Raw genomic sequence first — 71215 nt, 5'->3', positions numbered from 1 at the left:
AAACTTACTGACCGATAGTGGCGTCGAATACCTCGCTCACGATGAACTGGACATTCCATATATCAAGCTCGGGGCATCTGGGCGTCGTCGGATGCATTCGCGCGCGCTTTCTTCGATGGATTTTGTTTACCATTGCTGATGATAATGATCTAAAGAAAGGAAAGGCGTTTGATTATACCATTGCTGTGCCGACACCGAGGAAAAGGGATTGAAGCAGGTCTGCACCGTCTTGAGCATCAACAACGCCATACTCAGTGATGTTCAGAAACACTTCGAAAAATGTGCAAAGAATATTTCGAGGAAACCTAAGCAATTATGAGTTGAAATGCAAAAACATCAATCTCCGATTGAATTCCGCTGAGCGGTCTTTTAAGAGTTACTAAATCCTCGCGGGCGAGCGACCGCGTCGAGACGCTTGGAGCCGTTTCGAATTTGCCTCACCGAGGTACACTTAGAAAAGAGGCGGGAGCTTGCGCAGACGAGGAACGCGAGGATAACGCAGGCTTCCCTGAGTGAGAGCGAGGGTGACGTGGCGTCGCGGCGATGCCTCCTCCCCTCCCGCAATATAGAGCCAGCAGGTGTACCCTTTGGCCCGCTATGCTTCGTCGAGGCGAAGAAGGTTTTATAACAAAAAGTTGACAGATTAGCTGACCTGGGGCGGCTTGCACGAACATTTAATAACGAAAATAACAACGAATTTAAAAACGCACTCTTGTGCGGACTACGCGTTGTCTATGGGACATTTAAGAGCGCGTTCTTCAATTTGTTGTTGTTTTCGTTATTAAAAGTTAGTACAAGCTGCCCCTGCCTTGCAAACGGCGTGCTTCAAGGTATGAGGCACGCGTGGTCCTTGGGATGCACAAGTCCACGAACATAGCTTGGCTGCAGGCGTCGGGCTTCGGCAAGCTAGGCACGCGTCTCTCATTGTTTAAAATACCAAATACTGCACGCCATCGGCATGTTTTAGCACTGCACTCAGTGTGCCTTAATGCCGCATGTCCCGCGCTGGTTATAATCTTCAAACGACTGCTGATTGCATTTGCTGCTACTTAGGGGTATAGCAACCGGTAATCAGCGTACAAATACAATTTTTATTGGGATAACACTTACACGGAAACTCCAGCCGCAATCTCGGCCTCAGAGTCGTGTCCCAGCGAATCCCGCTTCAGTAGGAGAGAACGCAGCACTGCTGTTCCGGGTAATGTTTCACGTATACCGCGCACCCATAGAACGTTCCTCTGACGTGCTATGCTGGAGTAGTGGCACTTTGCAAAAAGAAAAGCACTTTGTAGAGTCAGCAGCACTCATAATGTACGCATATCTGGTGGTAGAACCATAAGTGCGACAAGAATAGACGCATTAACGTCTTTGTAGTCTCATCACATGGCGAGTTTGAAGACTATAGCTGCCGCGCGTGCTCCGACAGGTTCATAGGTTGCAGCGCCCATGTGTATCATGGCAATTACCAAAAGAACCAGTCAATAACCCTTCCAGCAACGTTTCTCAGCCCATCTACCGCGAAGCTATTGATCGGCTTGGACAGCCATTTACCCGTGGTTTCAGCTAAGTGCTTTGGTAAAGCTAGTAACTTATGGTATAATAGCTGTTGCGCTTAGTTTGCCAAACCTAGCCTGCTAAGCTAGCTTCACTCGAGAGGGTTCGGGTGTTAAACGCTACAAGGGTCAGTTTCCATTGGCGGCCTGTCCGCACCCAGAGATTCTTAGCACCCTCTGCTGCGTTACAGGTCTGACCGCCGCCTTGGCCAGGTGCTCCGCAGCTGCTGGGTACTGAGGGCCATTGGGTAATTGAGAGAGTCATTTGGGGAGCGAGTAGCCGAATACTGCACCAGGGAGGCCATTTCCTTTTCTGGTGAGGGAGTGTCTTGTTGAAACTTAGTGGGTCATCAGCATCTTTTGCCGACGACAGGTGTCACTCCAAGCCTGCAGATGTTGTTCACTAGAGGAGGTGAATTTCAAGCTCACCATCATAAAAAAAAAAACACCTTATAGACGGATTTGAACTTCCGGCTATGGCAACGGAGCATTCGACATACCTCAGTCAGATAATCCCATAGGCGGCGAGGTTACCTTATTGCCAACAAGTACAGCTCAGAGGGCCCTACATGCCTAAAAACTTTGATTTATCCGCAATAGATTTGTTTTTCTGATCGTGAAGGGTAACTCAATATATAACGATTTCTAAACGGCTCTGGCCTCGTAGCACCGGAGCTTGGAGCTTCAGTAGGTACAAAAGCTCCAGGGTTCTCTCTAGTACATTTTCTAGGAAACCTTACATCGAAAACTAACCAGGTCAGTCTTACGACCAGCGTATACTTGTTAAGGAAGAAAGAATACAAAACCAAAGGGTAGGTGGCGACGCCACTTAAAGATTCACCTAGAAGCCGTTCGTGACGTCGTAGACGTTTGACAGCGTTTGCTGGGGATCACTTTATTCTTTATCACTAAGGATAGCATTGTATTCGAAAGGAAAGACAAGGATTCAATGCGGTGACCTTTGCACAGCATTAGCGAAAACGCACTAAAGTATCCGGAAACACTTCCAGTCACAATCAGATCGTCGAACCGCACCTGAAATTGAGCCCGGAACCCTGCATGAACCGGAATTTTGGCTGAAACTGAACCCGAACACGGTTTATTCTGGTAACGTGCCTGAACCCGGATACCTGACAGAATTAAGACTACGTCGATAGCTCTGGGAGCAACTAAGCGTTCAGCTTCGGCAGCCTTTCTCTGGCGCTAATCTTCGAAGTCACCTGCATCGCTTCAAAACAAATTAGAGCGCAGTACAAAGCAGTCGAACATACCATTACAATTTCTTGTTGTTCTATCAAGTCCCAGGGTTCGACAAATTGCTTTAACGCACGCCATCCTGTTAATCACAGCGTGTTTACAGGAGGTATTCAGAGACCTGGATTGGGAAGAATTGGGGATAAGAGTTAATGGAGAATACCTTAGTAACTTGCGATTCGCTGATGATATTGCCTTGCTTAGTAACTCAGGGGACCAACTGCAATGCATGCTCACTGACCTGGAGAGGCAAAGCCGAAGGGTGGGTCTAAAAATTAATCTGCAGAAAACTAAAGTAATGTTTAACAGTCTCGGAAGGGAACAGCAGTTTACAATAGGTAGTGAGGCACTGGAAGTGGTAAGGGAATACATATACTTAGGACAGGTAGTGACTGCGGATCCGGATCATGAGACTGAAATAATCAGAAGAATAAGAATGGGCTGGGGTGCGTTTGGCAGGCATTCTCAGATCATGAACAGCAAGTTGCCATTATCCCTCAAGAGAAAAGTTTATAACAGCTGTGTCTTACCAGTACTCACGTTCGGGGCAGAAACCTGGAGGATTACGAAAAGAGTTCTACTTAAATTGAGGACGACGCAACGAGCTATGGAAAGAAGAATGATAGGTGTAACGTTAAGGGATAAGAAAAGAGCCGATTGGGTGAGGGTACAAACGCGACTTAATGATATCTTAGTTGAAATCAAGAAAAAGAAATGGGCATGGGCAGGACACGTAATGAGGAGGGAAGATAACCGATGGTCATTAAGAGTTACGGAATGGATTCCAAGGAAAGGAAAGCGTAGCAGAGGGCGGCAGAAAGTTAGGTGGGCGGATGAGATTAAGAAGTTTGCAGGAACAACATGGCCACGATTAGTACGTGACCGGGGTAGTTGGAGAAGTATGGGAGAGGCCTTTGCCCTGCAGTGGGCATAACCAGGCTGATTATGATGATGATGATCCTGTTAATTGGGGAATAATGACGATGATGGTAATGTACTGGCTCCTCTTTGACACCGGCGGTAGCAGTCACCTAGACTGCTTGGGCTAATAGAGTTTTACTTTTTGCATTGCACTCTAGCATTGCTGTCGCGAACATTTGCTCCTGAGTGTGTTTTTTTTTTAAATGGCAGCCACGGGCCTCAAAAAAGAGAGGCTCCAACTACCCGGTGTGTAATCGTACGCATTCTCTTCAGCGGTCTCTTGCTTCACACACACCCAGGGCTTGTGCTCCACCTGCTGGGCCCCAGAAGAACGTTGCTGCTGTCCGCCTTCGGCCTAATCAACGCCTGGATATGCGTCGTGGTGTCCAACAGCGTCACCATGCTGTTCATCGGCCGCGTAACGTGCGGTATCTGGCTCGGCGTCTCCACCAACTCCGTGAGCCTCTACGTCTGCGACGTGGCTCCTCCCACAAAGAGGACCTTCTTTGGATCGCTCACCGAGGTGCGACACCTATTTTACGCCAGCACCCTTAAACTAGGGTGTAAATTCGGTGTCCCTGTGCTTCCAATTGTCGATTAATTTTGCCTCATTCTACGATTTGCTGCACTTTCGAAATACTTTCTAGGGGCAATGACGGCAAAGCTACACGGGTGGAGCTTCTCCACATGTCTTACGGCGCCAAGTAGCCCGGCAGACTTCGACAACGCTTTCTGCTATGCTGAATCAGCCTATCTTGATGCTGGTGACGGTTTCGCGTTTGCCTAAAGCCGAAAGGAGATAGGCAGAGAATAAGAGAAATTTAAGACTCGGAGCTCATTGCGATACAAGAGCTGCAGTAAATAAGATGTTTGTTCTGTATGTTGCTCAGCCACATCTTCAGCTTAAGCTAACGCGAATAAGAGTGTCCGACTATTTTCTGGCGGGCTCTTTCTTGTGCGTGCATCGGTTCCGTAGCTTCCCCTTCAGTACGAAAAAGAAAAGGTGTCCGTGTGTATGGCCCCCTGGCTAGCAGATAGACACCATCCCGGAAATGTATTGATCTCGGGTTTGATCCCTGAACCAGGACGAAGTGTTTCTTTTGTCTACTACATCGTGCTAATGTGCTGTGGAGTGTGATTTCTCACTTTCACTCTAAATATATGTGTGCGCGAATACAAAAATTCCTAATACGAATATAACAGGGTATTTTCTATGTCATTCATATGCTAGAAGTGTTCGAATATTTGTTTCACCTCAAATACAAGGGGTAAAACAAGGTTTATTGGAGTCACGCAGGAGAAACAACAATGGTAAGTTGTGACCGTAGGAATGATTCTGACGCACGGGATCCACGGTTGTTGCGCACATACATCAGCTTTTGAGCGAACGCAAGCGACAGGTAACTTCTGGTGAATAATTTCTATTTGAAATTATTCTATGGACAATCGACGAAGTCGTCTTGACTTACGCTTATGTGGCGTGGAAGAATTTCGAAGTCAATATCTGGCACAGCGCGGTTGAATTCTAATATTGCGCGCGAATTACAAGACATTCTAGCATTTCATCAATAAAATAAACTGGTTGAGTGAATAAACGACTTTTATTTAACAGTAGAACAAGGTGCGAAACTTTTGAAAAATTCCGTGGAGGAACTCGCCCAGCTTCCTAAGTGACGTCGGGCAAGGGAACCCCGCATGGGGCTTCAGATTCCTTCTTCAACTGCCCAGTTCCTGCGGTAGCCAAACGTTGTCCTAAGGAACTCAGTGTTGTCGACACCGAAGACATACATTGTGGGATTGATGAGAAGGCCGTGACCCTGTAGTCGAGATGCCAGCAGGCGTAAATGGTTGACATGCTGCTTGGGGGAATAGCTAGCCACCAGCAGGTCGTCAAGATAGGCAAAGCTCAAGTGGAGTCTATGATTGACCTCGTTGCTAGATCTCTTACGACTGAGCAGCGTTTTTTAACCCGCACGGCATGCGGACATTCTCGAAAATGTCAAACTGCATCATAATAGTCGTCATAGGGTTGTCTGCCGCTCGACAGATATCTAGTGGCAGGCCTTGACTAAGCTTATGTTGCTAAATAACGTTGTTTCATCTAAGGTGGGAGCGAAATAATGAATATGAAGGAGCAGATTACGATCGGCGAAAATGCGCGCACTGATTTCTTGGTATGGTCGCCGCATTGGCACCAATCTCCAGGGTCACGCTTTGGTACCACGGGGAGAGCTTATCTCCTGATCCACCGGGCCTACGATTTAATGAACTTATACGGAAGGTCATTCCTTATAAATCTTGAGGAGGCTCGAGTAGACAGGCTTGCTGTTACACGTTCAGCGTATTTTACGGGCCTCAACGCCTACACTACGGAGAGGTCGCTTGAGGACCTGCTGCCTCTGGGGGGGGGGGGGGGGGGGGGAGGGGCAACGCTCGGCACCCCCCCAAAACGCATCTAATTGTTTTTTTAATTTCATTTCTGTTTGAAGACAAACAAGTTCGCATATAACTCGCACATGGCCGGATTGAGTCTTCTCTCCCGTTTGCACCGCCTACAGGTGGCCGTGAGCTTGGGCATGCTAGCGGCCTACGTGCTGGGTGGTCTTGCGTGGCAGTTGTCGGCGATCCTGTGCACGCTGGCGCCGGTGCCAGTGTTCGTGTTGCACAACTACCTCATCGAGAGCCCGCGCTGGTTTGTGACCAAAGGCCGCTACCGTGACTCAAACACGGCCATGGTGCGGCTTTACGGCGACGACGTGCCCACCGACTTCAGGTTCAGCCGGACGGGAGACGATTCGAACGTCTCTACAGTCGGCTGGCACAAGCTGGCCAGGTAGGCAGCGATGAAACGCCGCGCTTGACTCTGACGCAACCACAAAGAGCACAGCAGAGCTGATAAAGTGCTATAAGGCACAAAAGTTAAACTTTCGGCTTGTCGGTGCTGCATTACCAAAGTGAGCCGCTGCAACAGGCACGGAAAGAACAAGAATGGACACTTAAGGCGCGAAACTAACAACTGAAACGGTCTTTTCCCTTGCAGGTATTCTTTGATTTACTTACTTTTACTTTTACTTTTATTTAACGAATTCTTTGGTTTACTTTATATTCTTTGATTGGGCTATTCAATGTTTATCACCGAGTGTGTGCCCATCCTTGGCCAATCCTCCAGAAGCGGCATGTGTCACTGTGACAGACGTACATAATTATTAAATGTAGCTCCATATCTGTAGCACTTCTCTGTGCATAAGCCTACCACGACCATTCTTCTCCTTTCAGCGTTACGCATCGCTTTCGTGACATCGCTTGGTATACGTCTCACATTGTGCCTCCGCCTGATTTGCTCCTTTCTTATCGGCATAGCTTTACATCCGTATAGAGCAGCAGCATAAAAATTGCATTAAATTGCATTATAGTGGATAGACGTGAATACTTCACGAGGTTTCGTGCTGCATTGAATAAATTATTTGCATTTCATGAATGAATTCATTGCACACCGTTTGGCTGACTTCGCTTCGCACGTACCCCGACATGTCTGCATGGTCTTTTTTCTGCATAGTTCCTTTTTTTTGCCATAGTGTCGACGACATGGTCATCCCTTGCTCCTTTAGGCCGACCCTTACCCTCTAGCTGCAGCGCAGTGCGTGTGCAAATAAAGTCAGCCGTACCACTACTATCCGCGTGTGTGCTTGACCCTCCGCAGGATGCTGTCGGTGTGCCTGCTGCTGAACCTGCTGCAGAGCCTGTCGTGCGCGCAGCTCGTGCTGCTGCGCGCCGTGCAGGTGGTGGGTCCCCTGGTGGACGTGATCGCACCGCAGGAGTCGGCCTGCCTGGTGCTCGCCATGCACGTCACCTGCGCGACCCTGTTCGCCGCCCTGACCCGCTGCATCGGCCGCCGCCAGCTGCTCATTGTCTCGGCCGTGCTGGTAGCCGGCGTCCTGTCCACCATGCGTCCGTTCGATCACGTCGTCTTCAGGTGAGCTCGCTCATCGCAGGTCCCCGTCAAGCCCGAAACGCCCACTTCCAAATTGCTCTGTGATTGAGAGAGCTCCACTACTAGAGCGTTACCATTTGCGTCAAATTGCCAGAATTCAACCAAGGGGATGCTCTCGCTTCTATGATCATTTTCTCACTCGTTAAAAAAAGAAATATAAGAGAATGCACCCCTTAAAAGGTGAACGACAAAATGTACTAATTCTCGTGCATCTCGTGGACAGCCGTCGTAATCCTATGGTCGCAATACGCAGCGGAGCCTGAATGAGCTGACGGCGGGAACTTGAATAACAAGGAGAAACAAGGCGTGGCGAGAACCGAACGAGCTGATTCTCTGACTCACTCACCTACCTTTTCTTTGAAAGGAATGTGCCCCCGGCTTTCTTGAATAGCAAGGAGAAATAAGGAGAGGCGAGAATCGGACCGAGCTTATTCTCTGACTCACTTATGTATATTTTCCTTAAAAGGAATGCGCCCCGGCTTTCTGGACCTGCTGCTGACTCGTAACTTGACCTAACACTTTCCTTCAGTGCGCGTTTCTTAAAGCTGACCCATTCACCCGCGCAGCCGGTGGACGCCCGACCAGGCCAGCGCAACCAGGTGGGACGCCCTGAGCTCCGTCTGCCTGCTGGTGCTGGCCTACTCGGTGGGCCTGTGTCACGTGCCTCCGCTGGTAATCAGCGAGCTGATGCCCCTGAAGGGGTGGCGCTACCTGAGCGCCTCGTTCGTCTGGTTCTGGCGCTGGCTGGTCGCCTTTGTGATGGTCCACTTCGACGAGGAGCTGCTGAGGGCCGGCGACTTCGGGAGCCTGTCGCTGGCGTTCGGCCTGGCGGTGCTTCTGGTGGCCGCGGCCGCTGTGCCCTTCGTGCCGGAGACCGAAGGCCGCACGCTGGCCGACATTCACCGCGATGAGTGACGGCGCGACCACGTGCGGCACTCCTTCGCAGTTGACAGTGTGCACACCAGCCTGTCGAAATATCTGTCGCGCTTCGTGGCTGCTCGGCAGACTATGAACTGCGCCACGCGGATAGAAAACTGTTGCATTGTGTTTTTTTTTATTTGGTGTAATTTTGCATTTATGGACTATGCTGTGCGTTGAAACTATGTCCTCTGTATTTTTTCGTCCTCATGTCAGAACAATGTAGGGCTGCGTTAGGCTTCTACGTGCAAGCTTATACTTTAAGAAATGGCCACTGTAGCGTATGTCTGCTGCATTCGTCCTTTTGTCGCAAGAATCTGAAGTGCCCCTCTGTATTAGCGGGCGAGGCTGAAAAACAAGCATATTCTTAGTGCACCGGGGCTATAGTTCACACTTCTTATTGAAAAAGAATTTTGCAAGTGACCGTATTTACGATGCGGGTTGCAACGAGATTTCGGGGAACTTATTGCGACGTTGCGGTGTTTACTTCAGGGTAAATGGGGACTCATTTAAAGGAAGGAGAGACCAAACCGAGTGTAAAAGTGAAACTGAAGTGACCGTTTTATAGACGGGACTCTTCATGACACTGAGTAGACATGAAAATACAGCCTCCTGCGCGCCGGCTTACTTTCTCTGTTAACCCTACATTTGTGGACGCATACAGAATTTCTCGTCATGCTATTTCAGTATAAGGAACACTTTTCCGAAGAATGTTTGGACGCACGGTTGTGGTGCTCGCGTTCTTTTCTTTTTTCTTGCTCAATGTCTGTCGCGTTTAAGTGCTCGTGCTTACAACCATCCTCCAATATTGCCTTCCGAAAACATCTCTGCTGAAAAAATAGTAGCAGGTAGAGTTTTCTTCAGGTGCTACGTCCCCTCACCTCTCAACAGGGGAAGAAATTGTGTACGCTTTCACCGTCCTTCAAGACATTGAAGATGAACCTCTATGAAGGTCCGTACCCACGAGGGGGATAGGCCAAGAATCGGGCGGCAGTAGGTAGCTAAAGTAAACTCCTTTTTGAAAATGAGAAATGCAAAGTAAAAGAAAAGGCCGAAGAAGGTATTGGATTAACTAGACTAATATGCCGGCGAACACTCACACCAACTGAAGGGTGAAAATTAAATGATAAGACTGGCTCGGATGCACCTCGAACCTTGGTCTTCGTTTTTCGTTGGCAAAAGTAATCGAATAGAGCACGGCCTAGTAACTAGAGGGGGTCATAAACAAACCGGACAACCTGCAATTTTCCGCAGAAACTGTGTGGTTGTAAACAAGGGATCTTTCTTCAGTACAACGCCGTAAAGTCGGAAGGACGGGTAAAGCTTTAAAGTGTGACCATGACTGCCTCTACAAAAGTGTACCTCAATCTCTGGCCCGTATTGTAGGCCTTTCTGTGTCCAGCGAGAAATATCAGCATGATACATAGGTGTAGGACAAGCGTGGCAGTATGCACGTGAGATATTGTCGAACATAGACAGGATATCTAAATTGTCATACGCCTTACTACGCGGATATCGCTTCTGTTGGTGTAGGCTCAAAGCGTGGTTTGCCTCACGTGGCCGATTTGCAACGCTTGAGGTGATGACAAGCATCGAGAAAAAAAAGCAAAAGCAGATGCTAAACGACGGACATTGCGGAACATAGGAACAACAGAATTTAGATAGACGAGAAGAAAAAGGGTTAACCGAGGGGCCCGATTTTTATTTGTCATATCATAAGAAGCGAACAAACACTTACACCAAGGACAACATAAGGGAAGTTACTTGAGCTTAATAAATGAAATAAAGAAACGATAAACTTGTGGAAATGAAAGTGGATGAAAAAACAACTTGCCGCAGGTGGGGAACAATACCACCAAAGCGGCCAAAGCGGAAGAGAACGAGGCCTCCTATACAACCAGACATCAGACAGCAACATTTTGGTAAACAGTGGTCACTGTCGGGAAATGTCTATTTCCTGACAGTGACTATTGAAATTACCCCTTCATTTGTGTTCACAGATGCTCATGTGAATCTAGTACAAGGTGACTGTTAGATAAGGAGTATTGCAATTTTTTTATCTGCTTGCTGTTATTCTAAGGTTATGTCTTTAAGATAATTTTTATAATAATTCACTTGTGAGAGTGAGCTTGTGCAATTTTTATCTAGTCTTTCTTTACTTTTTACGCTCACTATATTGAATTTGATGACAGATAATCTAACAGAGATATCATGGCTGCTTTGATCCAAACGAAAGGAGGCGAGTATATTACGGACGACGGCCTGTTTGTTTATTCAAATACTGGAGAGCGCCCCGAACAGTGAAGCGACAAATATAGTCAAGAAGATTTATAATGACAATGACCTCGCCTTTTAGGTTAACTTTTGGCTCCCGCCATTATGTTGCTTGTCGTTTGATTATACCATGGGGAACTTTCGAGCTTTTAAATACTTCACATTCGGGGAAACGAGTTGGAGTTGAATTTAAGCTCTCAAGCACTTTTGCAACGCTCCCCTGGGAAAAAGCCAGTGGTCAGTATAGAATGTTTCTAGCCTCGTCTACGTGCGTAGCACAGGGAAGATACACTGCTTGTCAAACGGCGCCGTACGGTCTGAGAACTAAAGTTAAACAAAATGCACTCGCCCAAAACGAAAATTACTGTGAAAATAACATTCTGAAGCAAAATTAAGCTGTCGATTCACGATTCGTACAAACTTGTATTTCTAGGGAGATCACTTCAATGCAGTATCTACCGCTAAATACGTAATGAAAATACAATTCCGCAATTTTCTTGGTTTTGTCAAGAAGTAACCGATATAAAATGGCGTTCAGGTAAGCGCTGTATTGTGTGTCTCATCTCTGAGCTTCGTTTGCTGGCAGTATTTTGATCTGTTGCCAGAGGCAAAAAACATGCACAGCAAATGGATTTGGGGCAATACTCTGAGATTCGCCAAGATTATGGTGGTTCGAGCACTCAATTGTCGCAACAGTTCTAAGGACGTAAGAATGAGCTTTTGTTTTACTGCAATGTAGAATATATTTCGCAAGAAAAGATGAGAATTGCGCAACTTCAGATAATACTTCTACTTCGGCTTTTATTTAGGCACAATGCACGTATTACGAGAGAATGTGCACATAATCTCGCTAAGTGATCAGGCATTAGCAACCCGGAAAGAGTGACAGGAATAATAATCGTAAGAAAGGATGTCCATCTAAAGTCTGCTATAAAATGTCAAAAAAATGCCCAAAACTGGCACTTTTGCTTGATTGATAAATAAGTGTAAAAAATCAAGCAAGTCTGGGGCTACAAATCAGATAAATCACTAGGAAATTAGATTCAGTGGTTCTACATGTCAAAACCAAGATATGATTACTAGGAACGCCGTAGTAGGCGACTCCAGAATAAACTGGACCATCTGAAATGCTTCAACGTGCACCAGTCGCACGGTAGACGCGCATTTTATGCATTCCGCCCCCATCGAAATGCAGCCGCCGTGACCAGCATTTGATCCCTCGACCTCATGTTTAGCCGCGCAACGCAAAAGCCACTAAACCATCACGAAAAAGTCACAATCTGGTCTAATTTATTGACAGAAAATTTGCGTTTTTCTTTGAGGTTTCATTCGTTGCAATATTTTTCTTGGATATGTGTTGCTTAAAGGGTAGAATTCAAATGACGTCCGGGCAGGCAATACGTTTTCTGTGCACAAGTTGCTTAGGGAATATATTTTTTTTACACAGAAATCTAAATGATTTGGGCTTCCGGCTGACGAATCTGGTGTGAAATGATCCACGACATCATGTGCATTATACAATTATTCGAAAAGCGGATATATGGTACACGATTCCAAAGAAGATAACAGTCTAATACATGACTGATTTGAAGCGGTTAACAGTTGTTTAATTTGCCTTCAAGGTCAAAGACATTAGAAAGGAGAGTGGTTAAACAGAATACTTGTAAAAAATGCGCTCTAAATGTGTTACAAAATCTTGCCACACGTCAAGGAAAGATAATATGGAGAAGAACACGCACATATCGAGAAAAACATCGGGAATAATAAGCTGTTTGGCTATGTAAAAGCAAAGCAGTGAAAGTTGAAATAAGTACTTTTGGTATGAAACGATAAAGTTGTGTAATACTCTCATAAATGCGTCGTAATCTTCAATTGTCCGTATTAATAGGTGCTGGTTAATCGACTAAGTAGATGTACCTGGCAGATAGTAATCTAAAAATGAAGTGGTCCGGCAATGTCGAACACAAACTCGATGAGCGTGATCAGGCCTTTGTGCAATGTATGCTAAGGATACATTTCAGCTGCATTATTCTTGATCTACAGTCGTAGTAGCCCGATATATACTAGTCAGATAGTATATGAATCGAATATAATGGTTATGAACCACACGAAATGAGTCGCCTTAAACATATTTGCAGTTGGTCCCATATTGTTGCAGCATGCTTAAGTTCACTCCTGACAACTGTTTTATTTGAATAGGCTGTAGTTGGGTGTAACCTATCACTGGTTGCATCACTGTAACGAAGCACTGATGCCCAGAGTAAAAGGGTGTTTAAGATAACGTCTAAAGCAGAGCGAAAGCGTGAGCAGCTCTTTGTCACGTGATGTCGCAGAGCGAAAATCAGGGCAGAAAGCGTCTGTCCTGTCCATATGATTTGTTTCTGTCCTTATTTAGGCTCAACGACATCACATGATGAACCAACGGTCCCAGCAGTCAACGCTCCTGAGCATTCTGCGTCACTTTCCCTTTTCCATAATAGGGGAATCGGTCGTCTCTAAAATGTAGTTTTATCATCTGTGTGTGAATACAGAGATTTAGATTAGGGGATGCGAGCGTCTTGCATCCCCTACATAAGTACATTATGTATGTATGTATGTATGTATGTATGTATGTATGTATGTATGTATGTATGTATGTATGTATGTATGTATGTATGTATGCATGCATGCATGCATGCATGCATGCATGTATGCATGTATGTATGTATGTATGTATGTATGTATGTATGTATGTATGTATGTATGTATGTATGTATGTATGTATGTATGTATGTATGTATGTATGTATGTATGTATGTATGTATGTATGTATGTATGCATGTATGTATGCATGTATGTATGTATGTTGTATGTATGTATGTATGTATGTATGTAAACTTACGCATGTGGGCCCGTGTGTACGTACTTGCGTACGTACGTTCACTAGTCACCTTGGACAGGTGCGGAAAAAGAACATAGCGAAAAAAATATTTACGTGGCCCACACAAAACATTTATCAAGTCTCAGCGCTCTGCGTCATTCCTGTCGGATGTGTCTTGCTGCCGAACACGGGGTACTACAACGCCACTGCTTGAAGGGCGTCACTGTGGCGACGCAGAGTTCTTGAGGCCGATCCTCGCAAAGTATGTCGTTTTGGGAGCCGTTGGACATTTTTTTGCAGCCCTAACGACCCGTACCACTTGACAAGCTGGGCTGCTGCGCAGGGCTCAGCTGCCAGCCCGCAGCCTGGAGCTCTTTCAATTCGAGCAGCACGTGGCGTGACCGGATTGGCAGGCCCTGCATTTCCAAGGTGGCGTGGATCTCGCGCAGCAGGGACGCCAGTCGCTCCGGGGCCACACGCTCCAAGGCAGCGCCAGCGGTGGTCAGTGCCGTCCGGAGGCAGTCCATCTGCGACACGAACCAAAGAAGGCGGCTTGTGAAACACGTTACAAACACAAAGGGAATATGCGGGACACAAAGCCAGGAAAAATTGTTTATTACAAACAAAGCATCTGCGCACACGCATACAGGGACGAAAAAGACGAATAATAAACTGCATTCGGAAATAAGTGTTCTAGAATAGCATATTGGGAGCCTCCACTTGCGTGAACATAAGATGTTCACGCAAGAGGAGGCTCCTTAAGAAAGAAAGAACGTACAAAATCAAGCCGAGTTGGCGAAATCTTGCCAATGTTCTTGCACTAGAGCACTGTTAGATCGCTAAATTCACTGCGCTTATTCAGAACTTGTAATTTTACATAATTATAAAGAAAATTGGGCAGAAACCATCAACAAGGACTGTCAATGTAAGCGAATATACAAATGCTTCCTGAAAGCTATTCACCTTTAATATGAATTATGTACTGGATGGTGCATATTTGCTGCAGTAAGGACACTTATGCAGCATTTGCAGTTTCATTGCGTAATTGCGTATAGAAGAGCGACATTAGCCAGCCCATTCAGCGTGGTAGTACTGATTCGTCATAGACGAGCTGTTTCAAAGCGAGAGGGATAGCGATTGTAGAAAGGAAAAGCCGTAATTCTCTGCAGCCGATTGGCGAGCACGGGTCAGCACATTGGGGATGGGGAGGAGGTGTAAAGGGAAAAGAAGAAAGAAAAGGCCGTCGCAGTAGCTGGTGTCATGGCTTCTGCGGGAGGTAGCGCCGGAGTGAAAGCCCACTGCCACCTTTCTCTTCTACTACCACGAAGATTGCCCGCCCCCAATAGCTCCACCACCGAACCTAAACTCTCCTTAAGCATCCCATAGCTCTCGTGCGACAGCTTGTGTGTTTGAAAGAGCTGCAACAGGTGGCATGCGGGGAAGAACGCGCCCTGCAATTCAGTATCAGTTTTTCATACTTGGGATTCTTCATCCTGTCCTGAAGGCAAGGCACGCAAACATTCTCGATTTCAGCTCGCATAAAAAAAAAAAAAAAAGAAAAGCGAGTGATGTCTTGCCAAGCAGAAAAATACCATATTCGACAGGCACACCGAGCTGATTGCACGGAGGCTCTCGCAATCCAGCGGCGCAGGTTCATGAAAAGGGAAGAATGGCGTACCCACTTCCCAGCGATGGAGGTAAAATTGCAACATCAGGTGCTCAGAGGCAGCACGACAACAGCGTTAGTTCGAGCAGGACCAAGTCGATAACGTGAGTTTAAATCGCAAACAAGACAGAGACGAACGAGCAGGCTAGGTGACTGCACGTGTGGGTAAGATACGCGATAAATGTATAAGAGAAACGAAAAAAAAGGCATAGTGCGCGTGTGACAGACGCTAGAGAGCAAGAGAGTCATGAAATCAGTTTCATAAATGTCTGTGTCGCGGAGGTGCAGGAGCAGTTCCTGCGACTGAAAGTGCTGCTGAAGCGAATGATACATCGCGCTAGGTTCAATGTCGCAGTTACTCGTAGTCTTCCACTGTGTTATAGTGACTGCGCCGGGGCTGATTGCAAGGACGAAGATTTAAACCTCAGCAATCACGTCGCAGTCGCATGGCTCGGACCCGGTTCATCTAGCTGAGAATTGGTGGTTGCCGCTGCATCCTGTTATTTCCCATGAACCTACCCAAAGCGAATAAATCTTCTCAATATAATTTATATATGTATTTGAAGACTTAACTAGTCGGAAAGAAAAAAAATTGGGAGGGGCTGTCTCACGATGACTGTCGACGGCAATACCGTGAGGATTATAGCGTGTGAAAAGACAAGGACGAAAGGAAGACGTGACACACACCTTTCGTCCTTGTCTTTTCACGCGCTATAAGCCTCCCCATGCCATACCCATGAGCCCAAATCACTGCATTACGACGGTAATACTTATTGCGTAACAACGTATACGTAATGCGCAATACCGTATTGCTACAAGCTTATGAGGCACATTTTTCAGATTTACCCATATATATCACATGGCAACCAATGTCGTATTTGGTGACGACCTGACAGAACGTTTTTCGATCACACATGGACAGTTGTCCTCCCAGAAGCGTTTTTTTTTTCCGTTTCCCTATGATGAAGATATTTTCTCACTTGCTCATAGTATAGTTCATGAGTACCATCTTTGCAGGTCATATGTTTGCATGTATACTCTCCTATTTCCGCGTTCAATTTGCTCTTAAAATGTGATGTAATTCAATGATGTACTTGTACCAGATGTAAGGTCCTGAAGAATAGGGACTTTGCACATCCGCGAGGTGGGCGTGCGTGAGCACTTATGAGTCTACACGAAGTATCTGATCTTGCTGAGTGGAAATTCTTCCCCTTGCACCTTTCACATAGCGCCTACTGATGACGTAATATTCAGCTAGCAAGCAATATGCGAAAGCAATGTTATTGAAATTTTATGTCATATTTATGCTATGTCAATAAAAATATGCTGAACCGTTCCCGCACAGTATTGTGAATGTGCAGAACGTCTTCTGGGTAACCCGGTTATAGCGCGTTTCAGCCTTACACTAATGTCCATTAATACCCCAAAAATGTAGCGAATATCAAGCAGAGACATTTATATAACGTCTTTTCAACGTAAAAAAAAGAGGAATTTTGACAGTACCATAAACGTTACGTTCACGTAAACTAGAGAAATCCCAACCTCTATTGGAGGTGTTGAATCTCCAGCTGATACATCTAATGTACGTCGAGGCAATGTCCGTGGTTTATAGAGTAGAAATCCCAACACACTGAAATAAGCCGGATTGTGGTAAACGCCAGAACTAGGTTTCGGAGGGTATGCTGAAATCAGCATTGTCTTCATCATAATTATCATCGCTACCACCATAACCACGATTCATAAATACACTCGACCAGGAGTGATACTCCTAACATTGTTATATTCCGCCAGGTTCTCGAGTTTTGCAACTATGGCATTTTAGTCAATCAGTGAGCTAGTAGTACTTTTGTAAACGAAAGAGAGCTGAGAAAGTCGACAATTTCAATATACAGCGAAGTTGAGATGCTCAAGAATATCGGATGGGCTATTTTATAAGTTTCAGCTAGGGAAGAGGCTGCAGTAACCTTCAGTTCAACAAACGTTGTGATCACCATCTGCGGATCACACGGTCTGCAGTAGCCGCAACTATAGGAACCGCTATAGCTCCCGAAAGTGTCTCCTCACCTCGGTGGGATTGTAAAGTGACGGCGGCTGTAGGATGGTGTGGCAGCTGACACAGAGCAGGGTTGCAAGCACCATCATGCTTCTTGCTTTGGCCGTGGAAGCGGCGCCACCATGGCAAGGCCTGAGCGTGTTTTCGCCAAGACCTTCGCTGAGGCCGTCGAGGAGCTCGGCGAGGAAGGTGACGTAAGCCACCCAGCGCCTGGATCGGACTGTGGGCTGGTCGGGCGGCCTCAATACTTCGTCGCGGCTGTTGAACAACTCGCGGCAGAACAGCAACAGGCTCTCCAGAAACGTCTCGCACCCTTCAGCCTGGGCACGTTCGCCGCGCTTGTAATGAACAGGCAAGGAACAAGTGAGTCAGAGGAACGACGTCGCAGGCCCATAGAGCAACTAATGAAGTTTGGAAATGTTGTGAGCCTTCTATTTTTTACTCATTACAGTACTAGAAGTTGAAATTCAAGTAACGTGGCGTAACTGCCTACAAAAATGCGTAAATGAAACTTTAAAACGAACTTTACTAAAGAAATTGACATTTAAGCACGTATGCAAGCACATTCACCGCACCAATTAGGTGTTGTGATGAGGTTATAATAGGAAAACATCAAATTAAGCGGCCTCGGAACATGCACGAACGACCTCACGTTCTTCTAGATTTACAGTCTTAATATTTGAATTTTTTTTTCTAGTATTTGTTTTGAACGAGACACACGAGAAATATGCCCAAAATTATGTGAAAAAATATAGATGCGTTGGCGCCCTCAACGCAAAAAAAAAACCACTAACTAAAAGGTGTATATGCCAGCCTATACAAAATATCAGGTTTATAAATCAAAATAGGCTGTGAAATGAAGGTACGCCCTATTCTTGAGGAGGAATCTGATGCATTAACTGGGTCAGCGAAGGCATGCTCATAAACTACTTTTTTTTTTTTAGCGTGCTCTGGACTCTTTGTACTGTTACATATAGCCTGTTATGCAGCTAGTACGTCATTCTGTCGGAACAGTACGCCGCGGTGTTGTGTTAGAAGCCGGTCAAGTAACAGTGGGATGCTTGAACAAGAAACGTCACAGCCGCCATCGTACTGCAGTGTAGGTTTGAGATAAGAGGACCCAGCGACAATGTATGAGAAGGTGAGACGTGTGAAATACCTCGATGATGGCGAGGCAGAATTCGGCGGCTGGGATGGCATAGTTGACCCTGCGGATTGCTGACTGGCAAATGGCAACAGACAGCAGCTTCAGGTCGTCCGTACTCAGTGAGCTTGGCTCTGCAAAAGAAGTCTAGAGAGTTGGAGCCATGAACTGAATATTGAAAGGCGAAGCATTACTACACCAGGACCGTAATAAAAATGATTCGTAATAGCAAACGTAAAATAAAGGCTTAATAGAAATCATAAAGAATAGTACGTGTAAAAAAGAATCGGAGGCTTGAGTTTCTGTCCTCGGACCAAACCATGCGCATCAGTGTCGCCAATTAGCGGTGTTCTTGTGCTGCCAAGAGGGGAAGTTTGTTGTCTGGTGGGCGTCTGTTTCTTTTTCTTCGGTTTTCATGTAATTGTGACTTCTTTTTTGGCCATACAAAAACTTAAATGTTTTTACATAATAATAAGCGTTACACGTGTCGCAAACGTCTGGCTTATCCATATGCCACTGGAAGTTAGAGGAAATTATCATCTAATATGGATGAGATAGTTCAAGTGGCTGAGGAGTTTTATAGAGATTTATACAGTACGAGTGGAACCCACGATGATAATGGAAGTGAGAATAGTCTAGAGGAATTCGAAATCCCACAAGTAACGCCGGAAGAAGTAAGGAAAGCCTTGGGAGCTACGCAAAGGGGGAAGGCAGCTGGGGAGGATCAGGTAACAGCAGATTTGTTGAAGGACGGTGGGCAGATTGTTCTAGAAAAACTGGCCACCCTGTATACACAATGCCTCATGACCTCGAGCGTACCGGAATCTTGGAAGAACGCTAACATAATCCTAATCCATAAGAAAGGGGACGCCAAAGACTTGAGAAACTATAGACCGATCAGCTTACTGTCCGTTGCCTACAAAGTATTTACTAAGGTAATTGCAAATAGAATCAGGAACACCTTAGACTTCCGTCAACCAAAGGACCAGGCAGGATTCCGTAAAGGCTACTCAACAATAGATCATATTCACACTATCAATCAGGTGATAGAAAAATGTGCGGAATATAACCAACCATTATATATAGCTTTCATTGATTATGAGAAAGCGTTTGATTCAGTCGAAACCTCAGCAGTCATGGAGGCATTACGGAATCAGGGTGTAGACGAGCCGTACGTAAAAATACTGAAAGATATCTATAGCGGCTCCACAGCCACTGTAGTCCTCCATAAAGAAAGCAGCAAAATCCCTATAAAGAAAGGCGTCAGGCAGGGAGATACGATCTCTCCAATGCTATTCACAGCATGTTTACAGGAGGTATTCAGAGACCTGGATTGGGAAGAATTGTGGATAAGAGTAAATGGAGAATACCTTAGTAACTTGCGCTTCGCTGATGATATTGCCTTGCTTAGTAACTCAGGGGACCAACTGCAATGCATGCTCACTGACCTGGAGAGGCAGAGCAGAAGGGTGGGACTAAAAATTAATCTGCAGAAAACTAAAGTAATGTTTAACAGCCTCGGAAGGGAACAGCAGTTTACGATAGGTAGCGAGGCACTCGAAATGGTAAGGGAATACATCTACTTAGGACAGGTAGTGTCTGCTGATCCGGATCATGAGAGTGAAATAATCAGAAGAATAAGAATGGGCTGGGGTGCGTTTGGCAGGCATTCTGAGATCATGAACAGCAGGTTGCCATTATCCCTCAAGAGAAAAGTTTATAACAGCTGTGTCTTACCAGTACTCACGTACGGGGCAGAAACCTGGAGGCTTACGAAAAGGGTTCTACTTAAATTGAGGACGACGCAACGAGCTATGGAAAGAAGAATGATAGGTGTAACATTGAGGGATAAGAAAAGAGCAGATTGGGTGAGGGAACAAACGCGCGTTAATGACATGTTAGTTGAAATCAAGAAAAAGAAATGGGCATGGGCAGGACATGTAATGAGGAGGGAAGATAACCGATGGTCATTAAGGGTTACGGACTGGATTCCGAGGGAAGGGAAGCGTAGCAGGGGGCGACAGAAAGTTAGGTGGGCAGATGAGATTAGGAAGTTTGGAGGGTCAACATGGCCACAATTAGTACATGACCGGGGCAGTTGGAGAAGTATGGGAGAGGCCTTTGCCCTGCAGTGGGCGTAACCAGGCTGATGATGATGATGATGATCATCTACATCCATAACTTGTGAGCTTCACATTTCTTCAGCCATGTCTCCATGCCTCCTCTGAACTATGAGCTCTAGAAGTTTCACTCATCGCAATTTTCGCAGGCATGCTTAAGAGGACTTTGCTTATGGAAATACCTCCGGCGAAATACAAAAAAAAAACATTTAGGAAAGAATAGTTACAGGAACCAGAGCTTCCAGGCTGGCTGATGGAAATTCGAGGTGGTGCCAGACGAGCCAAGTGCGGCTATCGCAAGGCGCAACTTTGTGCAAAGCAGGAAACTTAAGTCATGCAAGCTGCTACGGAGAAACATACTGCAGCAGCGGAACCAATTTTTCCTTCAGTAGGCAAACACTGCTGCTAGTACCCCAAAATAAGCCTCAGATCTCATGCGCTGCTGAAGGATGCCTACCGATGTTCTAGTGCGCGCAGGCTGCGATTGTGGATTCGGACCTCCGCATGGCTGAACGATAAATGCTGCTTCAGTTAGGCGGTGCCCAAGCACGCTGTTCACAATCGCCGCGATGGAGGCCTACGGGGTCAGTGATGGCAACGGCCGTAGACCAAGCCACGCATCAGAACAAATACATGCAGAGGACGCGCGACCCCACCAACATAAAACAGGTGACATTTTTCTCTGTAATTTTATTCACTGCTCGGTAGTTCAACTTGTTTTCTGGCAAATGACTGTAGGCATATTTTTTTCTTAGTTTTGTTTCGCAATACGTTTCCGCACTTCACAGTTGCGCAAAAAGGTGCATAATATTATTGATAATTCACATCTCGGATTCTATTATGGACGGAAAGGAATAATTTTCTGCGCAGTTTAATTTTTGAATTGTGTTTTATGTAGATGCAATAAAAGTTTTGACGTCATTCTGACCGTTGTCTATTTAGCTGGCTGTTAGCGGATTCTGGTTGTTCATATCGCGGTTTTTAATTTTTCCGAGTCTCGATTTCCGCATTTTTCTTAGTTCGAGTAGGCAACACTGGTGCGAATCTATGTTTGGCGTCAATTCAAGGCAGCAGTTTGTGGAAACATATACCACAGAAGATAAAAAAAGTTGCCTATTTAATGTCTTTACAACCTTTAAAGTCAGCTTGATCTATTCAAGGACCGAAATGTTCTGATCGCAAAAACAAGCACGTGCTCCAAGCCGAGAACACCCCTGCCACAGATTACAAAACGACCAAAATATAAAGAAAAGGCTGTCGCTTTAACATAAAACAAACAACGGCGTTCACTTGTATAGCTGACGGCAGCTGTCTCGTTTCAAAGCCATACCGTCTTGGACGAAGCTTTCAGTATGCAATTCACCCAAATACACCCTTTGCGCTGAAATGGTGTACATTGCATTGAAAGTGGCACAAGAAAGCACGCATGGCGCTAAAATAATAGTAAGAAGAAGCGCAGCGTGATGACGTTTGCTGTTGCAGTTTAAGTAAGAGAAACCACACGGCATTCGAGAGGCGTTGGAGAATTACAAGGGAAGTTAGTCCTGCGAAAGCGCCGTCAATTTTTCGTTTCCTCAAATAGCTTTTGTATCTCACACGTTCATGCGATCTCAGATGGTATTGCCTTTTTTGCTGCTCGCTTGCTTTCTAATATTTTCTTATATATAGACATGTATACATATTGAGGCTACTGCACTAAACGCCAAATTTCTAGTCCGTGAAGTTATCCATTTACTCCTGAGTGTTCACGTAGCGCACCCATAACGCCATGACACAAATTAGGCAACCTGCTTACCTAGTTATATACACATTACAATATCGTGAAAAGCTTTGACCCTTGTTGCTGGCGCGGCACTGCAGTTTGGGGGCGAGGACATACCGTGGCCCCACCATGCAGAGTCATCCGTCTGATGTGCAAAATTATATTGCTCCGCCAGCCCTCTCCTGCTCAGCCCGCTGCCCATTTGGCGTCTTTTATTATTATTCTTGTTGCATTTAGCTTCAACGAAATCAATAAAGTACTGCTGCGGCTCCGTCACTGACTGTATGACATGTTAAATATCGGTTCCGAAAAAAGTCACTTCCTTATAAGGCCTTAGACACTGCCATGATTGCCGCCGTCGTCTATTACATGGCCACCGACATGAAAACCACGGAGGCCGAGTCCACTGCTTTTGTTTCAGTTTCAGTTTCAGTTTCTTGATGCATTTGAAATGTTTACAGAAAAAGTAGCTTAAAAAGTTACAGAAAGGTACGAAACCATTGTGTCGAATTAAAACTAAGCATCAGATGGGCTTTAGCGTGTGCTTGCAGTAAAGAAACATAAATCTGCCGAGCGTGTAATTTAATTCATTCTAGGTTTGCATCAACAAACGGGTGGCGGTTGGAATCGCATTCGCAATTTCTTCCTGTTTAGCATGCATACCCACACGCAGCATGGCGCAAGTGGTTTCACCGTTTTGTGGGAAGCAACCTATCTTGCCTTGAGCTGCATGCAGCCGCGACCTCTCTCACATGATATGACGCATACACACGAGAGCCACATGCACGTGAACGCACGGTTCAGAGAGTTTAGCTTTGGTATTTTTCTGACAGGGATCCGCTTGGTGACGTTGTAGCTAGAAAACATATTACATTTTCGCCAGTGTGGCGACGAGAACGCGACTGTCTGCGGCATTATTTTAATATTTATCTGTTGCTTCTTATTGCGCGAATCTCATATGGATGTCACACGGTGCATTTTCAATCGCGATCGAACCAGATCGGGATCGAGATTTTGGCGATTGACTCCCTCCCGCAGCTTCGAGATCGAGAAATTTGGTCTCGAACCGGCTCGCTCGCGATCGAAAATGCGCCGTGTGACACCCGACCGTATTACATTGCGCACTTGAATGCACTTGCATGCTGAAAGGTGTAGCTTACTGTGGTCTAAATGGGAATTTCTTGTTTCAGTGAATATACCGGTCTCCAGCATTTACAGCTTCATTGGTAAGCAGTATGACACATCGCGGCTGCTGCTAGAAGGCGAATCTGTGTTTGAAGCTGGCCACGTTGTCGTCTGTAGTGTAAAGCAACATAAAGAGGATGAAGTGATACTGGCTGGGCTCATTCTACAGGCATTCTCTATAAGTAAGGACCCCCATGAGATGGAAATAATGAAGGAAAGACAGGTGACAGGCGACATCATCTTCTTGCAAAGCAGGGTAAGGACAAATTCCCTTTAAAATATTTTCGCAATCTAAATTAAATAGCCTTTTTCTGCAGGAATATTTAGGCCTTCATATATTTATATAGCTAAGTGTTCTCAATCTAATGATTGGTTATTTGCACCTCCATCTAGGCAGCGCACAAGTGTAAGCGCATGGTAGCGCTGCTATTGCACATTCATGCAACAGAAACGTTTGAAGTCCTTCCTTCTACTGATATATGCCTCAGTAGTAGGCTAAAGAACAGATGATAGAAGCAAGAAAGAAGCATAAACCAAGCGTGATTGTAGAGTTGCCATACTTTGAAAAGGTAAATTTGACTAATTTAGGCCTGAATTATTGCCTAGAAAATGGAGACCTATAGCAGCAGTGTAACACGAGGAAGTTGGAGTAGTTGCACAAAACATGCAATAAATAAATCAGTCGGCAGTTTTGATAATTGAATAAATGAAATGAAGAAATGGCTTGATTGTCAGTGCTTTGCTCAGTTTCGGGTGGCAACACATACAAACTACAGTAAATAAAACTAAGAAATATAAACGCCATGCTGAATAATAGCCTGAAAACAATGTCATTTGCTTTAAAGGACACTTCATATTGAGGAAATAAGCATATCAACTCAAGCCAAGTATATAGTCTCCTTTTTCAGACCAGGAAAGATGCCAGAATACCTAAAGAAAACATCCTCGAGAGGCTGCTCCATAGATTGCGTCATGTCAGTTCGGCACTACGCGTCACGTGAGAAGCACAGCGTTGTACGCTAGAATGTTTCGTAGGACCTCCGCTAATTTGTGCCTTGGTAAGTACTGCACGAGCGGACGCGATCATTCTACAAGAAAACTTTCTTTAAACAATTTGTCATATCAAGGATTAGACTTCTTCTACACCATCTGTAGGCAGCTCTTGTCGAGGTCCGACGTTTTTTCTTGACAGAAAACTTATGTTTGTTCTCGGGAGCATACTGGGAAGCTTGCCTGCAGCCTGACAGTATGTGGCAAGAAGCCAGTAGACTTGAATTTGAATACTTTAGGGTATAAAACACAAAGCAATGTAATATAAAGGAAATTCAATTTGAAAGTTTCCATTGTATTGCAGGGAAAGCATAACTTAAGAAATGCAGCGCGACATGCAGCTTCAGAACGTAGCCGAAGTCATTCGTGGCTTTCAACCGCCACAGGAAAGGTTACGTTGCTTCTTTCATTAAAGTGATGGCTCTTATATACTAGCTTCCCCCCGTGAGAAAAGCAAAAAGATAACCCTTCAATAAAGGTTCTTACAAGCGAAGCAAAACTTACACGTGTTGTTATCGTGCCTAACGTTTTTTTTTTTTTTTTGGAAACAACTCGTGCTTTACAATGGCCTCACCCTGCATCGCCCTTCTGAAAACGTTATGGCAATCGGCAGCCGACGGCACAAACACTTGCGAGACAGCGCCTCGAACGTGTGAGCCTTCGCCATGAGCCGGGGGTTCCACTGCCTCCGCTGGAGTGCTCAAGCAACTTGAAGTAGAAGGAACCTGCACAACAGCACGAGAGCAGTGCATTGACGGAGGGAATGTAGATGTGAAGATTGCAGCATGTTTCTGTGGGCGGATCACGTTGTGTCACGTTTCAAGCCGTATCAAGACGGTGAAATGACAAGGCGAGAGCAAGCGCCGACACATGTCGGTGGTTCGTCCGAAGCTTTACAACCAGCTCAAGAAACAATAAACATGCACAAAACCCACAAATTGTGAAATGTGCGTTTCCGGGAACATGATGAGTTCTTGCCGCTTCTTCATATAAACGTGAATGTAGCAGGAGTATGTGCGTAAAAGAAACACACTTGAGAATAAAAAACACTACAGAATTTATGAGAATTGTCTACTAATGCGCAAGCATTCTGTGGTTTGGCTGCTGCTTCGCTTTTGCTTGGTTATTTGGATGGCTTATGCATGTCTACCCATCGCTACCAATCATCTGCTGTTACACTGTTATAAAGATTACATGTGTTAACCTGACCAATTATGCATATATTTTGCGGATATTTCTTATAATCTCATGTCGATACGCCGTCATAACCGTTTCTTTTTTTTGCCAGACCACATCTTTTCTTCATTTTCGTTTTTTGTTGCGACCTCCACGCGGCGACGGCGACGTCACCAATTTCTTTTCATTTTTTAAAGGTTACCCATCATCTACTATTACACTGTTATCACATCTGCCAGTCATCTACGCTATCGTTTTTTATACTGCGCAATTCCAAAGCAGGCTGCTTTGCACACATATCAATAATGCGGCAAAGCAAGTTTTCAAGAAAACTAACCTTTCAAGGGGGCATGGCGGGAACAGTTTTGGCGATAGCAATTATATGGACGTTCCAGGCGCATTTTTGCCGTCGGCGTAGCCGTCGCCGTGATGCTTCGTATAAAGTCCAAGGGCGATAACAACGTCGACGCGCGCTGTATGCTGCATGTGCGAGTGAACGCGTGCGAGGGGACGCGTGCGAGGGGACGCGTGCGAGGGGACGCGACGATCGCGGCTTTATCTCTCGCGTGCAAGTAAGGTAGGTGGGAAGGAAGTGCGCCGTTTTCCGTGCCACTCTAGGTTCCGGGGTGAGGGGAAGGAGGGGGTGGCTTTGTACTGCGCATTCCATGGCTGCGTGCGTCATATGTTGAAAGCGACCTACGGTTTGAGCAGAGTGTAGGTGTGCCGACGACTCATGCCTTTGTGCGTGCTGCGTTCTCGCCGCTCAGTTTGCGTTGAAGCGACGGACACCACGAAGGTCACTTCGCTCGCTGCTGCTGCCGTGCTTCCTAACGCCAGTGTTTCGGCAGTGATTGCCCGCGCTCATCGAGTGTGATGTGTTCATGCTAGCCTGTGCTTGCTGACACCATGCTTGTTAATTTAGTTATTGAAAGTTTGCAAATTTATACGGCCAATAAAACTACTACTTTTACTTTGCAAAGCTGTCTACTACCTTGGTATTGCAATCAATGCTTCGTCTTCCGGGCGAAACAATTTTTTTATTTTCGAATTCTTTCTTATCGATTATAAAGCTCCCAATTATCTGCATTTACATTATTACAATTAAATTTCTCACTTTAGCCAATTATGCATTTATTTTGCAGATAAAGAGCATGACAGTTCCCGTGTTAGAGATTTCGCAGAAGTACTCGCTAACGAACGCTTCCACACTGATAGGCCCCAGCATGCATTTGGCCCCTCGTAAACCGTCATCAGTCTTTTCGAAATCAATAAGTGATCACACAGCACTGCAAAATCGTTTTTTCTTGTCTCATCAAAGCCGCAGGAGCAGTACTGAAGCGCGAGAGCATCCTTGACGCATGAAAAGTCCTTGCTCACGAGCTATGCGGTGGGGAGAAGGAGCCGGCCGCACTCATCACCATTCAACTTATGCTCTTTCCGGCCTAGTTGGAAGGCCGGAGCAAAGCTTGCTGCGCACGCAATTTCGGCTGCCATGTGTTGGCAGGCAAGGCCCACACAAACTTCTCAGGGATGAAGTTCCCCAAGTGAACTTTTAAGCTGTGACAATCACAAAGGATCCTTGTGGCTTTCAACCTGGTTCCCATGAAATGTGGTCGGCTTGCTGCCAATGTTTTGCTGCGCTAGCAACACCTTCAAAACGTTCTCTTATGAGTGGTTTATGTAATATATGCACTTTTCTGTCAACGCAGCGTTAGATTCCTGCAGTTTCATTGCCTTAACACGATGGCGTTCTGGGCCCCATGACGCAGAAAATACGGTGTCGGCGTCCGCTATCCGCCGTCGTGTAAGCGAAAGTTACCCTTATATTCTATACGGCACTTAAATTGTTCTTCTATCACTGCGTTGCTCATACCTTGTATTACATTCTTTATAAAGTTATTCCTCGAAATGCTCCAAATGACAGCCTACAGACAAATGCCGTGAAACAAAACATCGACAGCGCATGCGTTTTATTTTGAATCTTCTCAGAATGAATTATGACAAATGCAAAATAAAAAGTTTGCACATGTCCTTAGCTATCCCCTAAGAGACGCGAAGGCGAAAACCTTGTAATGACTGCTGTAAATCAACTTCATCCACCTTAATTCACCGAAATGTACCTTAATCCACCATAATCTACCTTAATCCTTCTTAATACACCTTATTCGGCCTTCATACACCATAGTCTACTATAATCCACCATAAACCTCCTTATACACCTTAATGCACCATAATCTACCTTAATCCATTCTAATCCACCTTAATCCGATCACTAATCAATCATTAGTTAACTGCTAATAAATCGTCACCTCTTATATATGGCTGGATATGCTTTGACTCGCTTCTGACCTTCGTTGGGCCACGTGATATTTTCTATACCTCGCAACGCGATCATGCAACAGAGGCTTTCACTCTGAAATTTCCAGGTGTACTTAGCGATCGCCTAAGAGACGCGAAGGCGAAAGCCTACTGAAATACAGCTTAATCCAGCTTAATCTTCCATAATCCACCTTAGTCGACTTTAATCCACCCTTATTCACTTTAATCTAATCCCTCATCAATCGTGAATTAACTTTCCTAATCATTAATGATCTCCTATACACGGCTGGACATGCTTTCGTTCGCTTGCTGACTTTGAGTAACGTGATATTTTTTTTCTGTATCTCACAACGCGACCTTGATACAGAGATTTAAGGCTTTCGCCTTAAGAGGAAGCTTTAGCTCGGGCCCAACTCCGACGCGGCCTATTCAAATACATGTAAAAACGCAAAAACGTTTTTCTGAGATAACCCCTGGACCGATTTTAATGAAATTTGTTGCTTTTGAGAGAGAAAGTTGAATTCTAGTGACTGTTGGAAGCGGAATTTTGATTTAGGGCTTGCATTTTGTTAAAGAGATTTACAAAATTTCAGAAGCTTGAAAAAAATAGAAGCACGAAGTTTACAAACTAATAGCTCTGCATCAAGAACAGATATCGCGGTTCTGTAAACGGCATCCATTAGATCATTCAAAGCGGACAAATTTCATATGTCATTTTACATCTTACGTGAGCTTGTTACGTTGTTTACGAGGGTTCTGCAAAAGTTGTAATTACATATTAATAAATTTTTTGAGATTCATGTATAAGATGTCAAATTTGTGCGCCTTAGGTGTGCTATTAAGTACAATTCACAGAATTGCGATATCACCTATTCTTGCTGAGTTATAGAGTTGTAAACTTGATAGTTTCGTTTTCTGAAAATTTGCGATTTCTGCCAATTTTTAATAAAAAATTGACAACCTAAATCGAAAATTCGAAACCAACAGTCACTAAATTTTAAGTTTTTCTTTTAAATGCAACAAACCCCGTCAAATTTGGTGCTGTGGTTGCCGAGAAAAACGAATTCTCCTTTTACATGTATTTAGATAGGAGCACCCGAGCTAAAGCTTCCTCTTAATAGCAGGAGATGGGCCCGCGCAAGGGGCCGCGTTTCTACAGGAAAGCTCACCTTCCCGTATAGCGTTTGCCGACAGCGCTTCCCGGTAAACATTACGGTTACAGAAGCTGCAGTTGCCGGGAAGCGTGAGAAGCATTCAGGAATCTTTGAATGCTGTCGCGCTCCACTCATAAAGGGGAAGCTTAAGCATACTCGTTTTTGTTGCACAGTGGACTAGTCGTAGGCATAAACGACATATGGTCGCTATATGCTGTGAGGCAACAAGAACTGGAACTGTCACCTTTGTCGAATTGCGTGCACTACTATCGTTTGCATTTCTTGTCATACCTCTAGGAACAAATTCCTCCAACTTATTTAGACCTGCCATTTCCTTCCTCCAGGGGGGATAGGTTCTATTTTAGCTCATACCTTCCGGCACATTGCAACAAATGATGCCTTTTGTTGCGATAGAAATTACATGAACACTGCATGCGAATTTCAGCCGTCACCGTCGGCATCAAAACTCCAAGTGTGCTAAGACCGCACTCGCGCGTAGCGTGCTGTAAGTGGGAGAGAAATCATGAAAGGATGAGCCGAGAAGGATAGCGACTTGGAGAGGCTTGATGTGGGCGAGTTGGTTGATGTGGTGAGCGCCTGTCCGTCGTAAATGTTCGTTTAGTACGCGTCATTGTAGCGCTATTTTTTCTTCAAGGATGGTGACTTGCTGCGACGGCGTCTCCTAGCATCCGAAAGGGGCGCAGGTGGGGTGGATGTGCGCCGACTTTTCTTGCTTGCAAGCGATAGATGGGGAGGTGTGGGCAGAAATGATGGGGACAGGAAGAGTCGCAGACTAGGGCGCGTCTTCGCTTCTACTCTAGCTACGCATATATAGCATACAAGCGCGCCTACTTGCTGTCCTATCTTGCAAATACTTCGAGGTGGGTACGAAGGCTAGCTAACCTGAGATAGCTGATGGCTTCGTGTGCGCTGTGTTCTCGTACTCCAAGTTTGCGTTAAAATGACAAAAAACACAAAGGGGAATTCGCTCACCGCTGCTGCGGCTCTCTGTCACGCCAGAGTTCCGTCGACGAGTGGACGCAGTCATCGAGTTAAATGTGTTCGTGTTTGCCACTGTACACGTGACACCGTGGTTGTTATTTTGTTAGCAAGCTATTGTTTCGAGCACTTTACACAGCTGATAAAAGTGCTAACCTTTTGCATATAGCTGTCGAACAATTTGCTGCCGCAATCAATTCGCCTTTTGGGCGAAACTGAAAATTTTGTAATGGGTAACCAGAAAAAGATGTCGCCTAAACTCCGGGTGCAGGGTTCCCTTCCTTGCAGTCTTTTCAGTATTATACTTGTTTGAACTGGTGACTGCGCAGGACCAAGGAAGGAAAGTGGTCATAGAAAACATATTTCTTTTGGTGCGTACAGCAGGAAACCTTCAGTGAGCAGGCAACTTATGGATCGGACCCCACCCCATCATCTGTGTGGGGAATTACAGAAGGGGAGGCAAGACGCAACAGTTTCTGTGCCCCCCAAGCGACAGAATCAAAGCACCATAGAAAGAAAGAAACATAAAATGAAAGTTTTACACAGAAAGCTTCCCACGATCACCAATGTCGCGAGACGCTTGCGACACAGGTGATCCAACCTCCTTGGGCTGACAGCTGGGAGAAATGACACGTAGGCGACGTGCGTGTCAAGACAATCCGCGGGCAGGATAGCAGCCTTTGGAACAACCTTCAGCGCCTACCAAGTTTTAGGTTATTGCCATTGCACAGGTCATATTCTAAACGCGAGACGTGCACTCCATACTGGCAATGTCCGAACTAATCCAGTTTGTGTGTGTTATGTAGGAGTTTTGGGGAGCCGATTTCGAAGATAGTGCAGGCTAAATATATGTGCCACTGGCGTCACTTGGTATGCAACATTGGGTATGTGCAATGGTACGTACACGGTGTATACGCACTGCGGACACTGGGCATGTGACATTGGGTCACTCGGTATGTGCAAATGGGTATGTGCCCCTGGGTCCATATGGCATGTGCGACTGGGTATTCGTCCCTAGGTGTGTGTCCCTGGGGCCAGTGGGCATCGCCCTAGGGAGAACTGGGAAAATGCCATTGAGTTGGTGCCGCTTTTTAACGCATCTTCTTGGCACCAACTTACAATTATATTCTTTACAATTTCTGCAGTTCAGGGTGGAAGCCAACCCTCGACATCTGTATCAAGATCATCTTGTCCGAATATATGGGGCGCCAGGCGCGCTTTTCATGGCGGCGCCATTAGATGGCGCTGCATGTTCGGTGGGAATAAGGTACCTAGATACAATGCCTTCTTTAGTAGATGCCTGCCGCGTCGCTAGTTTTTCCATTGTAGTGGAGCTTCCTGTAGTTCAGGGTAGTCGCGGAGAGATGGCGCTCGCTGCCAACCCTACTTCCTGTTGCGGAGGAAATGACTATTACTAGCCTGGCGAGCGTTCGACCAATGGCTTGACGAAAGACCGCGGGTCCTGCCTCCAGGATCGCAACAGACGCCGCTAAAATTTCGGATGCAAAGAAAGGTGATTCCAATTTCGAGAAGCCGCCGCAAGTAGCGCTCGCAGCCGACTCAGGTGGAGAGGAGGAAAGAGGAGAGGGGCCGGAACCAGCTTCTCAGCTTACGCGACAGGCATCTTCTAAAGCAGGCATTGCTAGATAAAACAAGTTTTCAAGGCAGCGCCACTCCCCCTTTCCTGCTGGTTTCCTCCTCACCGAACTGCTCTGGAGCGCCCCCAAGAAGGGTCAAAACTAATGAGGCCGTGCACAAAAAGGGGAAAGCTTGGCGTGAGTTATCACCCAAGCAGAAACAGGTACGTTTTGATAGAAGTAAATCGCATCTACAAAAAGCAATTGCTTAGTTCAACGAGTAAGGCGCAGCACAAGAAGAAGCACAATGCGTGCTGTCCAACTAGCAACGTTATGCCCGTTTTATATTTTACACCACTAGCCATGGCACCTCGCATGCTGCGATGTCCCTCGCTTGCGCCCGCTTCTATCCAAATTCACGCTTGTCACTTGTTCTCCACTCCGACGGCAGGAAACAAACGGCCTAACCAGCCATCGCTTAGCCTCACTTCATGCTTCACGCCGACATTAGATATGATTTGTCGTTGTTACTGAGATACGCACTTTGTTTGGACGCTGTTTGGCCTACACAGACGACGCAGAGGTATAAAAAAAGGTTTGAATTAAACCTGGCATATGGTACCACAGCCTTAGTGCTGACGATGCGTTGACGATGCGGAACGCTTTAAACGTCAAATGGCTCATTTCACTATTATTTTTCTACTCCGCCCCTGTACGGTATGCGATGACGGTGAGGAGCAAACCCCAACTAGAGATCCAGACCAAAACATTTATTTCTCCCTATCTGGCACATTTATTTTACCCTGGTCCCCATAATCCACAATGTACCACCTGCCGAGCGCCCCGGGCAGATCTTTTCCACTGTTTGTGGAGCTGTCCCACGCCCATGGCGGTAGAGTCTATTCCCAACCCTTCCTTTTCCTCGTGGGAGGCCGCTCTTCGGGCCACTTTCTCGGATGACCAGCTCTGGCTGGTGTACCGTGCTTGCCTAGATATGTTGGCCAGGGGGCTCTCGGACGTCTAGGGGCCCAACCTCATTTAAATAGATCCAATAAAGTTTTATCCATCCATCCCTCCGCCAACTAGACGCCGAGCAGACGACGCGGCGCAGGTTAGCATATTGAGAACGGCGTTTGCACCTTTTGCCAGCTAAGCAAACCTGAAGGAAGTGCTGAGAAAAAGTTTACTGCAAATCCAACGAAGCCCAAGCATACAAGTAAACACGGCTTATACTTACAGCGCCAAGATATTTGTTGCTGTGATGTACCGCCGGCGCCGGCGTTCGGCTGCGTGTTCGCACCGACGACCTAGTCAAACAGCTGCTTCGGTGCTCCAACGCGGACGGCGTTTCACTCTAAAAAAATGCCTTCAGTGAAGTGTAGTGTTTCTCATAAACGGCGTTGAGCAGAGTCAAGGATATAAGGTATGAGAATACAGGTGCTGGCACCTGCGTGTGAATATAGTTGGTATATCAGCTACCACGCCCCATTCGTGTACTGTTGTGCAACGACGGACGCTGCGGACACTTAGGACGCTACAGCGGTCGGTAGCAGGCAACAAAACGCGGACGAAAACATTTTCATGCGCTCGCCTTTCTCATTAGTCCGAGGCGCCAGCGGCTTCCACAGAGCTGGAAGGAGCTTCTCATGCAGATTATTACAGTGCCGTGTGCTTTTTTTATGGCCAGCTGTTGTATTGCACTCTAAATCGCCGTCGTACGTCCTGATTACGACGACGCCTTCCGGCAAAAATCTGACCAGATTATTAGCGCATGCGCAGTAGCTTTGGACCTTTTGCAATATATTAAACACCATTTCTAGCCAGTTAGCACATCACGTGCAAGCAATGCATCAATCACAGATTCGAATAATGTAGAAAAGAGAGTAAGCGTGAGAGCGAATAGGACGGCGCAAAGAAGATTGAGTGTCGCTGTCTTGTAAACTTGTTTTATCTAGGGACCTTGAGTGGGAAGGGTGAGAGGAGAATGCGGCTGCATAAAGGGCTCCTACAAGATGAGTCTCGGTGGTGGCAGTATAGTGTGTAGCTACTGTAATCGCATTAGTAATCGCATTAGCGTCGACACTTGTCGAGGTTGATCCTGTAGGAATATTTAGAGGCATAGGACACACACACATACACGTCCACAAACACAAACACACGCACACACGTAGCGTTTGGCACTGATCATTACAATGTGACATTACATTATCATTACAGGACTATGCAGCACTGCTTTGAGCTATTGTCCCTATCCGAGTAGATTTGCATGTAGAAAGCATGGTGAGAAAGCACTGAAGATTATTGTTAACGTAAGCAGCACACTTGTAGCAGTAGTATAGGTGACATATATGTATATATATAAGCAGAACGAGATGACGAACTTTTTGGAAGACTTATTTACTAAACGTTTTCGGCTGGTGGACCAGCCTTCGTCAGAGTACACCAGCCTGGAGGACAAGCCTTCGTCAGTGTACAGTGACGAAGGCTGGCGTGCGCATTGGGTCCGCAGTTATAGTTGAGCGTCGCTCATGGCCACTACCTCTAATATTTCTTGCGCTGAGGCACCGCGGAGCGTAGAATGCTTTAATTTTGCAAAGAGTTCTTTTATTTCGCATTCGTCTACAAAGTGTGTCTACCAGAGCTAGGAACGCGCAGTCACCTTGTATGCTAAGCGACAAAGAAGTAAGTAGAGTTACCCTCACGGTCAGATGAATTGATTCTGAAAAGAAGACACGCTTGCATTATATCCTCTGCCACCGGTAAGGGCGTCGTGCGTTGTCGCACTATTAGCTTTACCAATGGGCGTCTGCGTGGAAACAGACGGCAAAGCAAATCGTAAACCCTCAGCTTAACTTGCTGTTTATGCACAGAGACAGCGACTTCTTTTTACCCGATATACCGTCTAACGGTAAACACAAAATGCACTCTGGTCACCTGATCCTGGCTGCCATTCCGGCTGTCATCCTGACTCCCTTGGGTCTTGTTCTGCTTCCCGCGTTCCATGCTGATGTGTGTGGAAGTCTGAACCACGGCGTGCAAGCGCGGACATCCAACGGGACGCCGTGGAATGCCGGACGTAACAAAGTGCTTGAGTCTGCGCATGACAACAACGACTCTCTTCTACTGCACGATATCCGTATATGATTAGGCTTCAAAGCAGCCGGTGAGCGAGCATGCCAGAAACGACTTACATCGACTTTCTGTCCGTAGAAAAATGCGACGCCTGAGAGCGACGTCTCTGTCTGTGGAACGCGCAAGCCAGCCCAGGCTCGGGACGATGATGATGCTGATGATAATGATCGCACTAAATGGCGCAGAACCGAAAGCATGAACTGGCAATGAAATAGGTGGTAGACGAAGAAGAAAATACGCTGGGGGAAAAGGGAGGAGGTGTAGAAGTACAGCACACAGAGTAATAGAGAAATAATTTTGAATAATGCTATAAATGGGCAGAAATATTTATTATAAATAGATTAGTAAATAGATGAATAAGCAGATGAAATCGTGTTCTTCCCCAGTGTGATGAGTAAAACAATAGCGTAGACGACGAAGTGTGCGCGGGTTCTTTCGCCATTGTACCACACATGCGCATGGTCTCACCAAATCAGCGAGGACCCTGTGTTGTTCCGAAGAAGCGTCGTGCCCCGATTGGGGGCGCACGGCGAGCACGTGGCGAAATCCTTTCGTGGTGAGACACGCGCCTAGTTAGTGGGAGGGAGGAGGAAAAACACTTTATTTTGCAAAGGAATTTGGGACCCCGCAGACCCCCTGGGTCCCCGCACGACCCCACTGCACTCAAACGTGAGACGGAAGACCGCAGGCCGACGTGCCGGACGCCGGCGATCAAGGATCCAGGGAACGCGGCCGTCCGTGGATCTGCCGCCCGATCGTTGCCCTGTGTCTGAACAATAACAGCCCCCTCCTCCCCCCCCCCCCCCCCCCCACCACCACAGTTCCCTCTACTACTTTAAGTACGAAACTATGTTGAATTGCAAGGTGCACCTCCACCAAGGAATGGTTGACACATACAGGAAGAAAAAAAAAAACAAATTGGAGGACGCCTAAGCTTCCCAGTCACTGCAGCATATGTAACCGCATGTCTTCCTGAAAACGCTGACGGCGAACGCTATGCACGAAGGTGAGCTTACCGTTTTTTTTTCTTGCAACACCAGTGCAACACCATCTTGGATGGCGCTGCAAGGAACGAGAAAGGCTCACCACTCCTACTAAGACAGACCTAAAACGGCAGCTGGAAAAGGTGTTTGTGTTTTGAGTTTTCGCGTAACAGAATTACGTTTACTCGTATATTCAAACTACATTCCGACGCTATCATGTCTGTAGGTTGTGTGTAAATCGTACTTTACGAATTTTTTGAGGCGCTCTGAGAAATTCAATTAGTCCAGTAACGCCTGTGCGCCTCGCGGAGGGCCTGCGTGTATCGGGATGCATGGTTTGGGACGACTTTTCTCATACAGGGACCGCCGGTGCCAACGCAGGATTTTCTGCGACAGCGGGCGCTTTACACTATCGCGTTAAAGATGCATTTATGAGGCGGTAGGTGCGCCGGCTGGCCTGATAAGGCGTCCTAACTTGTGTGCAGGAGTGGCAGCAGCTTCGAGGCTGAAATAATAGTTGGCGTATAAACTTGCTACCAGCACCCATAGCTGCGTCGCGTACAGCGGCCCGTGCATGGCGTGACGTGCAAGGAGGCAAAATGGGCTTTCTGTCGACCAATTTGCTTGTCGCAAAATCTCGCGTTTCCCCTTCTTCTGTGTGCGTGCTACCTAGTACCGCTTGCCACCTGCCGAAGTTTGCTGAATACTTCGTTCCGTGTAAATAAATGCATGAAAATGTATTTAACTTGAAGGCCTGTACGGTGGTAGCCATGTTAAACAATTTGATAGTGTACGCCGGTAACCTTTTGCTGACAGAAGAAACAGTACACCGTCCCATATTTCTGGGCGATTCAAAATATCACTGAGAGAAAATCTGATGTATAGCTTAGCTTATTTGTGCCCATTTTCGCATCTTGTCTGTGTTCTGGAACTTCAGTTTACAGCACGCTTCGGGAAATTTCTGCGCTAAACACTACAAAAGATGTCGTACCAAGAAGGCCGCATCTCAACGCCTGCAAAGTTTATTTTTCGTGCACTCGCCTTCATTAGGCTGTTAGCATACAAAACTCTTGTCTGTTCGAAACTGCAACATGCAAGTACAATACATGACCCTTACCAACTGCAGCTAATTACGACATTCGAATCAGTGCAGAACTATGCTACCAGATTGACCCTGGGTGATTATTCTTGCAGTGTCAGTGCGCAAAAATGAACACTTGATCTACCCGCCTTGGCCGATAAATGCAGGTAGTCTCCAATAAAACTTTATCGCCAGTTACCTTTTTCATTCACTACCGCCTAACAATGATCTCACCGTACCCGTCCATCGCGTGAACTCCACCACGTACCACAATGCCGCCGTGCCTCCACGTGCCCATACCACAGCCTGCCAACAGACCTTTTATTTTATACGTACTGCGTGTGACTGAAATTGCTTTGCCAACCACGCTGCTTCACTTACCGACCCTGCTGGCTTCAACTCCGCCATCGAAGAAATCGAGTGTATCGGCGATATATCATACGAATGTCTGTAAGCGTTATTGTTGTTATCGTTTTCACTGTGGTTATATCCACACCTCATGCGAAGTCCCTCACGGAGGGCCTAGAGGCACTAAAATAAATAAATAAATGCCATGCAGTCAGCGCTCTTGCAATGGCCCAATGGGTACGACATTCTGCTGCTGAAACTTGTGTCTTGTGTATGTAAAAAGGTTTGTGTACATAAGGGTGTGTAGTAATTCCAGTAGTCGAAAATGTAGTGGAGCACAATACGCTTCCTCCCTTGCGCACAAGCAGAAACACTGAATCTCTTACGTTGCTTCTGGGCGTTGAATTGCTTCTTCTCTTCATAGCAGTAATATAATACGTATTCATATTTATGACAAAATTACCTTTATGACACTATTCCGTGAAGAACGCACGCTCTTCATGTACACAGAGGAAAATGAACACATGTTGCGATTGAAATAATGGTGATGCGCACATATTAAAATTCAATGTGGAGCCACAAAAAGACAACGCATATCAATCGAACGTCATACTCATCAAGAACAATAAGCAGAAGGTAAAATGCGCTAACGTCGACAAAGTCGCAAAGATGTCGAGGCGACTTCGAGGTCGCAACCCTGAACTTTGCGCGCGACGAGTCACGTGAGCTGTCGGCAGCGATCGAAAAACGTCGCTTTCGGGTTTTGACCGCCGCCCTCCTTCCTGAGGAAGTCCCCGAACCCCTGCACAAGCCGCAGCCGCGACCCGTCGGGGGTCCACTGGTCTTTCGGGCACTGGAAAATTGGGTGGGGAAAGTCGGCGTTCACGCTGTACGCGCTGATGCCGATCCTCGAGCTGCCGTAGTCGCGCCAGGCGTCACAAACCTGCAGTCGTAATATACCGGGCAACAGGTCACCCAGTGTCTGCTTTACGTTGCGTCAGAACACAAATTTGCGCATCGCCTTTTCGAATAATTGCGAGAGAAATTAGAGTAAATATTTGGCAAGCTAACATTACGTTAGGTAACTTTCGGAAATTCGTCGTATGATCCATGTCGCCAGAAATGAAATGAAGTCTGTGGGTTGTCAAAGCGCGCCTACCTAGAATAAATTATGAAACTACCACAAATTCGTACATAAGAGCCGTAAAACTGGCAGCAGAGCTTACTGTTGTTTCAGTGATCTTTAACAAAATATTGTTCAAGGAGTCCACGGCAGATTTCAATAAAGCGCCACTGCTTCAACTGTTGCAACACAGGAAAAAGTAAGCTAAATCTAGTGCAGTCCAGAAAATTGAAATGCGTATGCCTTGCAAACTCCGCTACACTAATTTTCAAGCTGACTATGTTTACCATGCGTTGTGCCATCCAAAAATTAAACATTATTCCCCTTGAAATATGTATTTCCATTTCCATAAGATGTAATACCTGCCTTTTAGAGCATTCCAGCGGAAACTCTAACGTTTTGTTAAATGCTGGAGGTTATTTCTTGAAATATATTTCTTAACTACAATCTAACAGTACTGTAACCGAGACAAGTATAAAGGGCATTTCTAGTTACATGGCCAGGCTGACCGCTCTCAAGGTTACGCATAGATTTCCGTGAATTTCTTTTTGTTCTGCTCAGGACGCAAAGCATGGTTCTTTTGTTGAGCGTAGCTCACAGCTATATGTCAGAAAACGGAGTTTGTAGTGTCAATTAAAAGAACTGTGAGTGAGTGAATAAACTTTTATTGTCAAAGTGTATTCACTCACTCACTCACTCACTCACTCACTCACTCACTCACTCACTCACTCACTCACTCACTCACTCACTCACTCACTCACTCACTCACTCACTCACTCACTCTCACTCTCACTCACTCACTCACTCACTCACTCACTCACTCACTCACTCACTCACTCACTCATTCACTCACTCACTCACTCACCTTATTTGAGAAAGGTGGCGCCAAAGTTCTTTTAATCGACACTACAAGCTCCGTTTTCTCACATGTGACGCGACACACGCGGCCTTTCGCCGTAACAGTGAGGGATAGCATGACCTTGTTGCATTCTTAAGATCTACCTGTTTGGCACGGCATTGTCACCAACAATGCGCAATTATAATTCGTTCCCGTCAAAGGACACTCAGCTCTGCGTCAACAGGGAAATAAAATAAACTGAGAAATTCCCCTCCTGTGCGAAATTTCTGAGAGACCGAGATGCTACCGTCCCTTAAATGTGCAACGTGTTCTACCTGAGAGACTACTGTTTCTAAAGGAATAGGTAAATTGGATATGGGGCCTCATGAAAGCTCTGGAGGCAATTTTTTAAAGAAATTTATTACATGTATATGTATGGAAGAGCAGACAGAATGCTTACGAAAAGCAGGCAATAAAAGCTGCAATATAAAGTTGTAGTTACTGAAACGACGACGTTCCCGCGTCATTCTATGGTTGTTGGTACGAATGCCACGCGTAGAAAGCGTAGTTTTTTCCACTTTGATCGCAATTTTCTAGAATATCTGATCATCTCAATTAGGATACAGAAGCTACTTTTCTTTTCGGTGACTTGGAATGCATCGAAGCTTGATTACGGATGCTAGCGAAATGGACGCGGTCTCTTTAATGGCCGACCAGAAGAGAGCCTGCAGCTAACGCGTTTCATTGTCTTTCATGACGCCCACCTTAGCAAGCGCCATTCTGGTGTGGAAGCCCCACATCATTGTGTCAATTTCTCCCCACATGGAAAGCAACCGTTTTGGTCCCGTCAAAAAGTTGTCTTTTAGGGGACCTGACGGCAAGAAACGGAGCTCCTGAGGTGCAATCTCGACATGCACGTACGCGCAAGTTATGTCTTCATGCGCACCATATGAACAACAGCGCGAGGACGACGACGGAGCGAGCCGAGGTCAGGGCTGTAGAGGACGACTCGCAGATTACGTGGTTGAGATGGCGCTTAATCTTGTAAATACCAACGCAGCAGTTTTCCTATGGATCCACGGGGACGCATGAGCTTCGAGACCAAAACGCAGTCGCTCGCATTGTAGTGCACATCTCACAAACCATGGTTCTTTCGAAGAGTTTAGGTGCGCTGTACGCTCCGTATTCGACGAGGAGCCAGCTGGTGCACTATTTAGGTTCTTCGTAAACGCTCTGCAGCTGCTCGCCGGTGGAGATATCATCAACCACACGTGGCATAGTGTCAAGTGTTGCCGTGACGCGGCGCCCTTATACAAGCTCGAATGGCGTAAACTCTGTGACATCCTGTACAGAATTATTATAGGTGAAGGTCACATACGGGGCAAAATCTGGTCTACGTCGTTATACTTGAAAATCATGCTAGAGAGTGTTTTGTTCAGACTTTCTGTCATCAATTTGTTTGAGGATGATACACGGAGCTTTTGCGTTCAGAGCTATGCGTAAGGGAAGAACATCCTGCATCAGATTGGCCGCGAATGCTGCACCGCGATCGGTGATAAGGAGAGAGGGTACGCCATTTCCTAGGGCGATGTTGCCGACCAACATTTTGGCCACTTCATAAGCGTTGCGATTCGGAATAGCTTTGGTTTTGGCACACCGTGTGAAGTAATTAGTAGCGACGGCTGTACAACTGTTGCGCGAGGAGGTCACCGGGAATGGACCAAGTAGATCAATTTCTGTTTGGTGCAATGGTGCTTGAGGAGGGTCCTCAGTATGGAGAAAGCTACTTGGTCTAGCGTGCGGTGTCTTGCGGCGCTGGCAATCGCGGCTGGTCTCCAAGTACCGTTCAACAGGAGGAAACAGCCGAGGCCAGTAATACTTGCGCCGTATCCTTGCTAACGTCTTAGCGAGTCCTAGGTGTGCACGTCCCACTCAAGACTCATAATGGCAGGCTTGCAAAATGTCTTGGTGCAGAGCGAGTTGTGCGACCAGGAGGTACACTTATGGATGACTTGCGCAATTTTCCTGTAAAGAACGTTTTTGCGCAGACGGTACAATTATAAGCCGCGCACGAGCGACCGAAGGAAAACAGCGCCAACTACTTGAAGGTGCTCGATCAGCGACAGCAACTCAGGGTGAACGCAATGATGCTCATTCATCCTGAGCACATTGACAGGGCCGACGAACAGATCGGCATACAACAGTAATGTCAGATTCCTGTAGGCGCGGGCTTTAACGGGCTAGTCTGCCTGAAGGATCCTTGGGGCTGGCCAGCCAGCCAGGGCGTGGTGATCGCTGACAGCCTTAAACAGTTTACCATACAAGTGGGGTCAGATCTTGCTTATTGCACAAACAATCGCTAAGCACCCTTTTTCAGCCACAGAGTAGTTCGTATCATCCTTGGTGAGACCGGCTTGTATACAGAATGACGCAATCCGCGCCCTCTTGCCACTGCAAAATAATTGTGCTGAGGTCTGCATTGCAGGCATCAGTATGAATCTTTATGTTAGCGTTTTCCGTAGAAATAAGCAAGTGCAGTAACATCTTGCAAACGCTGATGCGGAGCTTCCACAATACGTTGTCTTCAGCTCGTCCTCCACTCCTCGGGGCCACTAAAACGTGAGCGTACTTCATTGGAAGGAGTTGCTGTAACACGCGAGGAGAAAATGCTCACGGATTGAAGCACTAAAATGAACTGGAGCCATATAACGTAAAGCTATTCGAATATGTTGTTATTCCATTCTCCTGACGTCAAATTTGCGTAACCGCCGACGCAAGGATTGGTCGGTCACCCGCAGGGTTGTCTGAACAGACCAATCAACCGTTCCCCTCGTTCAGAGGAAGTTACTTCTGTTTGCTTGAAAAATGAATAACATTGGCTGCAATGAACGGCTTGTCTTATGTAATTGGCTGACAAGAGGTGAGGAGCACGCTCAAGTGGAGAGGGATTTTATGGGGCCGAGCCACTGCAGTGAACATTGATAACTGGATCAAGAGGGTGGTGCCGGCGTATGCGGTTGGTCCGCTTTGCCTTACCTAGCTTGCGGTGGCTCGTCGAAAATCGCGGCAGCATGCAACGGAAGCTTAAGAATGATGCTAACACGGATCCTCAGAAAAGAAGAGTTGGCTGAGCGAGGTCGTAAACGCGCCGAAGTGCTCGAAAACATTACACAGACACGCAAAAGTTTTATTACACGCAAATAAACCCATGCTCTCCGGCAGGTGCGAGTAGCCAGTGCCGGAGCGATCGGCGGCAGCCATCTTTTATTCCTTTCGGAACGGCGCAGCGTGCGGCGATTCAGAAGAAAATTCAGTTTTGTTCGGCATATTAATACGTCTTTATCGCGTACACGTCACTTTGACGCGTGAGTTTTTGCGGTTTTGTGACGTCGCGTGACAGCAGGTGAAGTGGGTGCAGCCCGAAAACTTTGGCCAATAGCCGAGGTCTAATGGCGAAAAGGGGTCGAATCAGAAATAACTATTGTTCTTTTGGCCGACCAAATAATGCATAATCAGTGTGTACACGTCATATCAAATGGGCAGCTATGATGGTTTTCGTGACGTCACGTGACAGATTAAATGGGGGTGGTCCAAAAAGTTTTAACCAATCATGGAGGGCTGATTGCAGAATTGGAATAGGAAAGCTTAAAATAGTTTTGCGTTATAGCACCCCTGCTGTCGCCTAGCATATATTTGAGGCTAGCATCATGTGGATTTGTGTTTAGATACGAAGAACAAAGGCAGAGTACTAGAACTCACTTTGAATTGGAGGGACTCCTTTGTGTCGAAAGTATTCAGAAAGTTCTCGTATTTATCAAGCGCGTAGTTTGTTTTGTAGCGGTCTTGATAGTGCCACGTTGTCGGACCAGTGGCGCACAGCTATAAGAAAGATCAAACAGATGAAGGATAGCTATATGGTCTTGCTGACATGGGATGTTCTCTCATTCTTGAAACACGCGAACACGCGAACACTTCACGACCCCACAAGAAAGCACATTATCTTTGTCTGTTGTCTAGTGTGCCTTTTTGTGAGCTCATCGTTCTGCCTGCGCTACAACAAAGTAGAAGAGGAAAGAGACGTGCTCTCCCTTCTTTAATGTTTACTGGTAAGATACTTTTATCGATGATCCATATTCTCCTATCAATTATTCAATATCATACTGCGCGCCACTTTCAACACTTCTCGTAGTTGACTCTTAACTGATTACGCAAAATATTTATGGCAGTTGATACGGCGTAAACAGTGAAATACATGCGGCACTGTCCGAAAGCAGTTTGATCATGTTGTTTATTTCAGCTTTGAAAAAGGTAATTTTTCTCTGCCTACGTGTCTGCACAGACGACGAAAAGCAACCGTGACGCGCATTTACAATACCGCCAGATGATATGAAAATTGTGAATGCAGTGTAAACATGGCAAGGTCATAGCATCAAGTTTATCTCCATCTGGATCTTAAAGAAAGAAAACAGTTTTCACTGCAGGAAAAGAAAACAAAACCTACAGGCGGTACATTGTACATGTATATTGCGATGCTGCTTTTCGTAACTATAGCCGTGGTATCTGAACAAAAAGAAAAAGGTTTTTGCTTATTTCACATACCGTTTGAAATACGAACCGGCATTAAAAGCGAGCCCTTCCTTGAATTGTCCTTTGTTCTCAAGAGAATATAGCTGCAAAAACTTAATTTTCTTTTTAGATTAACAGCATTACTGTATCCAGAATATTGATGCTGTGGTAGGAGTTTAAACCTTGTTGCATCACTTTGCAGTTCATTTAGGAAGGTTAATGTTTCAGAATGATTTCTTTATATGCCTAGCCGAGACCTTTTGAAAGTGACACCCGGTTGCACCCGTAGGCAAATATGTAGTGTAACGGAGAGCTATAACTTGCACTTATGCGGTTTTTGTGGCCTCACAGCCGCATAGAAGCTTCTGTAATAAAAGAAAGCAGTTGTTAGCTGATGTCTTAGCCATAGAATACCGATTTCCCCTCTTGGAAGTTAAAAAAAAGAACCTCGCGCATGCAACACGGCAATTATTTTTCATGAAATGTGCGACTTTCAAGAGAACATGGCAAATCCCCGAATGAAAATGACTACTTTTTAACATTTCAGTGATAGCAACTTCATTATTAATTTAGACCACACATTGCCATCAATTTAATTTCTCAGTGAGTCACTCATTCTCGAAATGTGCAACATAGTACAACGGTGTTTATTGATGTGTGCTCATTAAAAGTGTTTGCCACACACACACACACACACACACACACACACACACACACACACACACACACACACACACACACACACACACACACACGCACACGCACACGCACACGCACGCGCACACGCACGCGCACGCACCGGTACCAAAGAAGGCGGATTGGAGTATGGCTGCCATACCCAAATTTGTTCGATTCAACCGACCCCATTTTCGTTTCCTTTCCTCATTATTTGTTGTAATTAGAGATCAATTAATGTCTCCGTATCTTTTCTCTTATGTCAATTTTTTTTATGGATGCCATCACGGAAAGAAGGATCTTTTTTTGGAAATGTTGCATTTCGTGTACGACTTTTCGCAAATTTGAACCTGTCTGTGTACCGAAAGAATTACAGGTTTGATGCGCTTCTTTTGAACACCACCAAGAGTCCATCTGCAAACAAAGTATTAAGAGTTTCTGCATAACGAAGAGGCCGCATATTGCAGCAATCTGAGTGCAGCACCAGAAACTCGCCCAACAGTCTTGTACAGCGAAGCTGTCAGTGCGAATAAAGTGTCCGGAAAAGCTAGGGAAAAATTTTCCTGCTGTCTTGGAAGAAGTGAGAGAGTTTACGAAGGTAATAGGAAAGCATGCTAAGGGTGATATAAGCACCGCAAGGAGTGCGTGGGTAAATTAAGGGTTATATGAAAATGGCTAAATATATGGGAACTCATTTGGTCTAGTTGTCATTTTCAAAGCTCATCAAAAAGTATGAAACGTTAGACATTTCTGACCTACTACACTTAGGAACCCCAAATTTTCACCAACTAGTAATTCAGCGTGAAGTAGAAATTATTCGGAACGACGGTAGCACGGCGAGTATTTGCGCTATCGTGCTTTCGAGCACTTGCTGAAGAATTTTTTTTAGGGAGGCTGTAAATTATTCACAGGCATTGAACATCACGTATGCAGTGGTCGTGAGCTCTCTCCCCCCCCCCCCCTCCCCCCCCGTTTCCCAAGTTTGATCTCAATTACAGTTGTAGCTTTCCGAGGAGTGGGCAAAATTTGGTGCCGTTCATACCACACATAACGCCCATGAGTGTTTGCATACGTAATTTATTGCAAATGCTATAAATGACTGATACACATTAGACTTCGAAAATATATCACTCGTAAGCTAATCCCATAACCAACAAGGGATGCATGAAAACGGTATGGGAAATAAGTATTCAATAATTATTTGCAACAATATTAAGTATAAGACACAACCGTTCAAATTTTGCTTACGTCAGTCTTATGAATATCCTCTATCTTCATAGAATACGAACACAGTGTCATGTAATATGTGAAGGATTTTATGACTCGGGGCACCGTTGTGGGCAGTGGCGGCATAACGCTTTGGATAACTTGCATAAAGAGTTGTTTTCGAATTTCGTGTTTAATTCGCGTTTTCTAAAATTTGTGCATAAATTGCTGTAAAATTTTTACCTATTTGCATACATAATAACATTCCAATACCTTGATCCGTCTTGTTTTCTAAACATATTTCGCAATATTTCCCTACAGTTTGCGAAATTAGCTTATAGAGCTGTGGGACGCTTGAATAAACAATTTCTTGCGAGTGTGTTGGGGGGGGGGGGGGGGAGTAGTTGAGAGAGAGAACAGAAGTAGATTTCCAAGAATAGGAGATACAAAGGAAGCGAATAAACCAGATATCTTGTAATAAAGCACATAAAGTACAAAGTTCAAGCGCTATAATTAACCCCTAGACTTGAAACGGGCCGTTTACAGATCGTAACATGCGCTGTGTTCTCTTCAAATATATGATTTGTACATTTGGTTCTTTCAAGGCAAGTGAGAACATTTGTGAACGTCTCACATAACACCTCTTCACAAGTAAAAAAGCGATACGTTATCAAATTTCTCCTATCAACTAACTATAACAGACTCTTGAAATTTTACTATTCCCGAGGAAGCCCGATATTTGTTTATGCATATAAACTCCATGAATAATTTACTTTTCTCAGGACATTCTGAAGACACGCTTTTAACATAAATACCGAAATACATGCCTTTAGAGCGCTTTTTATTCCAGCTGACAGCTTGGCTGTAAAATGTAGTTCGAGCTGTAGGCGGGCTAATCAGTGAAAACTATGTCTCTCAGGTCGGCACGTCGCCTCATTGTGTCTCAAAACACATGCCTGAGACCACTATTACTTGAAAGAGGCTCTCACGTTCGCGCAAAATAAATATGTGTGTCACTTACGATTGTAAGTGACAGCCGCTGGTACGAATCTGAAGAACTGCATCCTGTGTACAACTGTTTATCTGCTGGCGCACGCACGCTACCTGGTCCGTGGTTAAACTGCATGGACTCCATCTCAATGGAGACGCTGTATGAAGTGTTGATCCCTTTAGTCTGAAGGCACTTCGCGCTTTCAGTGGCTTGCCGCTGGAAGAGGAAACATGCACCAGGTGCAGTTAATGGGCTTTCCCTGACGCATGTTTTGCATGTTGGAACCGCATTAAAGTAGGCATGGTTTGGGTACGGCCGTGCTGACGTTCCATGTTCCAAGACCGCTTCCTAATTACAAGCAAACGATGGGTGTGCCACCGCTCATAGCCTCCCCCCCTCCCGCCCTTTTACGTGTCTGACTTCTGACTTGATTCTGGGTTGGACACTATAGGCACCGTTGTTCGGCTTAACGTTCAGAGAAAAGCTATACGAGGTACACGATAGCCGTAGGTTCAAGGCACCATAGGTGAGCTAATGTCCCAGCGATAGTCAAATTTGCTTTCGGACGGCAGACAAAAAAAACGTGTATACCATTCGTGGCTTCCAATAGAGATCGTTCTGCGAGATCGTTCTGCGATCGATCTCGCAGTCGGTCTCGCTGTTGATTGCACTGAGTTGCGCTGGGTGAGGTCTAGTCCGCCGCATTGCTCAAGAGTGAGAGCGCGATTTCACACAACTAATGAGTAGAAAGCAACCCGCTGCACTGTCCGAGCCGCTGGAGCGTCAGCTGATTTAGGCCGGCCGCCGTCCGTTCCACTGCGGCTTAAAAACGGATACGCTTAGGCTCGCAGGGGCGGCGGCGAACATCCGTACGAAGGCAACGGCGTGAGCTTCAGTTCGATCAAATTTCGCCTTGGCATTGAATAATTTTCTTGGAAGAACGGATTCGGCTGGTTGCACAAGTGCGCAGGAAGTAAAAATCGTAACAGGAACGACTGCCAAATGATTAATATTTGGCGACAAAACACGTTGCATAACACGAAGTCGAATGGGTGAGGGCCATAGGGGCAGAAGGAAAGGCTGAAGCAGATGTCACTGATATTCGGAATTTAGTTTTCTATATGGGCAACTTCAATGGCTTGAAGGAAAACATTTGTCACTCACACAAATTCGTCCTACGTTTATTCACCACCAAAGGCTTCGAGGTTGTCCCTCGCTTTCGTCAGGCTGCTTCAGCCAAAAATGCAAACGAGTGCAAACATCTACATTCATCAAGATTCCCCACAAAACATTTGCCTCATGTCTTCCTTTAAAGTTTTACTCCATGCTCCCACATTCGTTTATTCCTATAGCGATCTGTTTGTTTCGTCACGAGTGGGTTTTACTAGAGAATAAGGGAGACCAATTTAATACTGTATATATGTCATTTAAACGAGAGTGCTACTTTTGCCTCGACTCAAGGCCTATAGAAAGAAAACTGTTTTAAAATGCCCCAAATGCCCCCAGGTATTCTTACCAAGGTGTGACCTTGCGTGAGGTTTTTATTTTCTTGGCGCGGATCAATATAGTTGTTAGCCGGCAGAGCAACACACGGCTTATGTCTGCCGTAAGATATTTGTCCCAAGAGGATGACATGCGCAGGAAGGAAGATCGTTCTGGAAACGCAGTACAAAAGCAGACATATTGTTTGTCATTTGCGTAGCAGAATTATTAACTCTAAATCTGGCCGCCATGTCTTTCCGTACCCTCAAGTACAGCGGACTAGTGTTCTTCCAGAATGGTGTAAAGCACAACGCCTGGAAAAAGAAAGCTGGCTTGAAGCGACCCTGTTGCTAGCGTTAAGCTTCTGGTGGGTATTTGTCATCGACAGTTTGAGGGAATAACTCAATTTCGAAATAAATTTTGATTGATGAAGTATTCTCCCATAACTACTTTTCATAAAAAGAAAGATTGTCATCAGCAAGAATAATTAGGGTTGGCTGTATCAGGCACGCAGCCTCAATGGAATGCATGAAACGCCTTACTCGTGCTGCAGTGGGTGCATGGGCAATATGGTACAAAGAGGACGCAACGAAATACAAAAAATTGCACATATTTACACATTAGAAAAGTCACATGCCTAATTTATGTTATAGCTAGTGGGGGGACTTACCATAAAATTTGGCAGTTGTGCTTTACACCTTATTTGTAGCGGGCCCGTTTATTTTACCGATGGTGTTCGGAGACTAGGGGGACAAAATGGCCCCCTTCCCCCCCCCCCCCCCCTCATTTAGCCTGGCGTCCGAGACTGATTAGCGCTGGCTGCTCGAACTCGGGGGGCTCGTATACATATAGACGGTTGGGTCTCCTCCGTGTGCCCTAATCACGTGCGCTTGCGCTCCAATTAGAGATGGGCAGGTTTTGGTGTGTTCAAGGGGTTTGGATACTCCTCTGTCTTGTTGGCCGAGTCTCTTCACACCATTTCTGAACAATACATGGTCGGACCCTCGCGGGGGCTCATAGCGAAGTACGCCTGAAATTTCGGCAACAAAATGTACGCTCGTATACAGAGTTGACGAATATCAGGACGGGCATCATCATATCATCATGCTGAGTATGAGTGAGTCCTGCGGAGTATCAGTTTAGTTTGCTAAGTTGTAGCTAGTGTGGCACGCGAGTCTCTCAACATGCGACCACTCCCGCTCGGATCGACAAACATACTGCCGAGATATCTTTTTCTGAGTACCGCGCGAGATGCTAAATTTAGCTGGAATTGTGTCATGTGCAGCAACAATGGCCCCACATGTGCACGCGCCACAAGTTTGATCAAATGATGGCGTCTTTTCTAAACGCGATGATTAGAAATTAAGGTGCATGGGTAGTAGCGTTTCAAACGTAGAAGCAATAAGAATGTAACGTACTTTAGTCCCGTGTGGTTTTAGCATGCAACCATCCCTGATCGAATTGAAAGACGTTTCGCATCAAAAATATGCAAGAAGAGTGTTTGCAAATATACAATCTATGCACGACATCCTTGCCGTCGAAGTTACACGACGACTTAGGCATATTCTTGCATTTAGTGTAAATGTTCCCAATTATAATGTTTTTGCACTAGAACTTTTCCGAATGTTACCTTAATTCATCTTCGATGAACTTAACGTGTCCCGTGATCGTTGCTGAACCAGGAACAGGTAACTAGGTATGGCAGCACGCTGTCGAAAATCTATGATATAACGGGTAGCTGGTGTGGAGATTTCAGTGCAACAATGACAACCACGCATTGTTTCTGTTCTCTGCCTACAAAGCGGGGATGGTACGACAAACCTCATTGGAAATGCCAAGAGAACAATTTACAAATGTACTTGAAAATTTTGAAAAAAGGAAATGAAATTTTGTTTTCCTTGACGAGTTACGACCACTTTGCTGTTTCTGCTATGTCTCTTTCTAACATCTATTTCTGGACTCTTTAGGGGCCCAATCCCCAAAAAGTGCAGTCTGAAAACTGACACAACTAATGCCATACTGTTAACGAACCATATCATTTGTTACTATAGTCGAATTGATGATAACGGTGATGATAAAGGTGGTAACGATAATTTATTAATAATGATGTTTATTGTGATAACAATGATGATTATGGCAATGTTGATGGTCCTAAACGTAGGGATGATACCCATGCTGACAATGGCGATGATGGGGATTAACATGACCATAATTATAATGACGATTAGGACGTTGAGGAATATAACTACTCAACATGAACCCGCCCAGGAGGACCTTGTCCTTTACGAACATAAACTGTAATTTGAATGAAGGTTCACATCTTTATTATAGTTTTTTTAAGATTGCACAAATGAGGGCCCTCCCGCTTGCAAACATTTGCCTGGCCTGATGGGATGGGAAGGACAAAAAAAAACGTATTTACAACGCTAATACTGTCCCGAACAAATTTTTTTTCAATATAACTCCGCCCCTTTCTGGACCAACGAAAAAAAAATTAAGCTCCACTCACCCCTGTGAAGGTGGAGGACCAGCGAAGCTGTGTATAGCGGCGGCCTCGTCGGTATCCCCTCGCATGTAATACGCATGTAATACGAGTTTCACACGCTACACTTGTTGTGCATGTTTTATTTAGCCAAAGAAGGTTCCACTCACAACCGCACGCATGCATACTCATTACTAAGCTGTGTGCTCTGCCGCACACCATTCGCTACAAAATGACCTCACTAGGGTGGTGCCACGCACATTACAATGGTCGCTTTCTAGTCACCATGAGAAACGGCCAGAGATTGCGCGACGACCAGGCCGAGCAGATTCCTGGCAAGTGTAAGCTCTAAAGACGTGCGCATCGTGGTCGTTGGCACCTTGGTGTCCATCTTACATTGCAGTCCGAACCGCACTAACGTGAAAGAAATTAATCACGTGGCATCTGGTCGCGACGCATCCACGTCGAAATCACCCACAATGAGGACGTGCGTTTGGTTGTCATCAGCGATCCACCAGAACGCATCACGCACATTTTTTTCTGACTTTCTGAGGAGCGGTCGGTCGAACATACACGGTACACGTACACATACTAGGCGTCACAGATGCGCTTTTCTTCCAACGCTGCCGGGTCGGCAGACCAACGGAGAAGGTTGTGTTGCCACCGCTGCCTGCAGCGTCGTTCCTAGTACGCGCGTTGCTCCTTGGGAGGAGGAGCGACGCGCGACCGTCCCACGGCGATGTCTGAGCTAAACCGACCCCCCTCACTCACAGACGCAAGAAGGTTTCGGAGCCGCGCACGCCATTCACTGCGACAGCATACCTACGTCAATCACACATGGGCAATTGTGCGCTTCGAGGTGACAGTAGACTCAAGTGGAAGAACCCGACTCTCTTTCTCTGTCGCCATGCTTCTTGTACTTCATAGAGGGCGCCAGGGGTTCCACGTTAGTGATTCAAAGTGCTTCGATAAAATTAGTTCTTGCACTCCTCCATAGAGGGGGGAACTAGGGGATTCTGCACATAAATGGACAAATCCACTAGGCATATACAGCTTCGCTGTAATAATATAACCATTAAAAAAACGCCGTTATTCGCAACTGCTTACATACGTAATAATTCCAAGAATAGGAGGCACTCCCGCCACTTTATGACCACTATTGTATTAGAGAGAATACAGTTTATGTAGTCACAACTATGAAAGCAACAATCCATCGTGCGCAAGCATAATAATCCGTCGGTTCCACCAGTACATTTTATGCGTTTTCTTCTATAAGAGCATCTTCAATCCTTAGGAGAGGCGGTGACTGTGGGTGGCACCACGTGGTCTGGGTGGTGCCATTTCCTTTGCAAATTGTCAACTACTTATAGGCTTGAAATTACTTGTAAATGAGCGTGTATGAGCGTAAAGGAATGGCTATCCTTTTTTAGGCATACTCAAAAGCATAGAACAGTCAGGAGACGTAAATATTAAGAACTGTATTTGGATGCCTGTAACTAAATAGCAGGTAGAGTAAACGTTAGTAATAGGAATGACAGGTCAAAGGGCTAGCGACATTTACGCATGGAACGATTTCGCGCTTAGACGGTAAACTTACTTAAAGTTTTGCGCAACTTGGTCACATAACGTAGGCATGAAAAATACGCCCAACATCATGTAAGCCTGGATCGGGGTTTGTTGCTTTTGGTACTCGTCCATTTTCTGCAAGAGATAAGTTCGGGTTGAAGCGAGATGATCAAACACAGCAAGCAGCAACTTGTACTCTATTAGCTGTACGATAGAAAAGAAGCGTGAAATGTGTGGCATTTTAAAAAGGGAGGTATAAAGGGAGATATGGGATATCTTTCCGTCTACCCCGTTTTTTTCCTATTTGCGTCCTTTCATATGCGCAGCTCTTTCTAAGATATAATTCATACCATGTGTCAAAACACAAATGTTTGCCACTACGCAAAGAACATGCAAATTCATGAGTCAAGATTTCGTTGTTTCTGCTTTTATGTTTACCAATCACCAGTAAATGTCTAGTCGAACGGTAGATGCAAGACCTCTGCACTGCACACTTAAAGAAGTTTGCACCCTTTGGGGCTTATCTTGTCCTACACTAATAATCGCCAGTTGCCTTGCTTGCGTTTCTTTTCTTGAAAACTCTGCGCTCGCTACATTCCTATCGAGAATGGTATGTCACATTGACAACGCGCATGCAGTTCGTGACTTGTAAGTAGCTGGCGCGCAGGATTAGCGAAAGGAAACGCAAGCAAGGTAGATGACGATTATTGTTCTGGGACAAGATACGCCCGAAAACGTGCAGACGTTTTTAAATAGTGCAGAGGACGGCTGTGATTTGTAAAGCTGCCTTTCATTTTGTAATTCAGTCTATAAGTCCTCTGCGACGGATTCAAAAGGCAGCCAGATTCAGAGGTGCTTTGTGTACAAAAATTCAATGGGCCGTAAATATAATGTGACAATACTGAAGCCTGCTGATAATGCTATAAAAAGAATGGTCTTGTCTTGAACGAATCCACGAGCATATTTATGCCCTATAGGAGAAGTCAAAGATCGAGATTAAGACAAGATGAACTTCTTGTGGACGGCAGCTTGGAAGAAATATTGATAAAAATTGCAAGATTAGTTTACAAGGAAATCATTCTCCTTAAGAAAAAGCCTCGATAGCATTTCAAGGTGCATTATATAACAACGGGGGAACAATTACTGCCAGATTCTCATTTTTATAAGCTGCAAGCGGGTCATTGCCACTCAGTGGGCACGAAGTTTCTGCTTGTCCACATACCCGCCGTGGTTGCTCAGTGACTATGGTGTTGGGCTGCTGAGACCGAGGTCGCCGGATTGAATCCTGGTCACGGCGGCCGCATTTCGATAGGGGCGAAAACACCCTTGTACTTAGATTTAGGTGCACGTTAAGGTGCCCCAGGTGGTCGAAATTTCCGGAGGCCTCCACCTCCTAATCAGAAAGTGGTTTTGGCACGTGAAACCCCATAATGTTTTTAACAATGTCGATCGTGCGCTTAAACCTTGCGGGAGCATTGCAGAGGAAGAATGGTATGACGTTGAACTCGTAAAGGTATTCCGTAATTGCAAACGCTGTTTTCTTTGCCGTCCTCGCCTATAGAAATTTGTAGTAACCTGAACGCAGATCGAGACTCGAGTACTATTCTCTACCTTGCACGGAGTCGAGAGCATCGTCAATGCGAGGCAGAGGTATACATCCTTGCGCGTGATCTTGTGGAACACTTGGTAACCACTTAAAATCGCAAATAACCACTTCTTTTTGTTCCAAAGAGATGGGAGACGATTAAGGGCTGGTAGAGGGGCGGATATCTTACGTTGTGGCAGGTTGGAGACGTTTTACGCAATAATTTTCCGCTCGGCTACAGACATGTAGCTGGCCGGCGGATACGGCCGGCTAGACACGATGGATCTGCCGTTTGTCTGAATCCGATCCACTCTGACGGAAGTTTGTCGCAGTGTCGAAGAACGGGCGTCAAGTGAACCTTTATGCGTCGTGAAGAAGGAAAGAAACGGTTGCGTCTGCGAAGGGCTGAAGTCGGAGCTGATTACGGCTGCAAGAGCGCAGGCAGAGAGGGAATGTTCAGCAGGAGGGACTTCAGAGGGAGCAGCCTCAAGGGGAACGATGCAAGAAAAAGTGGTGTCTTTAGGAAAGAGAATTTTCTCAGGTGTTGTGTTCAATGCGGCGAGAAGCGCCGAACTATTGTAAAATATAAGTGGGCCTGTTACAACGGCTATTTATTTTGTAAAACAACGCGCAGAAGGTAACACTGATATATCACCACGGCTGATGACGTCGGTCTTCATGGTAAGAATTTGCTGACATCCTGGAGGTAGCTCGGTCTCTTCTGCAGCTAGCAAACTTAGTGGCTTGTAGTTTTCATCGCGGAGCAAGGAGTCATTCTCAATCCCATGCACGGCGCCTTGCCGAAAACATAAAGCAGCATAAGCAGATGGAAGGAAATCACATCCTAAAATGAGCTCGTGAGAGCAGAGCGACGGCACAGCAAAGGTTATGTGGTGGACGATGCACCATAGATCGATACACACACAACATAAAGTGCGGAAGGTCGGATAGTGTTGGCTTGAACTATCCTGGGACGTCCACACATATCAGAATGAATAACAGATAAAGTTGCACCGATGTCCGCAAAAGCTTTAACTTGTACTCCTCCAACGAACACAGATATCATGTTGCAAGGGTGCGCCGGAGGAATTTTAGTACCCGAATGCAGTTTTTCTTCCGAAAACTGCATTGCTTAGTTTTCCGGCCGACGCGTTAAAGGTGAGTGAGGCAGGCCGAAGTGGTGACCAGGAGAGGCGGAAGGGCGAAGGTGAGCGGCGTCTATGTGGCACGGTAATGATTCGGTGTCTCGGTCGTTGTGGGCGTAAATTCGAAAGGGCGCGGAGGGGAAGCGTAACGGCGGGTTTGATAAGAGGCCACTCCAGAAAACGCATCGTGTTCACACATGGTGTACCCGCGACACTCGTCCTGCGGGGGCTTGTGGCAAAATCATGACATATCGCCGGAATAATCACTGTAAGGGCAGATAGGACAAGAAGGACGCCAAGGCGGGTAGTGAAGGGCGTTCGGTGAACTGGCCGGTAGTGCGGTCAGATGGTGTGGTCAGTGACGAAGGCTCAAGTGCTATTGACTAAACATTGGCCGGAGGCGCAGCGCCGATCTGCGCGTAAGTCGATATAGGCAACATTCAACAAGTACTGGTTGGAGGCGTAGTAGCAGCTTGCGTGTATGTTGGCCGTAGGCGATGAGCAGGAGGGTCCACAAGCGCAGAGTAGGTAATGGCCGCGAGCTCCTCCTTAATGACGTCGTGCGAGTCTGCACGAGAAGGCTGAGCAGGAAACACCAACGGAGATAGCAAGCCAAGTGATTGGAGTTCTTCGCGTATGATCGGCCGGAACATTGCACGCTTACAGTCCGGATGCCTTTAAAGTGCAACGCACCCTGTTTGACTCAGCCATTGCGTCACTGACACAGTAGCAGAGTGCAAGAACATCCTCGATGTGGGATTGCGTACGACTCGCCGGAATATTGTTTGCGAGCATTGAGAGTTTTCCTTCCAAAAGCGAAGCGGACCGTCGGATGCCAAAAAGTTGCCAAAGGTCCTGCTTGAAGTTTGTCTAAACGAAGAAATGAATCTTATGCTTCAGTAACCAACTGTTCGTCACACCCATCAGACTGAAAGAGACAAAGCGGAGCTTCAGGAGATTATCCCACCGATTAGCAGAACGCACTCGCTCGTAATCATCCAGCCTGTCCTCGACATCATCCCCGCAAAAACCAGCGAACAGACGGTGATCATGCTGGCGGCCGCTAATGATGAGAGACGGTGCGGCTAGCGGTGTCGGGATGGTAAGGGTAGAAGCGCCAGCCTGCTCGTCCAGCGACATGCTGGGGGACAGTTGTCACAAGCGGCGACCTGAATGGAGCTCCAGGGAGTAGGCCAATCGTGCTGAAGATGGGGGTTCGAGAAGCACTTCCACCACTTGTGACGTCACAGTAAGGGCCGACCGTTGTTGAGCCCAAGAGATGCGGCGATTGGCCACAGGCACAATCCACACTGATGATGCGCCCACTCGCGCGATGACGAACGCCACACGTATGATGATGATACTATACTGATGAGAAAGAAGTTCCTAATAAACGGCCCACAGTATTATCAATGTATACCTAGTTCAGCGGATATAGTTCTGCGTTCTGATGACACTAACGTACTTTTCTCCGGTAACGACTTCTTGAACACTGTAGCAGATGCAAAGAAATATTTATCTCAGCTATCGCTATGGATAAATACAAATGAGATCCAGCTAAGTGTGCACAAAACAAAATCTATATCTTTAAAGCTAAAAAAAATTTTGACAGCTGATTGTCCTCAGATAAAGCAAAAAAAAAAAAAAAAACGTGCGTGCTCTACACGTTTTTGTGGAGTCGTCTTTAGTGAACAGCTAACCTGCCCTTATTATACTAATTAGTTACGCTCCCACATATCACCCTCATTCGGGCGAATACATAAAGTGAGGTTTGTTCTGCCAAACTGGCTAAAAAGACAAATATTTTGCGCTCATTCAGTCACTTCTTTATTACTGCTTATTTGTCTGGCGTAGAACAACATATATAAACCTAAACTCCTTAATTACATTAAAAAAGTTACAGCAATCGTTAACATTCTCGATACTTGGGGTACACGAGAATACCGGCAACCACTAGGACTTGTTAACATATATAGGTTAATAACACTTCGACAGGCAATAGAGGCTCATTCCTTCATCCACAGGAAACATAACCATAGCTTTTGTTCAGTTGTAAGACCCGATGCTGCTTATGAACGCCAATATATTTCTAGCAGGACTTCCGAGGTTCCTACTAACTATGGGCTACAGACATCTTAGCCTGCCATTATAACTTTTATAAATGATAACAGGGAAATTGAAAGGCTGATACACGAGTTTCGAAGTACTGTACAAAAAAGGTTATGGATCTCTTACTTAGGTTATACTACACAACTTTGACGTATTGTGTTTTTTAACTGGTAGATTATTTATTTATTTATTTATTTAGAGTGTTTTCTGTGTCGTTTCTTTTCCCATCTGTTATTCAAAGTAAGGTTATGTTGGAGTATTTATATACTGCGCAGAATTGTGGATGTTCAGTTTCTGTATGATTCTAATATTGTCATACACGAAATTTCGTTACCGTCTCATATTCACTGTTTGTGGGCACCGGGAGTTTAGTCCTCGTCAGGAACAGACGTCCTTTAGCCTCCCTCTTTGCGTGGCGATGTATGTTTGGATGCCGTATGTGAAAAGGGAATCGTGCAATACTTGAAGTGCACCTGCTTAAGAGAATGTTCATAGTGTCCCTGTGTATAGGGTCCCTCCCACACGCACTCAGTGCTTACTCTCTCCCTTTTTGCTCTTTCTATTCCCCTTTTCCCCACCCCCAGTGTAGGGTAGCCTCCCTGCCTTTCCTGTCCTTGCTTTCTCTCTCTCTCTCGCAATGAAACTTCCATAACGATCAATGAACGCCTCGCCAACCTGGATCACTGCGTATGTGCCAATGAGTGAGCGATAAGCGTGGGAACAATACGCAGGCACCGGCGCGCCGCACTTCTCGTCTCGGAGACCCCGCGCGGACTTCTCGGAAGTGCCACTAAATGGGGCGACGTACCGAGAGAGAAGTGCGAGAGGGGAGCCCGGTTGCCGCATGACGCGTTTCTAAGCTTTAGCACGCACCGGCGTGCCATGTAATTCGGAAACCATGCGGAGGCGTCGAGGCGGTGCCGCTAGATGAATGACACCGAGTATTCTTGAAGTCAGGCGTACAATCAGGACTCGATGGCAGCCAAAGGTTAGTGCGACGCCTCGCATTGGGCGCTCACGGGAAGACTACAAATGAAGCTGCACAGAATGAAATGGGCTAGACAAGTTTTGAAGTTAGGGAAGGTTGCCGTAAAATTGATTATGAAGAATGATTGCGGAATACGGAAGAAAGCAAATGGGCTGGACGAGTGTTCAGGTAATTGTACAGAAAAAATGACAACCATTCCACTCTGTGAAAACTGAATGACAGCGAAAGCACCTTGCTTTTCGGTTTAGAGCTTTGACTGTAGCCAGCTTTCTCTGCCATTCAATCTTCACAGAGTGAAATGGTTGTCATTTGTTTGAATTGTGTGACGATAGGGGTTGATGTGGTTAAATTGAGGATTTAGTAAAGACAGTGGTTGGTGCTCGATTGAGTCTCTTTATTTTGTCAGGTTAGTCGCGATTGCTTTATGATCACTGTGATATACACTCAATGGTTGGACGGCCACCCTAGAGAGGTTCTTGGCTAGAATCAAATCAATGCACGTCCGGTTATGCGTGGTAGGTATCATGGGGTTAGAGTAACATTGCAGGCCAAACTGTTCCAACATTTATTGCATGAACCATTTCTTCTCTGGCCGAGAAATGTCCACGTTGAAGTCTTCGTTGATGATCACAGGTATGGTATGATCTTTTCTAACGCACTGGTAATACGTGGTCATGAACTTTTTCATTTCGGACTTGGAAGTAGCGGGCACCGGGAAGTAGTGTGCACTGTCGAGATCACGATTTCCTTTTCCGTTTGCGTAGCACAAACATCCGCACAGTGGGTGACGATTCTGTTCATCCCGAGATCGAACGGTTGCACTTGCATGTCGTCCTTTAAGGGTATAGCAACACCTGCAGAGCGCTTGGAACCTCCTTGGGTCCCACGTGTGACAAAAACAATTCAAGAGCGCGTTACAGGCTACCGAGCCCGCATGGGTATGTGCCATTGAGCTTGGACCGTTTCTGCACTATCACTAGTATCGGCCATCATCATGATTATTTCTGGTGCCGGTCACCGCAAAATCCACGGATGGCTAGTCATATACAGCTTTCGCTGTAAAACATAAATTTAGAATGGAGGAAAAGAACTAGGAACCTCACCAGCAAGTATGCGACCTGCATGGCGAGCAACTTGGCAACAAAGAACGTCAAGCGGAAAGTCAGAGAGGCTGCGATAATCTCATGGGTGGCGGCAATGGAAAATAAAAATAACAAAATCAGGAAAAAACTATTTATGATAACTCAAAGGATAGCTCATTACTTGAAACGAAATCAGGACGCCGTAGAAGATGTAATAATAAAGCAAGACATAAGAAGGAAGAAGGAGCATGTGCTTGCCGTGTTAAAGCTAGGGAAACAATGAGGCACATTTTATTAAAGTGTTAACATATTTGCCCAGCAGTCGATTTAGGCACCTCTGGCCTACTTGAAGCCCTTGGGTTAAGCGTGAGCAGGGGGAAAGTAATCATGTCCGCCGTAGAGATTAGTAACGAAAAAATAAATTGTGGGGTTTTAAGTGCGAAAACCAATTTCTGATTGTGAGCACACCGTAGGGGACGACTCCGGAAAGTTTGACCACCTGAGGTTCTTTAACGTGCACCTAAGTCTAAGTACACGGGTGTTTTCGCATTTCGCCCCCACCGATATGCGGCCGCCGTGGCCAGGATTCAATCCCGCGATCTCGTGCTCTGCAGCCCAACACCATAGGCACTGAGCAACCACGGCGGGTAGAGATTAGTAAGAGGAGATAGGAAGTTTGGTTATGGAAATTCTTCGTGAGTTTTTTTCCTTTTTTTTTTCTTTTTTGACATAGGTGGGGCATTAGCCAACATAATAACAAGAGCTTGGTGGCGCAACCGATCACCCCATTCCAAAGGGGACGCTCATAGCATCCATCTATTCATCCGAAGCGCGAAACATGGATCGCGCAGCAGTACGCGCGATACACATAGCTCGTTTTGACAGTGGCAATACTTTGTGTCACTATACTGATTCAATCCTAAACGCACCATCGTTGACAGTCATCGCGAGATGGGTTCTGCCACTATCTTTAAATACATTTGAAATATTTCAGAATTGTAACTGCGTCATAAATCATAAGATTTTTCAAAAATTAGAACAAATATTCCCGCTGCCACAGTAGGTATAAAGCAAAATAAATAAAAGCGGAACAGGCTACTTTACTCGGCGACGCAAGTTTTGCCATATAAACCCAGATTTTACGAACTAAACTACAACAACAGAGACATCTTTTAAGTTAAGAAAATTACTGTGCTGATGCTGGTGTACCGTAATAATCCCCCTATGGTATCCTGTAAATAACGTATGAAAGACACTAAACAAGTTTCTTTAAAATCATGAGCCATTACACTCTGTGAAGGTAGATGACCAGCGAACTTGTGTAGTGTACGACAAAGCGGTGACACAGAATTTTGAACAAAGGTACGAACACATTTATTGTCGTGATCCGCGGTCACCGGCACGAAAGGTGCGCACAGACACTTATTTTTAGACATCCGCCTTCATTCCTGTTATGCATTCATTATACACATTCGTCCTGTCATTTCACGATATATTGAGGCAAATAATTTGAGACCGAAATCACCGCACCGACTACCAGTGGGCCAGTGACGTCCCCGCCTTCACAAAGGGAGTAGCAGTTTGAGAAAGCTTGCATGATTAGCGGCAACGGAGCCTGCTGTGAGTGAAGACGACGACGAACGCGCGAGCAGTGTGGCGCGAGCCATTGCTCATGATGATAGTTCTCGTTCGCACACATTTGTTGACGGACAAGAAGAATGCACGCAACCCTAGCCATAAACAGCTTCGCTGAAATAGGGAGCTTCTGCTCATACTTCTCGTGGTGTTGTCGCGGATGGTCTACGTCTCAATTTTCTTCACAGTTGCTTTTAAGGCAAGTTGAAATCATTATAGAGAAAAAAAAAACACAAAAACAATTCTGGCATGTTTGGACACACTCTGATTGCTACGTAGTCTCTTTCTCGAGCAGAGGGGCTTGAACCGAGCTGTCGACTACGTGTAAACACATACCTTCATCATGGTCAATGCCTCCTTCAGCACGTCAGGATTGTCTTGAAAGTGTCTCTCGTTAACATTGAGAAATCCCCAGTCGTAAACTCGCTTCTCCAAATACTGTTTCCAATACTTCTGGCCATCTGAGCTCTTGAATTCGCTCGAGAATGTTTTGAGTGCGCTGTAATAAAGTAAAAATATATAGAATTAAAGAATTAAAGAATGTAATAAAGAATTAAAATATATTGGCGCGTTTCATATTTTCTGACTGTGGAATGAATCTCTAATGTAAAAAGATGCTTCGCAGAAAGTGTCAAGTTGCTTGCACCGTTGCAATAGAAATTACTAAAGGTTGAATTAGCCTTGCTTTCATTGTGCACCCTTGAAAAATATTACATCTGGCATTTCTCAGATAAATTTTCAAGTGTTGGTCGGCTGTCCCCATAAAGCAGCTAACTATAGTGCGCCAACGCGGATTAATAATTATGTTTCGCGTTGCTACCAATTTTAGACACGTAACCGCAATTCCAAAGCGTGAAATAACACCTATCTACGCTGATGTACCGTACCTTGAATTTCAGGTGGCTTTAGACGTTCAACCGATTGCAGCCTCCATGCTGTGCCCCAAAAGCAGTTGTAGCCAAGTGCTTGAGAATGATGTCAAGCAATTTCTTCTCCTCTCTCTTTCGTTCATTCATAACAGATGGCTAGTCTAGCTCAGTGCCGCAAGACGTGGGGGGGGGGGGGGGAGGAATTTTCTTCGTTTCCATTGTGCTCATGTATAGTACGTTGTACTCTCGAAGTGGTGCTGTTCTTCTACAGAAAGACTTGGAGAGGTTGAGGTTACACTTGTGTTGTATTTGGCCGGATTTCTGTTGGGTATGAACAAGTTTCATTGTAATGGCGCTTAAGCGAGTCCCAACAGTGGACGTGAAAGAGACCGAAACCGTCAAGTTAAAATATATTTTATGCGGGATTGCATATTAACGCGATAGCGTAACGTGTCCCGTGTCGCAGGAAAATCCGGCGTCGGCGTCCCACGTACCGCGTCGACCGTCGTTTCGACAAAATTCATCCCTAACGATGCAAACCCAACCCCGCATACTCATCCACGCAGACCGTGCAGCGCAAATACGTTACTGGACTAATTTAATTTGTCGAAGTAAAATGCGTCAGAAACATTGTAAAGTACAACTTACACACAACCTACACACATGATAGCGTCGGATTGTAATTTGAATACATGAGAAAATATAATTCGGTTACGCGGAACCTCAAACACAAAGCCCTTTTCTAGTGTTTCCACAATTCAAAGACAAGTGATGGCGTCGAAGATTTACGCGCGCCGGCACGCGCAAATTTCGGAGGACACGGAGTGGCGCGCCTGGTTGTTTGCAACACCTCCAGGCCGCTCGCTCCGCCGCATCGCGGCCCACGCTAGAGGCCGCGTTTCTGCCAGAAAACTCGTCCTCTTGCCTAGCGTTCGTCGCCAGCGTTTCCACGTAAACATAACGGCTACATAAGCTGCATTTGCCGGGAAGCGTGAAAACCTGTCAGAGATCCATGAATGCTATCGCATTCCACTCTTAAAGGCGAAGCTTAAGCGTGGTCCTCATTTTTTGTTTTGCCTTTGTCCTAACTTTATCTATAGTGGTGACGTCTGGTGAGGAATCAAATATAATCAAAAATATATAAGACGTTTTGCCCAAGTGACACACTGCAAAGTTTGGTCGAAGTGGCAATTTCACTCGTCTTCTCGGATGTGGATTTCTTTTTCTGCCGCTAGCTTGTATTTCCGAGATACAAGCAAGTGAAAGCAAAATGAACACTTCAAGAAGAAAAAGTGCGCTAAGCAAACATAACATAGTTAATGACCTACGACTTATGCTCGTTATACACTCTCGTCATGGTATGCAAATTTTGGTCCCAGCCAAATTAATGAAACGACCATGAGAGCACCTAGAGGTAGGCGGTGTTTTCATTACATACATGACACACATGTCATGACTGATCATTTATGTTCGTCAAACACTCTTGTCATACTATGCCGATTTTGGTTCATAACAAGATCAAGAAACGGCCATGAGAGCACCAATACGTACACGGCTGGATAGGTACTGTAAAAGTGGCAAATGTTGGCCAACATAAGAACAATTAAAGAAAAGAAAATGAACCGGACGAACGCTGGAAATCACCTCACTGAGTAAGCCCTCAAAACACGAATGCTACATGAACGAAAGTACCACGAGATTCAAAAACTAGAGCATGCAGTGAGGCCACTGCTGCTGCTGTTTGCTAAAGTTGTATCGAACCTGACACCGGCAAGCCACGCTTTCTCGCCGGCATCAGAAAAAGATACTGATGAAGTTTCGCTGAAATAGCGCAGCTCCACTGCGTGATTTATCACTACCCACCCGTGCCTGTAAACTTCGTACGCATAATAGGTGCAGAGACCTTACCTCACTTCAACGGAGAATCCGAAGCGGGTGAGGTTGCTTGTGGCGGCAGCTTCCAGGAACGTTTTCATGCCATTAGTTATACCGATGAATGTCGACAGAGTGTCCCGGTAGAGCGAGTCGTAAAATAGATGGTCGCATATATTGTCGGCCAAGCCCGAGGGATAGTTCATCACCGTGCAAACCAGGGGAAGGCGAGGAGGGATTGTGGCTGCGTTCATACGGTTATCATTAGAAACACACAAACCACTACCTTCAATATGCACTGGTCGCTAACTAAGCCGAATTAGAATACTTTGTGATCCCCGAGAACTTGATGGTTCGTTCGTATTATTTGCGGCATGCAAACGGCTCAAGTAGTTCAAATGTCTAATCTGGGCAAATTAAGCGTGGCACTGTTCACCACGGTTTCTGTCTCAAACGTGATGGCGGGTTGCAGTATTTAGATATGATATTTCCTCCATAGTTTTTTTCCACAACTAATACAATTCATTTCAGAGAAATCACCTCTAGTGAAATTCGCGAGCAGGACCAGCAGATAGCCTTATATAATTACACATGGAAAGCGGAGGAAAGTGATCAGATTAAGTGGGTTTTGTTGTAGTGTATGGTAAAACGTTCATAGAAATGATTAGTCCTTCCTATAGGGTTGTTACGTTTTATAAAAAATGTAATAAATGTGAAAGTAAAAATGCAACATTTAAATTTAATACTGATTACCTGCTTCCGATAATACTAGGAAAGACTAAATGTGTGAATTTGCGAAGTCAAATTTTATACTTGTCTTCGTTATCAAAGACCAAGAAGGAGTGTTATGGAATGGACACACATGAAATAAATGACTTCCAGTATTGTCTTATTGTTCAAAACTGCAAGTTAGCAGAATATACGTTCATTTCTTTAAACACGGGATAGGGAAAATGCAGAGGGAGGTTTCAGCCAAAAAGCGTCTGTACCCTCTACCCTCACGCTTGTGCGCAGCAATGGCTCAGCTGTTTTAAGTGATAACTGATAGTGTTTTGGGCGAGTGGTACATCGAGCGTGTAACACGAATTTTTTTTCAGCGCTGATCTTCTGCCTAATTCTTCTACATGTCAATTCGGGGAACACCAAGTCACGGTCCATGGCGTTCGTACTGACTCTTCGGTGCGCGTCTTGACTGAGAGAAAATTGGTGTTGCACATAATTTTTCCTGTTTCGACATGTGGGAAGGAGGTCCGGTCCGTTGCAGACCTGCGTTCGCATGCTTTCGCCAGCTTGTGTAAAATTTTGCAGAAAACGCTAGATCTATATTACTGCCCTTCCCGTGTCTCCTGTTTCATGTTCTTGAGTTCTTCAACGGGGGATTGTCTTTTAAAAGCGTGTGCATCTTGAAACATTCTGAGTTCCATTGAGACGGCCACTCCTAGGGGTCTCCTATGGATGTCCGCACGTTTGTCGGTGCTCGCAAAATCGGCGCCTTCTTATCCAACTGTGAGCGAGGGAAAGAACCGCGCGATTACTTATGCCAGCCATATTAGTCTCCAGCCGAACAAAATTATTTGTTCACCATGAGCGAGTGTCTAGCACTTTTAGTGGTGGCATAATTCCTCCCGTATAGACTTTTACACCGGGTATAGTTCGCTCACTATAAACAGACGGCAGTTGCACCACGCCTAGCCCCATAAATACAAGTCGAATCATTCCAAGGCAATGACGAGGTGCTTATTAAAGAAAAGGAAAAATGCATGGACGAGAACCAGATGAAAAAATAGCTGGTGCTGAGAAAATTTAACTGGAAGAAAATCGAAGGGAGAACGTCTAAGCTCACAGCCACAAGATTAGACGAAGTTCCTACGAGGTAGACGGCTGATTAATTACTTCGCACCAAAAATTAAGGAAAATCTTTTGAGAGGAAAATAGTTAGGCAACGTATTCTTTATTTAGCTTTTGATGGATTTACCTAGGGAACACCGTTTGCGTTGAACGGGAAGAAATGAGGAGCGAGAAGACATTTGATATGACAAGGGTACGTGCGACTTAGATGTACCCTTGAGGTGTGTGAAAAGAAGCACAAGAACGCCGATGCTCATCCTCGCTGTCCTCTTCCGACCCCTGATCGCTCACGATCGCCTTCAGCCTACGCACCGGGTCGTCACAACTGTCACAACCTTACACTGTCACAACGTCTCACCTGTCACAACGCTAGACTGGCCAGGCCCCGACCACACTTTCATCCTTGTTTATCACCGAGCTGCCCCCACGCACTGCGGAATAAATTTTGAACGCCTGCAAGATTTCTCTTTCCCCCCGAACGCCCGACTTCGTCGACTACTTAAGCATTTGAAACTTCATGATGGATATTTATAGCGCTACATTCACAATGGGTCCCCGCCTTACTTCTGAGAGCCTTTCGTGACGATCCGACAGCTGGTATCTCGAATATGCCGAGACGTACGATGGAATACGAAGTCCCTATTCCTCTCCTGGCCTGTCTTCAGCCGTTGTGATGTATGTCGCCCCTTGCGTGCGCTCCAAAGCCGCAAAGGCCCACCTCTGCTGCCACTGGCTCCCGTGACGTCTCCCTTATCCTGCTTCGCCTGTCGAGGTCATTGGAATCGACTTGTACGGACCCCTTCCTTTCGCCTACAATGACAATTATCGGATTGTGACAGTTGTTGGCCACCTGGCTCGCTACGCGGAGGCAGCTTCTCCACAATCTGGCACACCTCCTGAAAGCGCTATTTCTTTGTGTGAAACATGTCCTTATGCAATGGAGCTCAACTCGTTCTCCTCAGCTACAGTGGCTAAGCCTTTTCTTCTATTCGTACCGAAGGTCTATGCGCCTCAACCTCAATTCATGAAAAAGCGTCTAGCTACCAGTCACAGAGCAATGGCTCGACAGAGCATTTTGACGCAAGCTGTCTGACATGATTGCAATGCACATCTGCCCCTGGGCCACAAGAACTCGAATACAATCATCCTTTTCGCAACTTTCATGTAGAATACTGCCACACAATGAATTACCGGCTTTTCTCCTTTTTTTCCTCGTCTAGAGCCGTTCGCAAAAGTTTCGTCCTGGGTGCCTCTTTCTTCTCAGCACTCTTTTGCGAGCGCTTCGTTTCTCGCCTCGCCCACTACCGTCACCTCGCCCGTGCTAACGCTTCCATTTTGCTGGAAGCCCGCAAATATCGCTATGGTTCAACAAGACGCGCTGCGGCTTTCTTCACTGCAGGCCAGGTTCTCATCTGGACAACTGCGCGCGCTCCTCGCTTATGCCGCAATCAACCCGAGGAAAGCGAGCAGACCCTCAATATACGGAAGCGCGACTTCAAATATGTAAAAGGAACAAAACTGCTTCTCACGAGGAGTGGCGATTCCATGAACATTGACGCCTTTTACGAATTTTCTTTAGGGCACAAATTTTTAATTTTGTTCTGGAGGGAGTAATGTGCTGGCTTTTCTTAGACTGCACTATCTTTAGGATCAACCAATGAAAATTCCGAGGTAAAGGCCAACAACTGGTAGGGCTAGGAAAGAAATGCTGCACAATAAAAGGAAAAATACATGGCTCAATATTTTGAGCCTTGTCACAGCATTGAACCATTTCAAGATGAACGTCTTTATAACTGTCCCTTTGCTCACACTTCTCATGTTCAGGAATTTGTGGAACTGTCGTTTATGACGGATTTCTAAAAGGCGGCAACAAATGCCAGCAACAAGCAGTCAGCTTAACTGCAAAGACTTACTCGGCTCGTCAATGGAGCGCGAACAGTGTTTGGCCCAGCCGATTATTCTATCCTGTAAGCGGAATAAGCTGCTCCAGAACGCGCTTATTCCTGGCATTGGCGTTCGCGCTCTGCAACTATGAGCAAGTTGATAGGACACACTAGCTTGAACAGACAGCAAACGATGAGATAAAGAGACGCAGGGTGATTCCGAACACTGAAAAGATCCTGCTGCCCCGTTTAAGCCTGATCTGGGCGAATCTATACGGTATCGAAGCTGTCGAAAGCCCGTGTGACACGATGATGGCAAGCATAATTGTGTCTGTTAATGGTGCGGTTTGAGGGTATCGCTGCCCTGAACGTTGACTGCCATAAAAATTGCGTCGCTGTTAAGTGCCAAACTGCTTCAGGGACAACTTGCAGTATTGAGATAACATCGCTTTTTGTCAATTTTCAGATTTTCAGAGAGACCCCTTTAACGCCGTAGAGGGATCTTGATATCTGTCGTTCCAAAGAACCCTTATCAGAAAACGGATCCTCCTGTGTCATGTGCAAGCCCACCTAGAAGCATTTCTGGTAGATTTTTCTAGGTACAAAGACTTGTGCAGTTTCCATGTGTGAGAGATTTCGTATGCGTACGCGACCTTGCCGTATTTGGTTGAAATAAATTTCTGAGAAGTTACATTTACCAACAGCGCAAAAACACATGGTAAAGAAGACTGTGCATCAATTTCGCTAGCTAATTTTACAAAATACAGATTAAGTTCCTTTGTTAAGACTGCTCGCGAAAAACGGCCTGGTTCGTCTTGCTGTTTGTTAAAAGTCACGGTGTGTTTTGACGTACAAATGAAAAAGGAGGAAATGAATATTGTCCTACTTGTGGTCGTGGTGGTTGGCAAGGTCGTTGTCGGGGTCGGTACTGTGGCACTGGGCGTCTTAGGAATGGTAGGCGTTGTCCTCCTGTAGACGACTGCCGGGGTCGTTGACAAAGTCCTGTTGCGGAGAGCTCTACTTGAGGTGCTTGAAGGCCCTTGCGATGACGGGAGACGCTTGTGGGCGGTGACTTTTTCTTTCAGCCGCTCGATTCCTGGAGCAATTACGAAGAATAGCTGCACAAAAATGTACCTGAAGGCACACCCTGGTATACACATAAAAACGTAGTCCTGCTGAAGTATTTTTACATACTTAATATTTGTAGCCTTCACAAAGCTATGTAACTCTGTATAGCGCATACTCGTAGCGCAATGTAGTACATGCCTACTGGTGTTAGCATTTATTGCTTTGTTTTATTCATGTGCGTTTAAATTGTTGAGCTCACGTCTTCCACTGCGGACTTTGCAAGCGTGCTTCAGATTAAAGCGAGTCTAGAGTCACATATTCCCTAAAGACAAATGTTGCGCCCGTCAGCCTGAATCTCATTTTCCATGTGGCGATTATATGAGCCCCCGTTTTCAGCTGAACAATCTTAAAATCCCCTTATTTATCTAGAGATGTCCGAGACTATCGATCAATGTTTCAAGTAGGTTTTTGGGGCCGACACATTCAGACCATTCCTTACGTATTAATTGCAGCCTATTCTTTAATTTCCGCGACTGTATTGTGGACTAGCGTTTCTGAAGAGAACGTATTTGCGGCACCTCGTTACCTCATACATTGCGTTGCATCTACATTTGCATAAGTCTGCTAATGCCCATTTTTCAACACAGCTGATTAAGTCATTCCAGCGTTGTGCGAGTTATCTCTGACGTAATGTGGCCCTGCGCGATGGCATAGACAATTTTTACTGGGAACAGGCAAGTCAACCACATTCATGCTCATAACTGCTATTGACAGTGAAAGGAGCAAACTGCTTGCCCCTAGTAGCCAAGAACACCCAGAGTCACAGACTTTGTAACAGATGCCAGCTTGCACGAAATTCGAACAAGGCACTTTTGAGAATCATAACAATATTCTGTAAGCGATTGACAACTAAATGTACGGTGTGCATGGTGAACACTAATCTGGAAATGAAGCACAAGGGAGTAGGACGTATGAAAGTAGCATGTATGAAAGTAGGATGTATGAAAGATGGAAGCCAGCATGTGCACCATGAGAGCAAAATACCATGCGTTCCTTCCAGTGCTACACTAATGCAGGAATATTTACCCAGCTGCAGTGAAGGCTTCTGTCTGAGTGCCCCTGCGCCTGGTATTTAGAGGGGCGCTGAAACACTTTTTATCAAAGTGGATGAATGCTAAAATAGGCTATTTCAGACTCACTTTGCAGCAAAAGGTTATTGAATGCGTTCAAGAAAAGCGGTGTTACTGGTAAAAAAAGATGGCCTTTGATCCTCTTCGCGTTGCTCCTGCTGTTACTTTAATACCATGCATTGCGAAGACTATGGCGGAGAGGGGGGCGCTGACATCGCTCCGACTGTTGAACATCACTGTGGATGATTTTAACTGTTTTTGGATATACACGTAGACTCCCCTACTCCTTGTATCGTTCGTAAAGTGATTCATTGTAGAAAGACGGGTGTCGTCCGCCATTTAATCTCCTACTCCCTTAAATCCTCTTCTTTTCCCTGATTGCTCTTGATCATCTCTGACTTTTCAGGAGCAGACTGTGTCACTCCGCCGGACTTTATTGCTCACGCCTCCTGGTGAAATATTTGAACAGATTACTGATGGGCGCGTACTCTGTTTCCGCAGAGACTCCCAAGTACCAGGTGGTCTCCAGGATAGCACGCTGCGACGGAGTCTTGATTAATTGAAGGGGTTCACAGAACATGTCATTGCAAGTCCCAATTACTTTACGTACTAGAATGTGGTCACCAGGTTGCATGTCCGGTATGTCGCTTGTGTGTCTTTTGCTCAATTTTTCTTCATTCGATTTTAATATGTTACTTGTTTCACACTTTTCTTTATGTCAGAAAGCTTTAGGTTATCAAGAAGGCCCACTTCGCAATGCGTTGAAAGCATAGGCACAGTCACTGAAACAAAAAGAGGACTACACCCAGCAACTGGGCGATAGGGTGAACAAAACTACATTATCATTCCTTAATATCCCGCCCACTTTGCAAGATTTTTCTCCTTAAAGCAGGCCCACTATCGTACGCTAAGGTCTTCGTGTCTCGAAAACACCCAGCCTTCACTAGAGCGATGACGCTATTGGCGTCTTCTTTTCTCGCCCTGACCATAACTATTGTCGTGCAGTGATCAGTAGCCAGAAAGAAAACATGCGTTTTAGTGACGCCTTCGCCTTTCTGTCCGAGCTTTACGAAACCCAAATGTACTTCAAACGGTACAGTAAAATTGAATTCTATGTAGCTATCATTCTATCTGTGGGCTACCTGAACTTGACTTCATTCGTTTGGCACAGATGGCATGTTGTGGGTTCTGGTACCATCTCCCACACCTGGCCGCGTAAATCTCTTGACGAGTTTGTTGTACATGTGCCAGAAACCATCATGTCCACCTGATTATTTGTGACTGAAACCATTGTAGCCCACCTGAAACCATTGTGGCTAAGACATGATACTTCCCATTGAGAAACTTCACTTCCTTTGTACCCTCCCAGATGTTGACGTGAATAAATCTAGCAGGACAGTCAAATGAGTTCGGCACCAGTAACCTGGAAAGTGCATCCGCAATGGTGAGCAGAAGACCGGGGTGATCGGAAATGACGAAATCAAACTTATGGAGATAATTCACCAATATATAGCGATGCATCCTCTTGGTTGTGTCATGCCAAAAAGGTGAG

The 71215-nt window shown here is 45.7% G+C and overlaps 4 protein-coding genes across 5 annotated transcripts in view; 1 reads left to right on the top strand and 3 right to left on the bottom strand.

The window, feature by feature from the left end:
• LOC126529319 (facilitated trehalose transporter Tret1-like) overlaps positions 1-8923 on the top strand; it is a 15608-nt gene extending 6685 nt beyond the window's left edge. Inside the window, exons 3-6 of the mRNA XM_050176921.3 lie at positions 4028-4251; positions 6287-6561; positions 7429-7701; positions 8286-8923. Coding sequence (XP_050032878.1) covers positions 4028-4251; positions 6287-6561; positions 7429-7701; positions 8286-8634 — 1121 coding nt within the window. The 3' untranslated portion in view covers positions 8635-8923. The remainder of the gene's footprint in view (positions 1-4027; positions 4252-6286; positions 6562-7428; positions 7702-8285) is intronic.
• A 4957-nt stretch (positions 8924-13880) lies between these two features.
• On the bottom strand, positions 13881-35250 carry LOC126529320 (MIF4G domain-containing protein B-like). 2 transcript variants are annotated; one of them, XM_050176923.3, is made up of 6 exons: positions 35168-35250; positions 34911-35070; positions 25326-25476; positions 18650-18768; positions 17502-17828; positions 13881-14298 (listed from the first exon to the last, which is right to left on the bottom strand). In XM_050176923.3, exons 2-6 carry the CDS (start codon positions 34977-34979, stop codon positions 14074-14076), a joined length of 891 nt encoding a protein of 296 aa, XP_050032880.1. In that variant the 5' UTR covers positions 34980-35070; positions 35168-35250; the 3' UTR covers positions 13881-14073. The 2 variants fall into 2 exon arrangements, with proteins under 2 accessions (XP_050032880.1, XP_054925746.1); XM_055069771.2 differs by having other exon boundaries at positions 17502-17810.
• A 2724-nt stretch (positions 35251-37974) lies between these two features.
• On the bottom strand, positions 37975-47495 carry LOC129384260 (uncharacterized). Its single transcript, XM_055069468.2, has 3 exons — positions 46950-47495; positions 43241-43360; positions 37975-38463 (listed from the first exon to the last, which is right to left on the bottom strand). The coding sequence occupies exons 1-3, from the start codon at positions 47061-47063 to the stop codon at positions 38239-38241; spliced, it is 459 nt and encodes a 152-aa protein (XP_054925443.1). The 5' UTR covers positions 47064-47495; the 3' UTR covers positions 37975-38238.
• Positions 47496-52397: 4902 nt separating this feature from the next.
• On the bottom strand, positions 52398-68545 carry LOC129384261 (uncharacterized). Its single transcript, XM_055069469.1, has 4 exons — positions 68352-68545; positions 63771-63978; positions 61330-61492; positions 52398-52584 (listed from the first exon to the last, which is right to left on the bottom strand). The coding sequence occupies exons 2-4, from the start codon at positions 63938-63940 to the stop codon at positions 52477-52479; spliced, it is 441 nt and encodes a 146-aa protein (XP_054925444.1). The 5' UTR covers positions 63941-63978; positions 68352-68545; the 3' UTR covers positions 52398-52476.
• Between the last annotated feature and the right edge of the window lie 2670 nt (positions 68546-71215).

Source organism: Dermacentor andersoni, chromosome 8, assembly GCF_023375885.2.
Source record: "Dermacentor andersoni chromosome 8, qqDerAnde1_hic_scaffold, whole genome shotgun sequence".
Taxonomy (NCBI): Eukaryota; Metazoa; Arthropoda; class Arachnida; order Ixodida; family Ixodidae; genus Dermacentor; species Dermacentor andersoni.
The sequence above is the reverse complement of the archived record's forward strand: the minus strand, read 5'-3'. Positions and strand labels throughout refer to the sequence as shown.

Excerpts from the sequence above, each read along its gene's own strand:
- LOC129384261 (XM_055069469.1), bottom strand. The coding sequence starts at position 63,940 with ATGAACTATCCCTCGGGCTTGGCCGACAATATATGCGACCATCTATTT. Across the intron at positions 61,493-63,770 it reads GGATTCTCCGTTGAAGTGAG|CGCACTCAAAACATTCTCGA; the intron begins GTAAGGTCTCTG and ends ACTTTATTACAG. Across the intron at positions 52,585-61,329 it reads AGGCATTGACCATGATGAAG|AAAATGGACGAGTACCAAAA; the intron begins GTATGTGTTTAC and ends TATCTCTTGCAG.
- LOC129384260 (XM_055069468.2), bottom strand. The coding sequence starts at position 47,063 with ATGGAGTCCATGCAGTTTAACCACGGACCAGGTAGCGTGCGTGCGCCA. Across the intron at positions 43,361-46,949 it reads AGCGGCTGTCACTTACAATC|CTGTGCGCCACTGGTCCGAC; the intron begins GTAAGTGACACA and ends TCTTTCTTATAG. Across the intron at positions 38,464-43,240 it reads AGGAGTCCCTCCAATTCAAA|GTTTGTGACGCCTGGCGCGA; the intron begins GTGAGTTCTAGT and ends TTACGACTGCAG.
- LOC126529320 (XM_050176923.3), bottom strand. The coding sequence starts at position 34,979 with ATGGAACGCGGGAAGCAGAACAAGACCCAAGGGAGTCAGGATGACAGC. Across the intron at positions 18,769-25,325 it reads TTTCAGAAGGGCGATGCAGG|AGCCAAGCTCACTGAGTACG; the intron begins GTGAGGCCATTG and ends CTTCTTTTGCAG. Across the intron at positions 14,299-17,501 it reads CACTTTACAATCCCACCGAG|ATGGACTGCCTCCGGACGGC; the intron begins GTGAGGAGACAC and ends TTCGTGTCGCAG.